This window comes from Brachyhypopomus gauderio, chromosome 11 (assembly GCF_052324685.1).
Source record: "Brachyhypopomus gauderio isolate BG-103 chromosome 11, BGAUD_0.2, whole genome shotgun sequence".
Taxonomy (NCBI): domain Eukaryota; kingdom Metazoa; phylum Chordata; class Actinopteri; order Gymnotiformes; family Hypopomidae; genus Brachyhypopomus; species Brachyhypopomus gauderio.
Window position 1 is genome coordinate 4263841 of NC_135221.1, and position 70970 is coordinate 4334810.

Sequence of the window (70970 nt, forward strand, 5' to 3'; positions counted from 1 at the left end):
AGGAGGAGGACAGTGATGAAGTGCCTCGGTACCCCCCGCTAACTCCACCAGTGCAGGTCACACCTGGATGATCAAACTTTTAACTGGGCCATCTCCATAGGGAGTAACCCTGGTGACCACTTACATCATTATGCCATTTTGGTCTCTTTCTTTTTCTTCCTCTCTCTCTCTCTCTCTCTCTCTCTCTCTCTCTCTCTCTCTCTCTCTCTGTTCACCACTTTTTGGCTTCCTCATGTTGGTTTACACAACCAAAGGGTCATGTATGGTGGAAGGAGTCAGAGACCTTTGACCAATCCACTGCAGACCAGCGATAGCTGAGAGGGAGAAAAAGAAAAGCCCGGCTAATGAGGAGAAATCTTTGCATGCATCCTTTTAATTGACCTTGCAGGCAAAGGGACACAGATTGTGCTGTGAAGATGTAGTTATGTTGATATGCCCCCTAAAAAATGCACATTTAAACAATTGCATAGCCGATGCACCAGGCCCTAATACAAGTGTGTTCACATGTTTAATCAAACATCTGCAATAAATTACTCTGCCATTCCTCACCTTTTTGTTTAATCTTATAATACAGTATCATAGACTTCCCAGTCTTGCCAGAAGTGAGTTATTTTGCTTGCCTGTCATGAACACAGACGTGCACATAAAGTGTAGTGGATTTATACCTGAGTATTTAGACTCGCAGCGGTTGCATGAGGAAACAGGTTTATGCGAGAGGCCTGATTCCAGAATGTTCTCATTTTCTTTGTTAATGCTTAAGACCTGTAAAGGAGGATCAAAGTGTTGTAAAGTCGAGTAGCAACGAGCAGGCCATATTTGTCTTTTCCCTTCTTCCTCTCTCTCCCCTTCTCTCTCCCCTGATGGGGCTCCATACCACAGGAGATAAATAATGAAACTCGTATGTAGCCAGAGGCGGCACAGAACACTGCATCTCTGAAAAGATCATGGATCTCAGATCAAATGATTAAAAATGTGGGGAACTAGTCATGGCTCAGACCGTGAAAAATTAATGATTGTGCATGTGTGCTTGTGTGTGTGCTTGTGTGTGTGCTTGTGTGTGTGCTTGTGTGTGTGCTTGTGTGTGTGTGTGTGTGTGTGTGTGTGTGTGTGTGTGTGTGTGTGTGTGTGTGTAGTAGTCCTTACCTTTTAACTCTCCCTTAACTTATGCATGTGCTTAAATGAAACACTAGCTGCTGGCAATGCAGTAAAATATTTGATTAATTGTGATTAATTTTTATTGGATTTTAAACACAATGGCTCCCCTCTAGGTCAGTTTTACATGAAATCTGATAGATCTGAATTTATATTTATGTGTGACGTGATGCACTCTCATCGTGAATGCAGATGTGCGCTTCCTATTAGACAAACATGTTCCAGCTCAAACTCTGACGTGAATATTGTACTCAAAGTCATCATGGGTTAACCAGCACCTGAAGTGAGTAACACTCATGCAGATAGTCATTAAAATGTCCTTATGGGGGGAACAAATGAGATTCATGCAGTGTGGTGTATTAAAATGCTTTGGGAATCTAAGATTGACAGACAGGAGCAAACTGCATATTAGCTCATGAATGGTCTTTGTTTTGAACATTGTTGGCATGCTAACCCATCTCTTAGCACAAATCACTCTTTTTTCATCTCACGCACGTCTAAACTGCTAGAACAAGAAGACGGGGAAGCTCGTCTTCTGCAGGAGGTGAGTGGCTATCTGAGATCCCATCACTCCATTTCCTGGAGTTGAGGGTGGACATGGATGGAGAGGGTGGACTTAGACGTCTCTCTCCCAGGCAGCCTGCAGATAGAGATCACACTGTGGGATACCCAGTCTTTGTTTCTTCTGTTAAATTTCTGAGCATTAAGGTCTAATGTGGTCTGAAGGGGATTTGTAAGATGAAAAAATGAGGCACTTCTGAATACTACTACACTACTGAAAACTATTGAACTACTACACTACTGAAAACTACTAAACTACTACACTACTGAATACTACTGAACTACTACACTACTGAATACTACTGAACTACTACACTACTGAATACTACTGAACTACTACACTACTGAATACTACTGAACTACTACACTACTGAATACTACTGAGCTGTTACACCACCTGCTTGTGCCATGTAGCTGCTACTGTCGGGCCCTTGAAGAAGCCTTTAAACCTCTTGGCTCCAGAAGTGCTGACCTCTGACCTCTGTTCACAAAGAAGTTGGGATGTGCAAAGAGAAACATTTAATTGTCCTGTACACATGCATGCACATGTATTCACTACCAAATAAATGCATTCCATCAGGCCTAAATCTTAAAAGTGATGAATTAAACACACTGTGTGATGTATTGACACCTATCTGTGAAAGGAGCGTGTTCTGCTGAGTCTTGATAGTTTGGGATGGGCAGACAATACATACCTGACCCCTATTAGTCCCGAAATGTTTTTAAATCATGCTTCAGCAAAATGCATGTCTTCCTCCAGGTCCTGTGTTGCATCAGTAGAGATCTCACATCTACTGGGTACTGCATTGGCCGGATGAAATACCAATAAGCTTTCAGTAAAGTGTGATTTCAATAGAGATTCACTCACAAAATAACCATGTGTGATTGCATTAGATTTATAAACCACTGTACTGCTGTACCATTCACTGCCCTATTTGCAAGGACTAGCAGAAACAGGACTGCAGCTCTTCCTCTGTGTGTGTGTGTGTGTGTGTGTGTGTGTGTGTGTGTGTGTGTGTGTGTGTGTGTGTGTGTGTGTGTGTGTGTGTGTGTGTGTGTGTGTGTGTGTGTGTGTGTGTGTATGTGTGTGTGTGTGTGTGTGTGTGTGTGTGTGTGTGTGTGGGTGTGTGTGTGTGTGTGTGTGTGTGTATGTGTGTGATCAAACTTTACAGCATTTTATGTCCAGTCTTAGTGTAGTTATCACATGCAGCTACAATAGTGACTAATGCCCCAAATAAACCTTTTTTCCAGAAGACTAAACAAAACAGAAAAGAATAAAAAGAATTGAAAATGGTGAAATCAGTGGTGGGTTTCTTTCTGTATGGTCTTCACGAAGTCCTGCATAAGCTGGGACACACTGCCACCCAGAGGATAACAATGAAACTGCTAATTACCCGTGATGTTGCCTGGTCACGTTAACGGACCAGTAGGTTCTTTGACAAAACAGAAAAAGCGCAGACAGTCCAGTAGGAATAGTCCAGTAGTAATAGTCTTTACCCCTGCTGAAGAAGAGTGAGAAATACCTGCTTTGCCAGAACTCCATGGTGAGAACTTCCTATCCAGATGACCCAGGCCCTGTTGTGTGTGGGGGCCAGAGCTCTCTCGGGGTTCATGACCACATCATCTGTCTGACGGTTCTGAGTGGGAGTGAGACACTATCAGTGCCAGAGAAGGACAGAGATCAGAAAGGGCTAGAAAAGAGACGAGATAATAATCACAAATGACATGAGTTGACAGATGAGATTCTCGTGTTCTTTCTGACTGCGAATGTCCGACGCCGCCCTGAGCACGTGACTACATAAACCCACAAAGGCTACGACACGCTGCTGAAATGATATGTTCTCCTGTGAAAACTTGACATTTCGATTTGAGACGAAGGTGCATGTGGTGGGTGGGAGAGCCAGGAGGCTTTATTACCCCCCCCCCCCCCCCACCACCACCACTATTGTCTACATGCTCTCGTGGTGTCTCAGCAACCATCCTGAAATCACTGTTGCATAGCAACACATCTCCAACACATTCCACCAGAACAACTGTTGCAGCTTCGCCCTCGTTCTCTCTCTCTCTCTCTCTCTCTCTCTCTCTCTCTCTGTAACACTCCCTCATTCTCTTTCTCTCTCTCTCTGTAATACTCCCTCGTTTTCTCCATCTCTCTCTGTAACTCTCATTCTCCCTCTCTGTCTGTAACACTCTCTTTCTTCCTCTCTCTGTCTGTTACACTCTCTCATTCTCTCTCTCTCTCTCTCTCTCTCTCTCTCTCTCTCTCTCTCTCTCTCCTTGTACCACTCTCAAAGTATTTTTTCTACAGTTCTAACTGAATCAGTTCCATTGGTTTTGAGTTTTAAGATCACCCAATGTAAATATTTTATTAACCTTCAGTAACTGACACTGAACTCTTCAACACTGGCTTTGTATCAACACACTCACAACACAATGAACGTCTGAATAACATCTGCCCTTTTCAGTATTGAGGATGTGACACTGGCTACCCATCCCTCCCTCTCTCCCTCTACCACTTCCTCTCTCACTTCCTGTCTGGCTTGCTCCCTCTCTCATTCCCTCCCTCTCTCACTCCCTCCCTCTCTCAATTCATTGATCCTGACTATCTTGTTACTTGTGCACACACACAAACACACACATTACTCTAATGGCCAAATCAGTAATTAAGACATTAAGCTAATCAATTCACAAATGTGAACAACAGCTACAGACAACATCAGTCTTGGGCAGAGAACGTCCCAACATCTCCACTGAACATTGGCAGAAAGAAGAGCCACAAATCTCACACAGCCTGTACTGCTGCACACAAGCAGAGGTGAAAAACAGGTATTACATTAGACAGGAATATTGAGCTGTAGCAACTGAAATGTGTGCTGGGTGTTTCTGGGTCCTGTAGCTCCGAATCCATGTTATCCTGTCCATGTTTTAGTCGCTCTTTCTTCGGTTCGGTCCGTGAGCCAGTCCGGTACTTCCTGTGAATCTGCGTCATCTTCCTTGGACAATAAAAAGACGGATGTGCGTTTTGACTTTCTTTGCTCCTTTTGTTCAATTTGTTGCTTTGCCTTGTACCTTTGCTGTTTTGTATTGTGTCATTTTTATATGTTATATGCCTTATGTATTACTATTGTAGATAATAACACACCAGGTGTAGGGTTGGTGCCCGCTTGTGTTGGTAGTAGTTATGGGTTGGGAGTCGTTTTTATTCTAGGTTTATTTTAAGTCGGTAAGTTTACCAGCTGACGTATCTAGGTAATCTATTCCTAGAATAAAGTTGGGTGTTTGGTTTTGTATCCTCGACGGCCTGACTGGTGATGTTCCACCTTTACACATTCAATTACAATAAAGCGGATTATTCATGCACTCGGTCGCTGGTGTTTTTCACTTGGCCTTAGTTTAAACCGTTTTCACAGTTAATATCAAACCATCCACGTACACTTCTCTTCTGAAATAAGGAATAAGGATAAATCGAAAAGTGTAATAGTCAAAATATTCAAGAAATCCCAACGGTAATGTATTTTTTAATAGGCATGTTTTGCCGACTACCTTCTCCATAATGAAACTATGAAGCTACAAATGCTTAGAGTTCGGTTCTGGCTTCCTGCGATGAGGAGACGAGTTTCCGCTGGCCCATATTCCTTAATGAACGACCATGAGTTTATCAGTCAGTACATGTGTTTTAGTTTCATCATTAGCTGTAAGGGAGTTTGACACAGTTTACACTATCAGATTTATAGTCTATTCATTATGTGTGTTACTCAAACAGTTCAGTACAGATGGAGATTATTCATCTGTCCAGTGGGAACGACGCTAATTCTGCGACCAGCTACATTCCATTAGTAATAATAATAATAATAATAATAATGTAATAATTATTTCCGTTTTGGAAACGCAGACCCACTTTTAGTTCTCGTGTTTATTTATTTTTTTCTTTATCTTGAATATTTTGGCAGCACAGCGTGGCGATTTTTGACATTACAAACACCTGTGAGGTGCTTCCCAGACGTTACCAGACGTGTTGTCTCAGTCAAACGGAGGACGGTCCGGTGAGGATGGTGTTCTGAAAATCTATCCTACCGGTCAAACTGACCTACCAGATGTACTGCGCATGCGCATGAAAAAATGTACAGGTGTTTCTAGGGATTCAACTGGACCGCATGAAACGCCACGTGTAAACACACCCAAGACGCACTGCGATGGGACGACTGTTATGATCCTAACTGATACAGTATTATCCAGGAGATGGGACCAAGCAAAGTGTGAACACAGTGCCTGTGGATGCTGTATAGTTCGTTATCTTTTACCTAGACGGGTTAGGGTCAGATTTAGGGTTAGGAGGTAAAGAAACATGTTAACACTACTCTCCAAAATGTAACGGAACCGATGTGTGTGTTCTTCACCCAGGAAGGTAAGACAGGCCTAACAAGGGCCACGTTTTAGTGAAGAGGCAACGGAATCTGTCCGATATGAATCGAGATACTATCTGGACATGAAACACGTGTTTATGCAAAGTGTCATGCAAAAAGGTGATTGACAAGAGATCAACGTATCCTAAACATAAAACAAGACTTTAACCGCAGAATGCACTTTTAAAATAAGAAATGTAATACCCGTGTCATTTTTTTATTATTTCACCGTTTATTTGAATTAGAAAGAAAGGGGAAAACATCATTAAGTTTGAATTGGCATTAGATAATAATATATTATAGATAATAATATATAGATAATAATATATTATTTGTATAAGATATTGTTTTAGATCTTGGCACTATGCTAATATTTTACTCTCAGAATTTATGATTCTGTTGAACACTTCAGAAAATTATTATTAAGTGCGCTTTTATCTTGAAACGACTGCCAAAACGTAAGCAAATGTATACGATTTGTGGGGGGTAAACAATGCTTTAAGAACCACTTCTAATCTAAAAGTTTGGCGAAGACATAGAACTGTGGCTTTCAGCAGTTTAGTAGAAAACCCAGTGCAAGGCCGTCAAACACAAAAGATTTAATCTCGGAATCTGACTTGTTAATTCAATGGGCAATGGCAGATGCAGTTCCCCTTTGTGTCCACAAGATGGCATCTTGCATATGATTTGATTAAGAAAAGAATACCGCTTAATTTTATTTTGCTGTGGAATTGCATTCTTATGAGCTTGTCGGCGTGTTTTGCTCTGTGTCTGTACGACAGGCATTTGTTTTTTTCTCTCCTCACCTCAAACGAGGCATTTTTCACAGTTGTAGCTTCTGAGAGGCTCAACAGTCTTCACTCTGTCCACCCACCTTGTTTCTGACGACATTTTGCCTGTAAAGCCGGGCGTACACTGTACGATATTTTAAATCGTGTACTCAGCTCCAGCTCAAACTGTACGACTAAATCGCAGCTGCTTGAACAGTGCGATACTCTCACGAGGAGCGATTTGAATTTCAAACATGTTTGATATTCTTGCGACGCTGCGATTTCTGATCGGGAGTTGGTCGTGAGGTGTGAATCGCTCCTCGTTTACCTGTGTAAACTATACGATGCACGACACGCGATTGAGCCGAAACTCCCGATCTTGTTCGCATGTTTCTTCACAACAGCTCTCCTCAGTGTAGAAGCAGAGAGAGCGGATGGTGCACACGTCTGCCTGTAGAGGGCAGTGTAGAGGGGAATAGTGATTAATAGTGATAATTGTGAGCCCAACTTTTATCTAGTGTTACTAGTGTTGTAAGTGTTCAGGCTTTGGCAATACAAATGAAGCAATATTTGTCATGCCAATAAAGCACCTTGAATAGAATTGAATTGAATTGAATAGAGCTTCAGCAAGATACCAGGACGTCATGTTCTATCTGAAGAGCTGTTGGCAGCATCAGCACCTGACAGGAGAGATAACTGTGGGCTACAGAGTTCTAGGGGCTTCCTGGCAATGCCGGACCCTCTCGAGTTGGCACCATTGCCTGTGTGAATCTTCAGGAAGTGTACATTTTGTCGCTGTCAGACTAAATGAAACTTCCATCTGATGATTTTCCAATTTTTTCTCGATATTATGGCCGGATACTGCTGGCGTTTTCTCTTCGACTGCAGTATTATTAAGATAAGGCACAGTACCAGCAACTGCGATCTTTAATTGTGCGTGCTGCAGAAAGGCGGCGCCAGAACGTTTCTTTTGTGTGTGTGTGTTTGTGTGTGTGTGTGTGTGTGTGTGTGTGTGTGTGTGTGTGTGTGTGTGTGTGTGTGTGTGTGTGTGTGTGTGAAGAAAGTCAACACATACCTGAATATATGTGAAGCCTTTAAAAGCACTACTTCTGATCAAAATGTTTGTCTTTATTTACTGATGTAAATCTCACTGTCAGGGAAGACACTGAACACTGAACTGTGCACGGACAACGAATGAGGAGCGGACAGCCTTCACACAGTATAGATTCTCTAAAATGGTCTTGTTAATTCAATGGGCAATAAGAGATGCAGTGCCCCTTTATGTCCACAAGATGGTATCTTGCATAACGTGGCGTGTAATTATTAGTTGAAAAAACGCAGACTTTGCATACTTTGTTGTAGAACTGTTCCTTGTTTTTTAAGATAAGGCAATTCATTGTTAAATCTTGTGCCTTGAATAATAGAGTTCTAAACTTTTTTCTAAAGTTTTTATATCACAACACTGTGCTTTGTCCTTAAATAGAACTCCAGCTATTCCATTCTGTATAGAATAAACAGAGACCTTACTGCTTGATTTGGCAAAGGAAAAATATATTAGCAGTTTAATAATAAATCCAGATGATACAGGGTCTGTCATTTTAATTCATATCCTTCCAAGGTACGTTGTGTTGCTTTAGCAGACCGCAGTGTTTAAACAGGGCGTTTATTGTTGAAAGAGTTTAAGATGCATACAGAGAACTAGTTGGGACCTTGTGATCTGCGCACTAGATTAAACAGAAAGGTCCTCATAGCCGGCTCCTTTCAGACCTCGGCTTCCAGTCATTGTTCCTGCTCACGGCTTATCTAGCGGTCCTTCTGGCTGTTGGAGAATGCGCACTGTTAGAAGGTCTGACTGGATGAAAAGACTACAGTCGACTTCAACTGTATATGAGCTGTATGAAGTGTGTAAGATCTACTAAAGTGTGGTGTTTACTAATGTTGGGAAAACATATTTCATGCTTTATGCTGTCCATTGATTTATTTATTATTTGTTCATTTATTTTTTTATTGTTTGTTTATTTGTGATGTCCCGTCATTCTCTGCTTTCCCTGTAGTGCATTTCTGCATTTGCAGATGTAGTTGGGCCTGGTCTTAGTTTATACCTTTAAAGCCCTTGTGAATTGATGAATTTTAAATTAAATTAAACCATATTAAATTGATCACGCGCACCATGGGGTTTTGATGGAGCGCAGGGAGATGAGGAATTATTGTATTTGTTGAGTAACGTAAATATGTACATCCTGTTTTCAAAGTTAAAAATAAAACGAGTAAACTTTTGGCTTGATAACATAGACAAGACAATGCATTTCCTTGGCAGAAAGATATTTTAAGGACATAGGTAAAAGTCTAACTGGGATTATCTGCAGAATATTTTACACCGTTACCTGAAGAGGAACTCAAACTATTGTCTTTAATGCAGTCATTTGATTGATAAGACTGGCAGTTATTCATTCGAAGATGCCATCATGTCGTTTTTTATTGTGCTAAATTAATGTAACGTCTCCCTGAGACCAATCAGCTGCCTGTAGACAGCACGCGCTCCAGGTTCATTAGAATATGACGTCGCGTGTGTCTCGCGCGTTGCTGAGTATAAAGCTTAGTCTGCGGAACTGGACCTGCAAAGTAGCCGCATTAGATCTGCTGTGAGACCTTCAGGGGTTTCATTCATTTTGTTTGGGGTGGATCAGGAACCATATTGTTTTGGTTTTCCCGTCTTTATATTTTAAAATGTCAAACCCATCTTGATAAAGAGAGAGAGAGAGAGAGAGAGAGAGAAACAGACGGACAGAGAGAGAGAGAGAGAGAGAGAGAGAGAGAGAGAGAACACCGCACCTGCCCTGGAGTGTTGCTTCCTAACTTCTTGAGGCTCAACTTGTCCAACAGAATCTTAGTTTCTTGCGTTTCTGTTCACCATGGGATATACCGTGTTGGTGTCAGTACCTTGAACTTACAACAAATACACTTGAAGGAGGTGTGAAACATTATTTTAGAGCACCTTGATCTGAAGTGCTGGTGGATTTGGGCTAAGGACGCCTTGTTCTTTGGAATAACCCAGGCTACCCGAACACTCGGAACCGACGGGATGTCTTTAAAAGAAGGCGCGATATTGATAGTCCTGCTTTTACACTGCTTAACATCAACAAGTGGTAAGTGGTAATCGGTGCATTCATTTATCTGCCACGTTTATTTGTGGTATAATTTTTTTTAAACTTTTTGTCCGGGTTTAAGATTATTTTATGTAGTTTTATATAGGCTACTCGATGATTATATACACATTTATAGGCATAGCTTCTCTATTAAAATGCGAATATGATGGGTATCACAGTTCTTAAAACATTTTACAGTTATTAACATTTATGAAATGAAACGGTAGGCTTTGAAAACACGTGCGTTTTTGATTTAATTATGAGCGCTACCTGATTTAGTCCGTGTATGGGTGTGTTTTGGTTTGGCTGCATGTAAAAACGTGCGCTAGTTATTGTAATTCCCTTTCATCGCACAGGAGGGAGTTAAACACACTTCACACTGTACCTGCACACGGGCTGAGACTGTCCCACCCCCACTGGGGATCATACCGTTTGTCACTCATGCAACTAATGAATGAATGAAACAATTATGACTAAACGACTGGTCATTAGTGACCTAAAATATGATATGCAGTTTTCCACTAGCCACAAAAATATTGTTTTTGCGTGTAGAGAAATAGCACACGTGGTCTGAAAGAATCCGCAGCGTTTTCAGTATGAGCCTAAAAACATTTACTGTGTGTGAATGGTGGCAGGAATGGGAAGAGGATGCCTGTTTAGAGGAGAAAGCACGCTGTTGATACTTTGCTGGTCAACTGTCTGGGCTCACCTCGCAAATAACAGAGGAAAAAGGTGGATGCTGTGATGTAGAGACATGTACAACCTCCTGCTCTAATCCTAACAGAGGAAACACTCCTGTTGCCCCAGTTTTGGGTGGGGTTTTTTTGGAAGGTGGAGGAGAGAGGGGGGGTGGTCTTCAGGCTTTGTCTTTGTCTACAAGGTTTCCACGTAGATTTCCTCCACTATCCTCATGTTGAGCGTGGGAAAGACGCACTGAGGAAGTGGACAGGAGACAGGAGACACCCTGGCATTGTTCTGACTTCAGAGGTCAGGGAAACGTGACACATTACCTGAGCACGGTCTCCTTCCCAAACTCCTACGGCCAGACAGTCACATGCGTGAACTCCCCATAGCTGCTGTCTGCTGCTGCTGAGTTGGAGAGATGCTTCCTAAAGACCTGAAAGTGTGGCTAAGCCATAGTGTGTAGTCTAATGAAGCTTGCTGCGCTATTATTTTGATTGTTGATGAGGTAATGGGCAGAAGTATGTCTTGAATTAAACATGTTGTCATATAAACAAACATTTTTATTCAGTGTTATTTCGTCATTTCCTGGTGAATCTCTATTCGTCACTGTTTGAACCAAAGTCCGAATCCTCCAAAATTCAAGACATACTATGAGAGCTTATGGGACTCTGCTCCACTTATGAAGGACATCTGTGCTGTTGGTCCTTCTTCAGAGTCTACGCAGTAGTCTTACTTTAGTGTCCTGTAACTAATAAAATGTGCAAACAAAAAATACCTACCAGGAGATGACAGGTTGAGATATCTAAACCAGGCACTGTCATGTTTAAATTTATTTATTTGTTTTACATTTTGCCATCATAACTTACCTTTTTATGTCAGCCTAGCAGTGTTGTTCAGATAATATAATATATTTGACATTATATTGACTTACTAAATGAAAGAGAGGAAGTCTTATAAAATCTTCAACTAGGGTTAACCAGCACGTTGAGAAATCATGATTTAGTGTTGTGAGCTGAAGCAGCATGATACCTTCTTTAGTTTAGTTCTTCAGCGTGCGGCCGTGTGGTTATGATGTCCAAGCAGATTGCTGTGCTTGAAGACAGATTAAAGACTTTTGGTCATTTGAAAGCATCAGTGGAGACAATGTTATCTCAATGTTATCTCAATGTTATCTCGATGTTCTAGTGATCTGTTTTGGAAAGGCAGAGAGAGCCTTAATGTCTGTACTGTGATCAGAGTACAATGATTGATATTTTGCCGATGCACTATTGAATGAATCATCTACTCCTGGTCTTTGGGAAGAGCAGATGTTTCGCTGACCAAGGACGCCATACACTACTTATTATGTACTTATTATGTTCTTTATCCATTTCAGGTATTTTTTTGCCTAGCAAAAGAAAGCAATAGTTTATGCCTAGGCTATGTTTAACTCTAAATGCATTAAACTAGCATGCCTGTCAAGTTCTGTAAATGTAAAATAGGACCTCTTGGTGTATTGCTGAAGGTCACATTCTTGTGACATTCACATTCTCACTGGTTTGTATTGTAAAGAAGTTTTCAAAGTGTGTTAATTATTGAACTCATTTGGGGTTTACCTATCATCTGCACAATGGAAGGGATTTGCGACTGCAAACTACACAAGGGACACGCAAAACGACGTTACAACTCCGATCTCATGCTCGCAGTTCTGTTTGAGCAAATAAACTGCTGTTTACCTTTCATTAGTCCATGAAGGAGCCAAATTCCCCACGGCTGAATCACCAAACCAAAAGTCCCTTATTGAGAGCTACGGAGGCAGAACGAATCACACTTGGCACTTAACCTAATCCGCTTGTGAGCCAAATGGTTTGCCACACCCTAATAACTCATTCATACCACAATGGTTAATTAGAAAACCACAGTATAATGGAGCTGTGAACCAGAACACTAGAGATTGTCTATGCCGCGTTCAATAATTCAGCAGTCTAGCCTGAGAGGGATGTATCACAGTGATGCCTGGGGGACAGTTTTCAAATCCTGCTGCATGTCATGAAGCACATTACAAACACTGACATTTTATGGGCTGTTCTGTACTTGTTTGTGTCTTATTTGAAGCGTGTGTGTGTGTGTTTTTTTTTCCTACCCACAAGGCTTTGTTTAGAGTGTGTGGTGATGCAACAGTAGAGGAGGCTGAGAGGCATACAGTGGGTAGGGGTCAGCCAAGGTCATCCCTCAGCAGAGGAGGAAGAGCGAGACTACACACGGAGGGAGTCCAACCACGGTGGAGCTGGGCTGTTCTGGCGCTGAAATATTAGCCGTGTTGTTAATGTTGGCTGTTGACTTATCTCTCCAGCGTTCCAGGTTTTGACAAACTGACATTTTCTGAAATATTGCTATAGGAACAGGAGCAGTGAAAAAATTTCTCTATGCGCGTTGTGAATTCACTCGCATTATTGGGCCTTGGGCCAGGTTTATATCTCTCTTCTCCTGTGTACACAGGTTGGGTTGGGAGCCAGCAATGGAACTGTGAATGCAATTTTATCCAGTGTTATCCAGTGTGTTTTGTCATTTCCTGGTGAATCTCCGTTCATCGCCGTTCTGAATCCTACAAAATTCAGGACATACTATGAGAGCTTATGGGACTCTGCTCTATTTATGAAGGACATCTGTGCTGTTGGTCCTTCTTCAGAGTCTTAGTGTAGTGTACTATAATAAAACCTGCCTCACAGAATCACCCAATTTGGCCATGTGTTTTTCTATTTCCTTATTACATGCATTCACGTTCAAACTCAGGGCAGAGGGGGAGGGGGGGTTGCTCTCTGATTAATCTACAAACTAATAAAAACTGCATTCTTGCTTGCTGTTGTCTTAACCTTGCCTGGCAGACGATAACTTTAATATGAATGTAACCGTATGTGGGATTATGGCCCGCCAGTGTCAAATGCAGTAGCCACTCACCATTTTGCACACTGTCCACTGCCTCTCCCTCAACACCACTCACCACGCCCACTGTCACTGCCTCTACACCACTCACCACGCCCCTTGTCACTCCCTCTACACCACTCACCACGCCCCTTGTCACTCCCTCTACACCACTCACCACGCCCACTGTCACTCCCTCTACACCACTCACCACGCCCACTGTCACTCCCTCTACACCACTCACCACGCCCACTGTCACTCCCTCTAGTCCACTCACCACGCCCACTGTCACTCCCTCTACACCACTCACCACGCCCACTGTCACTCCCTCTACACCACTCACCACGCCCACTGTCACTCCCTCTAGTCCACTCACCACGCCCACTGCCACTCCCTCTACACCACTCACCACACCCACTGTCACTCCCTCAACACCACTCACCACGCCCACTGTCACTCCCTTCACACCACTCACCACGCCCCTTGTCACTCCCTCTACACCACTCACCACGCCCACTGCCACTCACCACGCCCACTACCACACCCACCACCACGCCCACTACCACGCCCTCTACACATGACCAGATACTCTCTGAATAATTCATAGTTCTTCTGCTGATATGAATGCATCAAGCACCACAATGTTTTTTTGTTTTGTTTTTTTTATATGCGACGCTGGGCCTGTTAAGAGTGATCTGCCGCCCTAATACAACAATGGTCTTGTGCATGGCAACATATAGTCACCACACCCCTACAAGGTGTTTCTAATAAATCAGTGCTTCCAATAAAAATGGCAGTGAGTGTTGTGGAAATAAAATATGACACCACGTGTTAAGACTTGATATTTGTTTCACATTTCCCCAGATAACAATATAAAATGGCCAAATAAAGAGACAGGAACCTCAATGCGGCCGTCGTGTACTGTGACCTACTGTTTGGCACAGATCTTCAAGTGTAGATTCATTACTGACTGTCCTTTCTCTTTTTAGCACTTTTACCACACTCTCAATGTCAGGATCGCAGTGGCCCTAGCTCCAAGGCTAATGGAGCCTCCGTGCTCCATTGTCGTTTGTACCCAGAAAAAGACTCCCTCCTCGGGGACAGCTTTACGGGCATGGTGCATGACACAGCCAGGGACTCCTGTACCCGCTGTGGGGGAGGGAGTTCCGCCCATTATGCCCGGCTCTGACAGGGCCGTCAGAGGGATTTCCTCATCACACAGATTGTACTTGGGCAAAGCCGAACACCACAAATGATGCGTTGCACAGCAACATTAGCCTCAGAGCAACAAATGTTATTGGGATGTTATGGTTCTGTGGTGTTATTGGAATATTGTGGTTCCATGATGTTATTACAATGTTATGGTTGCCTGGTATTATTGGAATGTTATGATGCTGTGGTGTTGTTGGAATGTTATGGTTGCCTGGTATTATTGGAATGTTATGATGCTGTGGTATTATTGGAATGTTATGGTTCCGTGATGTTTTTTAGAATGTTATGGTTCCGTGGTCTTATTGGAATGTTATGTTTCCGTGATGTTTTTTGGAATGTTATTGTTCTGTGGTTTTGAAAAAGTGAAAGAGAGGTAAAGAAGAGAGTGCAGGCAGGGTGGTGTGGATGGCATAAAGTGTCTGGGGTGATCTGTGATAGAAGGGTGTCTGCTAGAATGAAAGGAAAGATCTATAGGACAGTAGTGAGACCTGCTATGTTGTATGGACTGGAGACAGTGGCACTGACAAACAGACAGGTGAGGGAGATGGAGGTGTCTGAGATGAAGATGTTGAGATTCTCATTTGGAGCGACGAGGAAGGATAGGATCAGAAATGAGTTTATTAGAGGATCAGCACATGTAGCATGTTTTTGGAGATAAAGTTAGAGAAGCGAGTTTGAGATGGTTTGGACATGTACAGAGGAGGGAGGAGAGGTATATTGGTAGGAGGGTCTTGAGGATGGAACTTCCAGGCAAGAGGAGGAGAGGTAGACCTAAGAGGAGGTTTATGGATGTAGTGGTGGCTGGTGGCTGGTGTGTCAGTGGAGGACACTCAGGACAGGGCCAGATGGAGGAGTTTGAAAGAAGAAGAAGAAGAAGAAGAAGAAGAAGAAGGTTCCGTGGAGTTATTGGAATGTTGTGGTTCTTTGATGTCTGACAGTTCCATGGAGTCTGACTCATAAATAAGGTTGACTCATTCTCCCTCATGCTCAATCTGTGACCAGTGAAGCCCTGCCCCAAAATCAGGCTAAATAACCCTGTACGTGTCTCAGTGTGGAGACAAGCTACTGATCTTCTGGGGGCTTCTCATTTGGATTCTTTTAACACGGCAGTGGTGGTTCTATTAACACAGCATTGATACTTCCTCTAGACAAATTGGTTCACGTTGTCTTGCCTGATCACAGCCAAGCGTCCAGCACAAAACAGTGTTGTTAAGAAATACTACAGAACACAATAAAAGAGTCTTGTGAGGTTAATGATTCTGTGACCCTTCATGCAACTGCAGACGCTCTTAAACTTGTTAAAAACAGCTAAATATGTCAATACACATAGCAATTGCACCACATTCACTATTCTTGTCCCATAATGATTAAATGGTTTTATTGGAAACTATGTGATCATCCCCCAAACACTACAGCAAGTTCCATTTTTGGCGTTTTTCAGGCGGTGTGCTGGAGGAATGCGGTATACAGCTGGCAAAGGGTTGGGGGTGCAATTGGGGTTAGAAGCTGCTTGTCAAGGTCAGGGCTGAGCAGGAGTCAGGGGCAGTGGGGGGTGTAAGGGCAACACCCAGGCTCAGAGACTCAGATGATGCTTTTATGAGAAAGTGCTCTTCTTAAACGCTGTGGTGGCCCCCCTGCTGAACAGAGCAGCTGTGACCATAGCCAAGAGAGTTTGTGAATTTCATGCACGGCGTTCCAGCACATGTTGTGTAGGTCCACATCTGCGAGGGCGGAATCAAAGGAGAGGAAGCCTGCGTGTGGGTTCACATGTGCATGAATACTGACACCAACATAAAAGATGTGGACCGAAGCTACTGGATAACGTTGGCACATGTCAAGATCAATTAGTCTCACTCTGACTACTGGGACTACTGCCTACATAGTGGAGGCTTCTGAGAATCACTAATTGCATTTAACTTTGATTGCACATGATGAAAGACAACCCAGTTCACAAATGGTGCATTTTTATAAATGTCATACATGAATGCGTGGAATTTTCTCTTCTTGCTTAACAAATATTTCCGCTGATGAATTAGGCATGGAGGTTCCTTCAGATTAGCGGAAGCTTTAAGCCGACAGCGGACGAGGTGGGGTGTGATGTAACTGGTCAAGTGCACAGACTGGGCAGAACGGCGCTGGTCAAGCTGGGACACGGGTGGGCTTCACATGGAAAGTCCAGAAAACATCCGTTCCCCTCAGCTAACCTTGGACTCTCAGATAACAATGATGTTGTGCCATACTGGGAGGAAGTTCATATTAAGTAGTAACATTGGTGGGATTAGTCCATTCAGTGAACACAGCTGTGCTTTCACATGTTCCCATACGTTCCTAATACACAGAAGAGATTTATTTTACTTTGTGTGTGTGTGTGTGTGTGTGTGTGTGTGTGTGTGTGTGACACTGAGGGTGGGCAGAGAGGAGAAAGTTGAGTGTCTGATCTTAATGGATCGTTTGGGTCTAGAGCTTAAAGCAGAGAAAGTGAACAGGAGAAGCGTCACGAGTTTGTGTGTAAATATAATCTGTATGTGTCAAGCTGCTTGTTAAGCAAACACTGTGTTCACGCACTGTGGATTTTGTAGTGCAAAGTCAAACAGTGTAATTGTGAAATACCGTATTTTGCAATTCGCTCGACTTGCTCTTTTTACACATCTGATGGGAAGTCCCTGAATGGCACGCACTTTAAAAGAAGCATCCCTCGAACAAGCAGCCTGTTCTCAGGTCAGCGGGGAGGGAGCCAGGGAAGGACAGAGACTGCTGGTGAGCGCCCAGTCACCTGTTCTCAGAGCAGTGGGGAGGGAGCTGCTGCCATCAGCGGATCAGAATGGCCTCATGACAAGTGCAGCTATCCAGGCCAACAATGTTTCAGCTCCCCGTCCTCACACGGGTAATAATAGCCCGCTGGTCAGCACACGCAAGGTCGGTGTTCAGTGAAAGGTTGCGTTACTCAGCGCCCGAGTGATCTGAAGGAAGTGGTTGAGGACGCTGGTCAAACCCGACTGGGTCTGCCTGGTTCTCGCCTGTGTTCACTACGCATGGGCTGAGAGAGGTCACGTCTTTAGGGTGGGGGCACAGCTGCAACCTTGATATTCCTCCCAAACTCTTTAATGTCACACGCACACACATGCACTCACACACACTCACACACACACAAATACGGACTGTGGCTGTTAGAAGTGTCTGTGTTTAGCAGGACTTCTCTCCCTCTCTTGATGAACATACGTCTGTGAGGGTGGGCAGCTGCCAGTCGGTGTTCTCTCCACTCTCACACCTCGCTGTAGCTCATTCCCAGCATGCCGAGGCCCTCCAGATCAAACATGGGTAATTATTTGTGCAAAACATCAGTTTACTAGCTTCCATTTCATCATACGTAACAATAAATAAAGAAGAACAACAAAAAAAAAAAAGTTTGAGAAGCGAAAGGTCTGGATCACGGTGATAAATCAAGAAACTGGAGTAGGAAATGGAGCACGCTCACTTTACGATGAAAACATGACTGCGCACATGCTTGGAAAATGAGGCCCATTGTTTCCAGAGGTCTGCCAGCTGTTTGGAACACACTGGCTGGATTTAGCCGGATGCTTGTGGTACACACGGGAGTGGAAATGCACTTCGCTTCTGGCCCAGAGCAGCACCACACAGCCACGCTCAGAAAACAGAAAAAAAAATGTCCCAGAGAGAGCTACAAGATGCCGTCCCGTCTTATGACAACTTCTGGAAGAGTCATGTTTATCACGAACTAGTGTTTGAGACTCTGGTCATATTGAGTTCGAAACAACACAAACCCGAAGTCTCTTTGGGTTCTGGAATGCTCCGTAGCTTTGCAGTGAACTCTCTTCCGCGTCCGCGCCGGTGAGGTCGCATCTGTGCTGGGAGTGGCGCTAGGAGTGTGTCCTGTTTCTAAAGGCCTGTGGTGTGTTTCCTGCAGGTCTGCTGAAGCAGGGACCCCAGCTGGGACCACAGCTGCGGCCGAAGGGAGACACACACCTGCGACACGCTGGAGGATCACTCATACTCGTGTGCAGGTACTGTTCTCTGCCCTGCCACACACACACACACACACACACACACACTGCAGTAGCCCAGCACACACTTATATGCTGCTCTGTAAGTTAAAGAATCTTCATCCTCCAGACCCCACGATGGGAGTTGCTTCCATATCTTATGATGGATGCTGAATGATCTCTTGTGACCAAAACCTCATCACGAGAGTCTCTTGCATTACTCCGAGCAGATGAAAGGTCAAGTGTGCTTTAGAAGAACATGGACACTTGCACACTGGGCATCCAGCCTCTCAATTTCTTCTGGCTTCTCTTACTGTTCTATCTTTTAAATCTCATCTTCATCTGGGCTCGGCACTTGGATTAGAGCAGATAAGAGTGGCAGATCCCTGAAAGGAGGGGGCAGATTTGCGGCCCTGTTTCTGTCCTTCATCCCAGTTTCTACAGAAGAACGGGGGTCAGGTGGGAGAAGATCGGCAGGCTGAAACACACACTTTTTTGGAATATCGAGGGAGACGTGCATTCCGCAGCAGCCGCGCCAGGAATGCCGACCCCGGCGATCCTGTCTGCTGTGATGCTTCCCTACAAGGACATGCGTACTAACTGCCTCTCTGACACGGCCGATCTGTCTGGCCCTCGATAAAGAGGCTGAAGTGATTTGACCCTATAGTCCACAAAGCCACTGGTATGTCAGATATGTTTGATGCTCCTAGGGGATTTTTTTTTTTAAGGGATGTTATTTGAAATATGCATTACTAGAAGACGTTATCCAAAAAAGCCGTGTTCCCATGTGAAAGTCGGACATATCAGATGACACAACATTACCAGAGAAGCTTTCAAACACTTCAAAATAAACACCATGAACTATCCTGGGAGCACAGACGGAGAAGTGTCTGCATCTCTGGTCTTGAGCATCAAGTTTCCGAGATTTAAACTTTGCTGCACGCGTGAATTGTGAATTATACTCTGCCATGAGCTGCATAAATGACCGTATAGCTCTGGAACAGATTTCACAGTATAAACAAATCTCAAAAAAAACTTTCTGTTGTTCATTTTGATTTTACACTGATCATACAGTGATTAAGTACAAGTGCTATTGTTATATATTTGCTCATTTAATCTGCGCTATCAAATTGTGTTGATTAGGGGATCTTCCAGTCTGCATTGGAGTCTGGCCCGAAGGAGTCCGATGTCTGAAGATGTTCGAGTTGAAACGTGTGTGATGAGTTCACACGAGCACTGCAGTAAGCTGGTGGTAAACGCACTGAGTCGCGAAGACACGGGACACTACACCTGCAGCTACAATCACTCCAGCGAGCAGGAGACCTCCACTTACCTGTTTGTCAAAGGTTGGTCCAACTGAATTTACATTTACTGAAATGCAGCTCAAACAAGAACATCTAGAAGTAGGTGATATCTTCATCTCTGCGAGAAGAAACTGTTAAGAGGGTCTGAGCTACACGAGGAAGCGCAGATGGAACTGCAGTTTCTTTGGCATTTAATCAGTAACTATTGTTATTTACATGCACAGATAAGACTGCTGTTCTCTGATGTACATGCAATAGTTTCTCTTTTCTTGGGAAGCAAATAGACGACTTTCAAACTAAATGGACCCAAAAATTACTGCCCAAAAACCCCACATTGCACTTCCTGCTGATTGTCATGGCAGAGATACAGTGATTGAGGGGTCTGGGGCCCCACTGTGCAGCACAGGGTCTGGAGCAGCTCCAGCTCTTTGGGGAAACTCACACTCCCAAAAAAAGCACGTAATGAGCAGCTCAGCCTCACACTTTACCTCAACCCCAACGAGGTTGTAAATCAGGCGACGCTGGCCGGAGCCCATTTGTAATTGCGCATCTGCGATTGCACGCAGAGAAGGGATTTGACGCGCCGAGTAGATAGGCCGGCAGACGGAACACGGCTGTCTGGGGACAGAGAGACAAAGTGGGAGAGAAAGGAAGGCGTTCCTACCGTGCGGGACGTCTCCCGAGAGACGGAAGCGGAGTGTGATAGTCACGGAAGCCCTGGCCATTGGACGTTTCCTGCTCAAGCTTCTGTTTTTTCCACCCTCTCCTCGAGCTTTAGCGACACCAATACTGCATGTCTAATTTTGCGACAGAGACCTCCCCAAACCTCAGAGCGTTCCGCCTGCCCGTCGTAACCGACAGGGCGTTTGCCCTCAGCCTTCCCGTAAAGCAGGACACAAACCTGTCCCGATCTAACAATAGCCTTAAACAGCGACACCATGGCGACAACAACATGACCTTTGGCTCAGTACCTGGTGCTAGTTTCCTTTTTTGTACCCAGGTATTAACTTACATTTAAAATATGTTGTTATGTTATTAAATTTGTTATTAAAGATTTTCTCAAGTCTAGTGTTGTGGAGCGTCCCTCTTGTTGTGCTATGCCAACTTCACAGCAAGACTGCATGGTACAGGGCAGTGAGTGATGGTGAATTAATAACCTCATTATGCACCCCTGCGTGAGGTCATGTGCTGTTTGGAGAAGAAACCTCTCACTTAGTCAGGGATATTTTATCAGTTTTCTGGGTTGGACGCCCAGTTGTTGCTTTGACTTTATGGGTTTTGAAGAAAAATATTGTGCAAAGTCTGCTAAATTAATCCTCGAGCTCATTAGCATCAAAGGAACAACAATGATTACCTTGGAACTACAAAAACATTCATGCAGCCACACATTTGAATAGCAATAACGGAGAAGGGCCAGGGAAGTTCCCCCAACTGCCCCAAAATAGGATCTGCTGCTTTTGTACTGTGGTGAACAGTTTTACGTAAATTGCGTGTATTTTGCGTATATTTTGTCCACAGATCACAAGCATCCATTTGTAGAAAACGTGAGAGACGAAATTCTGTATATGGACAGAGAAGACAAAACATTGAAGGTCCCTTGCAGGACAACATCTCCTGATCAAAATGTTACTTTGGAAACGGTGAGCGTGTTTCTCCAACGTGCTTCTTCATTCACTGGGATCCTCGACTACCTGCGCTCTTCATGCTGTATCATGCATTGTCATTTTTTTTATGGCACAAAAAAATGTATTACTATTAACTATTCGTTTTTTTATGTGACTGCTTCGTTATACCCTTTATATGTTATGTTATGTGTATCTTGCTCCATATAAAGCAGAGGACGATGTCAACCTTACGAGTTCTCGACTAGTTTTGGTAAACTTATAGAGGCTTCACAAGGACATGAGATCCCCTAATGAGATCCCATTTACATTTTACGGCATTTGGCAGACGCCCTTATCCAGAGAGACTTACATTTTTATCTCGTTTTTATACAAGTGAGCAATTGAGGGTTAAGGGCCTTGCTCAGGGGCACCTCAGTCATGGCCTCAGGTCTGGGAATCGAACCCACGACCCACGACGTCACAAGACCAGTTCCCTAACCACCAGGCCATGACTGCCCTATGAGATCCCCTCATATACCCTCATGAGATCCCCTCATATACCCTCCTGGTTTCCCTCAGGTCCTCCTCTTCCTCCCCCCTTCCTCAAGCATGCGCCAGGCTCGAGGGCAGAATGAGGGGAAAGGCACTGGGAGGCTCAGGGTGGGCCAGAGAGTTATCCTGTCCACTTCCTGTATGGAGAGGAAGTTGGCCAGAGACTCTCTCAGCTCACATCCCTGTCCCAGAATAGAAAATGCTCTATAAATATGACTACTGTTTTATGCATTGTACACTGTAAATACAGGTAGGAAACAACAGCTGGCTCAGAGAGCTTCAGGAGTCTGATTAAGTTAAAGTGTTGATGCAGTTTCCAGTGGAGGAATTTGGAAAGAGGGCAGTCTTTACAAATGCCATTCCATTGGTTAGGCGTATTTAGGACAACCAACCCCAACTGTGGACCACAATGCCTTGCCGCGTTCAAACGCTTCTCAGTGATAGCATAAATAACTGTGACCTTCTTACCACCTCAACACTTATCGTTCTAAATCACTTCCTACTTTTCTAACATCATAGTACAGCACTGTAGCAAACACAAGCAGCAAAGCTCCTATTTTAAAATGATAATTGCTGTTACTACATGCTAAATAGTACATAAAATGTGTCATTTGTGTCATTAACGTGATCATAAATGCTTCATAGTTGTGTTCTCTTAGTAAGTAATAATCTGAGGAGGAACTGCAGACAGATGACATTGCAGCTGTAAGACCTCTTCAACTTTCTCTTTCTTTGTTTCAGGAACCTCCCATGCAGCCCAGTGTCCGGAAAGGCGTGGCATGGGACCCAACAGAGGGCTTCCAGATCCCACTGGGTCGCTACGACATGTACAGTAGGATTACATGTGCCACCAGCATGAATGACCAGCGGGTCACTGTGGACTTCATCCCCATACGCATAAGTGAGTGATGGTCTCGGATGCAAGGGGCTCCAGGGCTGTGGCAGTCAAAGCCTCCTAGTTGTGTGTGATCTTCCACGTCCTGTACGTTCACAATGCGCTTTTTGTGTTGTGTTTAGCCAGCAAACTGGTGAACGTGCGAATAGCTCCACAGCATCCAAGGGTCCTGGTGGGAGACACTCTGGTCCTCAACTGTACGGGGGAGACCACATACAACGGCAAGGTTGATTTCGAGTGGGATTTCCCGGGCAAACCAGTGAGTTCTTAGAGTGCACCTAAAATGTTCACTCGCACATTGTGAATCGGTCTATGACCACACAACAAATCACTCAATGCGATCATGAGTTTGTGCTGACAAGATATACAGCTGCAATGGTAACATTGTCCCGAAGAATGATCACAAAGGAGACGGTTTTTTTTTCTTCTGTATACCAGATAAATCGCACTTTTTTAGTAGAGAGGAAAAGGGGAGACGCTGCTAAAGTGATCAAAATGGCCAAAGCGCTAGTCATACCTAAGATGACCATGGAAGACAAGGGATCCTACACATGCACTGGGAGGCTCGCAGAGACCGTAAAGCATGACACAGTCAACGTCACCGTACACGGTGAGTATGTGGAAGACTGTGGCTTGGGGGGAGGGGGGGGGGTTGGTTGGAGTGGCAGTCTTCTGCTGAGATGATTTCGTCACGACAACATGATGATGTCTTTTTCGCTCTCCGCAGATCATCCGTTCCTCAACGTGACCTACAGAGCCAAAAGCAGGAAGATGAGCTACTGTGAAGAAGGTGGGAGGTTTGAGTTTCAGCCCAGAGTCAACGCCCTGCCTGCGCCAGACCAAATTATCTGGTAAATTCATAACATTGCGTATGTTTTTAGGGAGAACTAGTACTAGAACTAGTACTAGTACATAGTACTATGTACAGTAAAACGTGTTTCACACACTGCAAGTTTGTTTTAGGTCTTTATTCCACTACTTAGACATACGGAGTGGACACAGAACCTCCTCTCATCTCCTGTGGCAAACGTTTATAGGTACAAGGATGGAGTCCCCATCAAAGACTCCTTATGCTACGAGATGGTGGGCTACAATCTCATCATCAATGAGGTGAAGCTGAAGGACTCTGGGCTCTTCACTGTCTCTCTGAGGAACCGGGCAAATGGGCTTCACAAGAACCTCAACTACACGCTGGTGGTCAAAGGTACACAGATCATCTGCCAGCTGTTCTTCTCTACCAGCCAGGCCCGTGCTTGGGGCGTCTGCGGGTGGAGGTGTTGTGGAGCAGGTCTTGGCTGACGTAGTGAGAGCAGGTGGAGTTGATTAGTGGTTGTTGAAGGAGCTGGTGGGGGAGGCTGGATCTCCTGAACTTCATGCTGCTCAACACACAGATCTCACTCTCTTGAACTGGACACTTGGAATTCTTGGACGTTCTGGCCAGACAACCATGTGCAAGCTTGATTTAGTGCACTTCCACGAAGGAAAACTTCAGTTTGAAACCTATGAAATATTTTATTCACAGTTACAGACAGGGACAAAAATGTTGTAGTGATATCCACAGTGCATAAATCTAGTCCAGGGAATCACCTTTGCGTTGTCAGTAACTTTAAAATAAAAAATATGTAATAATATAATAATAATAATACTAAAAGTTTATTCAACACTGACATTGCTGTTCAAGTGTGCCTGTGGTGGACAAGACAGATAGACAGAAAGATCATTGCCTGTGTATGTTGGGGTCAGCACTCCCCTCACTGTTAGTCAAGACTGAGAAAAGAAAAGTTTCTCTCAATTATGAGTTCCTTTTATGTTCTGTGCATGCTCTGCGGTGTGTTTCTTACACTGTATCATTGCCCGGTTTCTAACACTTCATAAGCGATCTCAAATCACAAACAATGGGAGCAAAATTCCAGGATTGCTGGTAACAATTAGGTATTATGTTAAACAACATTCATGAAGACTTTGAAGTCATTTCTGTGCTAATTCCTTACGTGCTCTCTCTCTCTCTCTCTCTCTCTCTCTCTCTCTCTCTCTCTCTCTCTCTCTCTCTCTCTCTCTCTCTCTCTCTCTCTCTCTCTCTCTCTCTCTCTCTTTCTCCTTGTTTCTTACCCATCCATTTTGTCTGATGAACTAACGTGTGTCATGTTTGTCTGGTGCCCTGTGTGCTCCTTGCAGTAGGAGACCTCTCTGGAGTTCTGACCATGTTGTCACTCATGTCCACAGTGAAGCCCAGGATCTCTGAGGAGGAAGTGGCATCTTCTGGGCCTCAGACCTTCAGATACGGCCAGATTCACCAGCTCACCTGCACTGTCTTTGGCATCCCCATCCCCAGCATCACCTGGTTATGGCAACCATGTGACCTGGACCCCAAGCTCACAGAGTGAGTAAGCCTCTTCCAGAGAAGCGAGGCTTTTTTTGTACCCTGTGACCAGTTCCTCTGAGCACTCTTTTCACTGATTGTCTTTAACAGGCCATTTACGATATGGGGTGGAGTGTGTCTCATGTAGATCCTAACATTCTTGCACTGGTTACGTTCAGTATTTGGCCAGAGAGCCTGTTTGTTTCTCCAGCTCCCTGTTCACATAGTCGTACAATTCTTCTTCCTTCTTCCTTATTCCTAAAATAATATTTATAAATCAATGACTCTTCATGGGACTGACCAATATTTAACTTTCTGCCATGTCTCATTAAGTCATTCATGGTAGGATCTCCCCAGACAAAATAAATATGACTCATTTAAAGAACATTCAAGTTTAAAATTTCCTCCAGATTTACCAGCGAGGCTCACAAGCTACTGCTTCTCAGGCTGAACCAACAGCCAAACTCCCCAGTTCCACTGAACTGGAAGGCTCACATCGACACCCGGCCGAAATAAAGCGGCGCTCCATCCACAGAGCCCTCCTCACTGTGGTGCGGCCAGGTCCACGGTGCTGGAGGGCCGAACGGGTCTCACCGGGCCCTGAGCTTGCATTTTGCCAGAGAGAATGTCAGTGAATATTTGAAAAACACAATGAATCCTCTCATGGCACCCAAGCCAGGTCTCAGGAGAGTGTGGGTTTGGAAGATCAGCCAAACAGCAGATCTGGGCTATTGCATTGGCTAATGGGAGCATTTTTTGTAAAGCACTCAATGAAGGTTTGAATGTTCTTACACATCAGGTGGTGCTTTGAGCACTATTGTTAATTACAAGCAATTGTTGGTCAAATGATTCTAATGCAAGAACATAATATTGTGCCTCAGTGAATCCCAGCACATCTCTGTTGTGCCATTTAAAAGATAATGGAGACAAATCGCATGAGTGCGCCGTTTGGGAAGATCTGTTGTCAGCATCTAAACCCGTGGCGACTGAACACATCCATCAGAATAATGACCATGGTTGAGAGAAAATGTTAAAATGTTCCTCCGCACATTGTAATAACAACAAGAAAAGTGACTTCTCTCAGCAAAAAAGAGCATTGCCCACAGAAAAGGGTGAACATACCACACATAAGTCACGACCGTTTGCAGGCAGGGTCGCGGTGTCAATGATTATGGAAGGTCAGGGGTGTAGGGCGTTAATGGAGGTGACTGCAGTGATTCTGCTGTCGTCGGTGGAGAGGCTCTCCTGGGTCTCATGTAATCAAACGGGTGATAAGTTAACAGCTATTCCTTGTTGAGCGGGGAGGTCTGGGGATCAGCCTTATCTCAGGCGGCCAGAGAGTGGGGGGGCGTTTCCTCTGAGTGTCATGCATGACTCAGCCCATCCTGTCCTGCTGACGCTTCCTGTCTGACCTCTCATTAATCCAACTAGAGCTCGTCTCAGGAAGATGCGGAGGGAGGTGGTGTGTGTTGTCCTCTAGGCCGCAGCTCATGGGGTTAAACCTAAACACGAATGTTCGGGGTAAAGCACAAAGTATCCTGAGCGGCATCAGATGAAAGAATTGATTTTTCCAACACTTTCTTCAGGTCATATGTAAAGGGAAATGTCTTCGGCGACAGCTCCTCGGAGTGTGCTCTGGTATTTCCTTGTGTATGTACTGACAAGATGATCAAAGACTGGAAGTTCCTCTTTGTAACTCTTCCTCTGAGAGGGTTATAGGTTTCTGCAGTCAAACACAAACCAAGAAACTACGTGCTTCGTGCATATTGCATATTTCACTCATGATTATGAACATCGTTTTTCAGAACTTTTGTGTGATTGTAAGACTTGCACATAAAATATCAGATTAAAAATTTTTTCGAAACAATGACATTTCTTTCATCTTTATCTTCTAGGTGTAGACTTTATACGTATCCAGTCATCGTTCAGGAAGGCACTGACACAGCGTTGCCATCCAATGTGATTAAGAAAATCCCCAAGGAGGAAAAAATGATAAATGGCAAAAACAAGGTATGCACATGTTGATTATTTAAAACTTGATGCCATAGTGATTTGTTTTGAAGACAGCCAGCAGAAAGAGGCCCAGTCCAAATCAGATGTAGCGTATAGTATATAAGACACTGAATGACGAATCCCTGCCTGTCAAAGAACAACAGCAAGGCCTTTTATTTAAAAAATATCAACTCGAAGGCAAAAACCACAAAATGCAAGCTGCTGTTTCTAAAGAATTGAATGCAGCCCTCGCAATGCAAACAGAACGTGGTTTTAGTGTCTCTCGAAGACCTTGCACACTGGAATGAATTATGTAAGAGGTTTCCTCGCTCTTGGACTGAACGTTCCTCTACTAACCAAAGTTTATTAGGTAACACAGAAGGTTCACTGTGTGTGTGTGTGTGTGTGTGTGTGTGTGTGTGTGTGTGTGTGTGTGTGTGTGTGTGTGTGTGTGTGTGCGTGTTTTTGTGTGTGCATGTGTGTGTGCGTGTTTTTGCGTGTGTGTGTGTGTGTGTGTGTGCGCATATGTGTGTGTGTGTGTGTGTGTGTGTGTATGTGTGTATGCGCATGTGTGTGTGCGTGTTTTTGCGTGTGCGTGTGTGTGTGTGTGCGCATGTGTGTGTGTGTGTGTGTGTGTGTGTGTGTGTGTGTGTGTTTCAGCACACATTAGTTTCATAGCTTCAGCTTATCAATCTGTAGTGCATAAAGCTGTTGGTCAGTCTTTAATGGGAAACAGAGGCTAGGAGAGTCTTCACCACTCAAGTGTGATACAGTGTCATATAGTGTCATACAGTGTCAAACAGTGATACAGTGTCATAGTGAGATACAGTGAGATACAGTGTGATACAGTGATATACAGTGTGAAACAGTATCATACAGTGTGAAACATATCACGAGGTGCTACAGACAACCTTCACAATGTGCTTCTCATAGTGGGTTCCATTGGTGCTGTTGCCAAGGCAACATCCCAGGGGGTCTTGTTACCCAAGCTGGTCACCTTAAATTTAATGAGGGACTTTTGCATGTAACACTCCTCTGTCATTGATCTATTGTTACGTAATGACAATCAGTAAACCTAAACAACCAGCACATCCATTTAAAAACATCCCAAACCATACTGCAAAGCAGCAGTTTCCCTACACACACAAAGCGTTTCTGCCTGCGGCTAGCAAGCTAATCCGTAATGCATATTCAGGATTATTTTCCTAATCGTATAGTAAATGTGCTCGAGTAAATGTGCCTGAGTAACTGTTTCTCAAAGTGTTTCATTTACAACGTGTCACATGCATTTAAACGTTGCCTAGCTCTTGTAACTAAAATGCTGCTGCTTTTTTTATTGGTAAGACCTGTAGGTCAGCGATAACAAGGCCAACTCTGAACGCGTTAGGGTTTTGTCGAGAGTGAATTCCCTTCTGTCACCTCCCATAAATGGCTGTGTACTGAACAACAGACCTGTCTGTATCCTGGAAGTGCAGATGGGGAGAAAAGGGGGCCTGGCAGATCACAGTGGCCCGGCAGCAGGACCACGGGTCCGGCTCAGAGACCGACTGGGTTCTGGGCTTTCCATGCAAATAAATGTAATGCTGCTAATATAGTCATAGTCTGTAAATATATATATTTGTCATATATTAGATTACGAGACAGGATCATGTTTGGACCTGGTAGGTAGACTAAAATGTAGGAGAATCTGTGTTGCAGGAACGCTCACCGTTCAGCGTGATGAAGTAAACGACAAACAAAATGAAACACTTAAAGTACCCAACTAGCCATCAGGACGTCAACTCTGAACAAATGGCTGTGAGGCTAAGAAAGCACTTTACCTTTGATGTAACAGCAAGAACTTTGACGTGATTGTTCGTAAACCAGAGCCAGTTTTGCAGCAGAAAACTCCTGTGCCTGCAGCCTCATTATTATGTCTGTTAAAATGAGTTCCACTCGAACGGAGACCGAATCAAGTGTAGCACAGCAAAGAGCCAATCAGGAACTGACGTGGAGTCCACGTGCTTGTTCTGGTCGGTGCTATCAGCAGTGTTTATGGCCTTACAACCCCAGATGTATCCTTCCATTAAAGTCAGGGCTCTGGAGTGGAAATAGGTTAGGTTCAAATGAGACCCGTGACCCATGTATTACAGACTAATTAATGAGCTGCATGTTGATGGAAGTAAAACCAATTGAGCCTTGTTTTTTTCTGTGTGTGGAAAAAACTCCACACGTTTCATATTGAAAGTCTGCAGTTCCTGTCTGCATGAGAAACTGGACTAATGTTCCTGAAAGTAATGGCGTGCTGTGATTAATTTAAGTGGTTGTTTGCTGCAACGCTGAAATTCCAGGCGTATGTTGCTTGTGTATTTGCACAGACAATAAGCACCCTGTTGGTGACAGCCAACGTGTCAGGAATCTACTCCTGCATAGCTGTGAACAGTGAGGGGAAGACAACCTTGAGGACCCATTTCTTCGTAGACGGTAAGTGATGATTTCTTATAGCAAGGCATGCTATAGCAGTATGAGGTATGGTGATGTGGTTTACAATCCCCTACACGTATGTAATGTTTGGGGAATGCCCACGTTGGACTGTGTGGTAAGGAGAGTGTAATGGGGGTCACACTGGGGTGGGGGTGTTTATTGAAATGTCATCATGGAGCTTGGCAGACTGGAGGAGAGAGAAGTCCAAACACATCTGCTGCCATGTGGTGTGTGAAACGTGGGGTTGTGCCGCCTGACTGCCCCACACCGTTGGCTGGCTCCGCCCCCCCCTGTGGCTCCAGTTCAAATGGGAATCGTTTTATACACAGCTGATCAGGTCCAGCGGTTCCTGAACTGCAAACCCCAGCTGGCGTGTGATTCAGTAGGGTGTGTGTCAGCTGTGTCTCTGTCCTACACTAGCCCAGATGGGTAAAAGGGGAGATATATGTGGGGGGGTGTGCCCAACCGCCTATCGCAAGGAAGTGGGGAAAAAAAAGGTAGCCATCTCATAGTGTTCGGCATAGTTTTGCTAACGGCAGCTTTTGGGCGAGACTGAGAGACCACACCCAGACGGTGAGCGGGGACTGAGAGACCACACCCAGACGGTGGGCGGGGAGAACCCTGAGCACAGGAATGCAGATGCGAGGGACTTGAATGGTAATAACAGCTGCGTCCTCTCACGGAACGTGAGGCGGTCCTCGGCCCGGCGAGTTCAGCGTGTCCCAGCTCCCCGGGGGCTTGGCCTCTGCCCGCTTCCTATTGTAGCCGCTTCAGGTCGGCCGTCCCCACCGCAGCCTGCTTCCAATTAGTAGTGACGAAACAGGAAATAACTGCAAATTTGACATTCCTGGTTTGGCGATTGTGAATCCTCGCGCTCTGTAGTGCGGGCCAGAGTCGGCCGTGCTGTGGTAACAGCCTTCATCAGGTTTCTGGGTGATAAAGTCTAGAGCTTTTTTGTCTAATCTACTATTTCCTATCCAATGCTGTAAACTCTTCTCTCCCAGATCACTCCAAGACTTTTGAGGTTGAGCCTGTGTCAGCGATCGAGGGAGACGACGTTACACTGGCTTGTCGAGGAACTAGGTTCCTTTATGACAGACTGAGCTGGTACGATCCGCAGAATCAGCCGGTTGGTGACGATGCCTCCAGCCGACAGATGGGGCCGTATTCCATCTCCCTGTCGCTCAGACTGAAGAACACCTCGAGAAGCAGCGCGGAGGGCTATACGTGCAGAGCATTTAACCTCCTCTCCAGCAAAGAGGTCAACACAACTGCCAGCGTAACCATTGATGGTGAGTTATGAGTTCATTTCATCAGGCCAAGCGGAGATTCATCTTCATATATATGGAAGTTCCCACTTCTGTTCGAGGACTTTCACATGGAACATATCAACAGTTTGAAACGATTAGCTATGGCGGGTTTCTAGTTTCCAGATGAGTTTGCTTGTTGTGCAAGTGCCCTTTATTTACACAGAGAGGAGAGCACCATGGATGCAACAGAATCTGACCAGTCTGAGTGTGAACAGCAGTAGCATCTTGAACCTGACCTGTTTTGCCCGTGGTGTGCCATTTCCCATAATCACATGGTACAAAGACGAGGCTCCTGTCTACGAAGGCCCAGGTGAGGACCAACTGCACTTGGTTTGTTTGAATATATTTTTGAGTCTTCTTCTTGTATGACTAAGAGAATGTATAAATGCACATAGAATTATGCAATCTTCTTCTCTACATGATGGTATAATGATCATTTTAACTTCTAGTCCCTGTACCTTTGCAATAACTGTTTCAAAATCAATATAGGAGTCACGGTGAAAGATGATGGAGTCTTGATCATCCAGAGGGTGAAAAAAGAGGACGAGGGTGTGTATGAGTGTCGGGCCACCAACTCCGACGGTGTGGTCAGCTCCAATGCAGTCGTCACTGTAGTGGGTGAGTCATGGACACTCTGACTCATGGAGATGACTATCTTCTCCTTTCCCTTTGTCACATTCAAGCATGCTGACAGTAAAACACGTGGGTGGCAAGAACCTGCTCTTCTTAGAACTGCTGCTACGTGCCACATTTGTCTGGAGCAAACCGCAAATTATTCCAATCCGGACATATTCTCGTCAAGTGTGATCCAATGGGGCGTGTCCTAGCAGGACGTGTCCTAGCAGGGCTTGTCCCAGTGGGGTGCGACATCTGTCGATGCTTTTTTTCTAGACTCCCATGTGTTCGTGACAATAGGGCAAATAGTTTTAGCTAAACTTCAATAGTTAAGTCATCCCACGAGATAGCTAAAGTAGCTGAGAATGCCACACAAATTCCAGGGCAGATGTTTTGCTGGGGGTTGTGGTGGGGGTCCCCTCACATGGGAGTTGACCTCTTTGTTGATGGCTTCGCTAATAATTGGCAGGACGGCTTCTTAAAGCAGCAAAGGGCTTGAAACTTTAAACATGCTAAAGAAAGAAAATATGTCCGGGTCGGGTGCTCATTCGACCTTACCGTAAGGACGTGGCTTCCCCTCTACCTCTGCTCCTCTTAAATCGCATGGTCCGACTAAGTGGGATATATGTTTTTCATCAGCCTTACTCTTCACCAAAGCCTCATTGGATCATAGCAGAATATGGGATCTGATTGCTTCATCCATTTTTTTCTGTCCTTTGGAAACTAAGTAAATGTGTATTACATATACATATATATGTAGTATATTTCAGGATATGTCTCAGGAGAGACTGTTTGACCCTTCATCCTTGACCCTTCATCCTTGACCTTTGCCATGTGTCTTGTCTAACTCCAGGAGAAGAGGGCAGGCCAAACGTCGAGGTGATAATCCTGGTGTGCACGGGGGCGGCCGCCACCTTCCTGTGGATCATGCTCATTCTCTTCATCCGCAAACTTCGGAAGGTGAAGGCGGGGCTTGCACTTAGCTCCTCCCAGGAGCACTCATGCTGGGGAGCGCTGGACAACCCTTTCTCTCCCCTTTGCTGAAATAGAAACAGTTCTGGTGTTGAACTAGAAATGGATACTCATGCTGTTCAACATGTTTTCAACTTTCATTGAACTCACTGAGCTGGTTTTACATTATTGCCCAATCACTTTCATTCTGTGCCTCGCATGACTAGACTATAAAAGTGGCACAATGTATTTTTAAACTATAACAGCTCTTGACATTATGATGAGAAATGTGATCTGAAACTCGCATGAACACTGACGTCTTTCTCCCTCAACCCAGCCGAGTTCTGCTGATATTAAGACTGGGTACCTGTCCATCGTCATGGATCCGGACCAGATTCCCCTCGATGAGCAGTGTGAACGCTTGCCTTATGACAGCACTAAATGGGAGTTTCCTAGAGACCGCCTTAGACTGGGTGCGTTTCCACATCTAGATTATTAATCCAAATTCATTTTATGCCAAAGCACCATAGTATAAAGCAGTAAGACCAAAAACCACAAGGTGATAATCAAAATCAGAAAGCTAGCCCCAGCATCTACACGTAATACGTGTTTGGCTTTTCAGATTAAAGTATTGGATTTTTTTTAATCAGCAACCTGTCTTTGTCATTCCATCTTAGGTACCCTATATTCCCTGTGGAGAGTCAGTGAACTCGTCCCAAACTCAGCACATTGTTTTCATTACAGGCCCATATCTCTCCTGACAGGGCCACCAGTTTGATTGAGTGTTAAGGCAGGGCGAGCTAAACCCAACCTCTCACTGCGTCTCTCTCGTAGGTAAAACTCTGGGCCATGGTGCGTTTGGGAAGGTTGTGGAGGCTGCAGCGTTTGGTATAGACAAGCTCTCCACGTGCAAAACTGTTGCAGTCAAAATGCTGAAGGGTAAGATAATGTTACATAAACGCCATGTTTTATTTCAATTCTTTTTTTTTTTGCCTCAAATCGTGTTTTTGTCCTGGGCAGCAGGAAGAACAACTATGCCATTGTTTTAATGTTAGATTTAAAACAGAGACCTCTCACTCGTTGATTCTGTTCTTGCACAAAACATATCAAGATAAATGCAGTAATAATTAGCAGCTGTGCTATGGTTTGCACTAAGGACCCAGGTGTGTGGTTTAGGCTGATTGTCTGCAGATATGAAACTTTAAGACTCCAAGATTTGCAGATGACACAGGTTCAAAAGTAGTAATGTACTAAATATCAGACTAATTATGTACATAATTAATCTACACAGATGCTTTCGATATCACCCAGTCCAGTGTGATTACAACTGTGCTTTAAACTTTTTACATTTATATCACAAGATAGTAAAATGCAAGCCTAATGTGATTTCAAATTTGGAAGCCTTTCAGAGTGCCTTGACCCACATGCCTGGGGAAGAGTGCACATCCATAAATGTACATGTTATTAAATTAGAGACGCATTTCCTAATCGTAAAATAAGAAAAAACAGCATTTTTTATTTTTGCTTGACAGGGCCTATATCTGTCTGAGGTGTCTTGGTGAGAATGAGACTGAGTGAGCACATATAACTCTGCTGGTTGTGCTGTGTGATGATGATGATGATGATGATGATAAATCAGAGCGCTTAAGATACGTAATTCCATACGTGTCGTATTATCAATCCTCCCTAGACATTAATCACAGGGAGCGAGACGGGCTGTATGCAGTTTCACACGCCCTCGGTCAAGTCCCTAATGAAAAGCAGTGCACTTCTCTAATACCTAGGACACTGAAGCCCACCATCCACCGCTCCAAATACACTGTTTGGACTGCTATGGCTTCCAGAGCATGTTGAGAGGTTACTGATGAGCCATAAAGTCTAAACCATTAGAAAATGTAAAACCAAGAAGATGAAACCAGGAAAAAGAGTATCTCTTTTCACATCTACAACTGCCTTAGTGAACAGTTCTAAAGGCATTATGGGTAGTGATCTCAGCAGACATCCCTGTTATGTGGTTGCGGTCGTGTTTGAATCACTGGTACCGAACATAGCTCTTGAATTACTGAATTACTTGAACCTACCTTGCATGTCAGCTTGATGGAGTTAAGCTGTTGGAAAGCTGACGTGTAAAAAAAAAAAAAAAAAAAAAACAGCCTCCCTCGCTGACCCCTTGACCTCTAAGGGTCACCAGGGTGCCATGACTGATTCTCTCCTCCCACTCTCAAGACATCTATAGTTCTGACAACAATTCTGACAGACTGCATACGAGACATTTTCTTTTCTATGTTTCTAAGTTTGGGTGTTTGGATGTTATATAGATCCACTTATATCAGTTTATTTTCATGTTCTTGATCCACTCACACAACGCCAAACCCAGCTTGAAAGACCCAACATGTTGCACTAGAAAGGCAGATATGGTGTGTTTGGACGTTAACCATGACTATGTGGTTATGTCTAGTGCCTGCACTACAAGTCTATACCCAGTTCTGTCCAGTTGAGTCTATGCCCACGTCCCAGGTACCTGCACTAGTGATGCAGTTCCACTTGCATCTCTGAAGATTAACACGGGTCGTCTTCTTCACTCTTGTCTGCTCATCCTATGTGCAAAAGGTGGAGCGACGAATAATGAGTGTAGAGCTCTGATGTCTGAGCTGAAGATACTCATCCATATCGGCCATCACCTGAACGTCGTGAATCTGCTGGGAGCCTGTACTAAGCAAGGAGGTAAGGCTGATGGGGAGGTGTCCTGAGGTCCTCGTGCTACATCTAGTGCTACCTGTTCTCCGGAGCACACTTAATCCTCACTCTCCTGATACTGTTTGTGTTTCAGGGCCACTGATGATCATCGTGGAGTACTGCAAGTACGGCAACCTCTGTAACTACCTGAGGAGCAAGCGTGGGGACTTTGTGGTGTACAAAGTACGTATGTGGCATACAGTGGTGTGGTGGGATCTCCCTCCCCCACCGTCACACTCCTACACACCCCTGCACACTCCTGCAAAGCCCCTGCACACCCCTGCACACTCCTGCACACCCCTTCACACTCCTGCACACCCCTGCACACTCCTGCACACTCCTGCACACTCCTGCACAACTCTGCACACTCCTGCACACCCCTTCACACTCCTGCACAACCCTGCACACCCCTTCACACTCCTGCACACTCCTGCACACCCCTGCACACCCCTGCACACTCCTGCACACCCCTGCACACCCCTGCACACTCCTGCACACTCCTGCGCACCCCTGCACACTCCTGCACAACCCTGCACACCCCTGCACACTCCTGCACACCCCTGCACACTCCTGCACAACTCTGCACACTCCTGCACAACCCTGCACAACCCTGCACACCCCTGCACACTCCTGCACAACTCTGCACACTCCTGCACAACCCTGCACAACCCTGCACACTCCTGCACACCCCTGCACACTCCTGCACCTTGTTCATTACTCTCTCAGGTTCCTCATGTGTACGCTGCATTTTTTGCTCATGGAGATTTAGTGTCTTCATAGCTCTTGATAGCCGGTAAACTCCCGTGGCTGTGAGCACTGGCGGGTGAGGTGGAGGTGTTGGGGTGGTGAGGGTGACCCGGCTGCCTGCTTCTCCCCGCAGTGCCAGGAGGGCTCCGGCTGCCAGCTGACCGAGCTCCTGAAGCGGCGTCTGGAGAGCGTGGCCAGCACGGGCAGCTCCGCCAGCTCCGGCTTCATCGAGGACAAGAGCTACTGCGACTCGGAGGAAGAGGAGGAAGGTAGCGGCCGAGCGTCTTCCTCCCCCCGCACGCACCCACTTCCGCCCCCAACCCCCCCCCCCCTTCCTCTCCGCCCCACCCTGTCTCCCGTCAAGGCTCCGATGCTTGTTATTGTCCTACTTGATCTGATTGGATGTTTCCTCTGCCGGCCGTAAAATGCCATCAATATTTAGAGCAGGCTGCTGTCACCCACGATACTTGGACCCTGTTTTTTTTTGGTTGTTGTTTTTTTTTTTTATTTCCTGTCCAAGCAGGGAGCTGGAGAGCTTCTGGTACGCTGGGTTGTGTCGTCCTTTGCTTGTTATTTCAAGTTTGATAAACTGTTTACTCAGGTGGGACTCTGGAGGGGTTCCGCCCCATGCCCCCCGCCCATGAGAATCTTCCCCTGTCCGCACGTTTCATGCAGCATCTAAAAATAAGATGCCGATATTTATTTTGAGCATTATTACACCATAAAACAGCTTCTGATGAAAAGGACACTTTGTGCAGTTCAGACAAACGTACAACGCTCAGATAGAAATATTAATTTTAGAGATTTAGGATTCCCTTGTGCCTCCTGATGATTCTACTGAATCTTATTTGCGGGGATTGAACTTCATTTGTCTGTTGTGTTTTTGCTTGTTTATCTATTTGTGCAGAGGCAGAGGACTTGTACAAGAGAGTGCTCACCCTGGAGGACTTAATCTGCTACGGCTTTCAAGTGGCCAAAGGCATGGAATTCCTGGCTTCCCGAAAAGTACGTTTTTTGCAAGCTGAAATACTAGCTAGTTATGGTACAAATACGTTTATAGTCCCAAATCCTGCTGTTCAAACAAGCTATTCTTCAGTTTAGGTGGTGTTAAGTTACTTGATGTTTAGTGCTATCTTTTCTTTCTTATTGAACTAACACTTACAGTATTCAGTTGTGTTTGTCTGGGTTTTACATAAGCTCTGTAGGTATTTATATGACTATTAATTCAACACTATGGTATGTTTTCTTGTGTGTTATTCTTCCTTGTTCCTCACTATAATTTCAGTTCCTCACTGTAATTGCAGTAAAACACATTTCTCTTTTTCTTATTCTCTGTCACACACACTTAAACATGCACACATACAAACAAACACGGACGTGTGGATGTGACCCATTATCACAGGTGTAATGCCGGGATTTAATTGTGCGCTTGTGCAAGGTTCCAAGTGTATCTGACAGTTCCTCGCGGTCACGTCAGCTGGTACACACTCTCACACCATTCTCCCATGTGTTTCCAATGACCACACGCCAGATGGTTCCCATACAGAGGAGAAATATGTGCGTTTTTAACAGGAGTCATCCTTCCCTTCCATCCTGAAGCGCTCGAATCTGAAACGTGTTTTACATCAACCCTTCAGTCTGATGGTAGTCTCTCTTTGTCACAGTGCATTCATCGCGATTTAGCCGCACGGAATATCCTTTTGTCTGAAAACAACGTGGTGAAGATATGTGATTTCGGGCTGGCCAGAGACATCTACAAGGACCCGGACTATGTCCGTAAAGGAGATGTAAGTGCATATAACCCTCTGAAGTGTCAGATAATGCATGCTTTGTCCAGTTGGATCTGTGCATCCTCGTTTAAAAAAAACATAATCATTAAAACGCGTTTAAGTTGATGGACATGTGCCAAAGCAGCTTCAACCTGGAGCAAAGTGCAGTCAGTTCTGCATTCCAGAGATTGCTGGCATGCACTCTGTCATTTTTCATCAGTTGACAGTATTGTTCTGTGTCGAGGATGTTGGCCGGCACTCAAGTGCAGACAGGGACGTCATGCCGAGTTCATAATCAAAGCAGTTTGAAGCGTTTTACATCCTGTGCGTCTGCTGGACGTGAACAAACGGTGATAGAGGCTGAACAGCAGAGTTTACCTTAATCTCTCTCCGCAGGCCAGACTCCCTCTGAAGTGGATGGCTCCTGAGGCCATATTTGACAAGATCTACACCACACAGAGTGACGTGTGGTCTTTCGGGGTGCTGATGTGGGAGATCTTCTCTCTGGGTAATTACGGGCCGATAGTGGGGTGCACGTCACAGTAACCTCCACCTTCTTTTGTTCAGTATATACTTCCCGACCATGCATCTCCAACACTGTACTATTCAGTTCAAGGACTGCTGGCAAAGTACACTCAGTCTTATTCTCATGTGGGATTTTACGGCACAGTTTTACGGCAACTGGATTATGATCGCACGTACAGTGTTCCAATTTCGCAGCCAGAATCATACAGAAAAGAATTTCACAATGTTCTGTGTTCCATCGGAATGGAAAGAATCACAGCTTAGAATGTCAAAGGCAATCAGCACAAACCAGACGTTCCACGACCTCTATCTCACTCATCCAGGTCTGTTGGCAATAACTGTCTGCCACTCGTAAATGGCTCCTTTTGTCTTTCAGCTTGAGAAAACTGGATTCAGCTGAGATTTCTAGCTACAGGTGATAAAAAGAAAGAATACGCTCTATTCACGTCACTGCTTCCCCAGCTGGAAATACAAACCACGTTACTATGTGGGGTTCAATGTCAATGTTTGCGCTTAGTGTGAAACCGTTGTAGCCTTTAAGAGTGCTACATTTATGAGAGTATACATCTCTGGAAAGAGGTACGCAGCCTCTTTAAGAGTGATACATTAATGAAACTATACATCTCTAGAGAGAGCTACACAGGCTCTAGATTTCATATGAAGAGAAAAAAAACATTATATTAAATTGTATTTTTCAAAGGATGAAATTGTCATTAGGGCACACCTTCAAGGAATTTATTTATTGGCAAAAAACTAGATGAACAAATATGGTGAACATTTAAAAACAAGTCATCTGAGACTCTCTCATCTAAATGTTTGCAATAATACCAAATTTACACCCTCATGCAAATGACTGTTAGCCCAAACCTGTTTTGTGGTTTTGGTTTTCTTGTGCCTATTTTTATAGGCAACACTATTTAGCATTTTGTTCTCAGTAATGCTGGAGACTACCACTGTTCCGCTATTGTGTTTGTTTTTCATTTCTGTATCTACATTGGAGTGAATTAGATCATAGTAGAATCCAAGATTAACCTTTTTTTTTTATCATTCAGTGTTATGGCGTACATATTTGAGTGTTGTTGAATATTTCATGATGTATTTCAAGCAAGAACAGAAAAATATTATTTCATGAGCTGCAAGGTTAGGACCGGCCAGCAGTTTCTCAGTCCTCACTCTCTCCAGACTTTGTCCAAAGGTGTTTACACTATGCGCATTTGATTTACACATTTATAAACCAAATCCGAGTTTTGTCCATTTTCACCAGAACGACAACAAAAAAGTCTGTCCCTCCGTCACGGGCTGCATCTGCTCCAGCTCCGTTTGAGCGAACCTCTCGTCGGGTCTCTTTGAAGTGTCGGATGCCCTGAGTCTGGGAGATGTCTTGATGACCCTCTCCTTGCTCCGTGCTCTCCCCAGGTGCCTCCCCGTACCCTGGCCTGCAGATTGATGAGGAATTCTGCTGCCGACTGAAGGATGGAACCAGGATGCGAGCACCGGAGTATGCGTCGTCTGAAATGTAAGAGTCACTCTATATGTTTGTTCTTAAGACAACAGCAGCACTCTGAACACTATATATATATATATATATATATATATATATATATATATATATATATATATATATATATATATATATATATAATATTAAAGTTAAAATATTGTTGCACTAAAATCATGAAAGGGTTTAAGATACAGAGGACTTTGATTTTGCTTCAAGATTGGTTTGAACTAACATCTGGCTTGACTCACCTGCCAACCTACAATTATGTGAGGCACAGCCTTCAATGCACTGTAACATACAAATGGCTCTTTGGGGATTCCATCACTGGAATGCCACTGAACAGTCTCTGAGAGGTTTATGTGAACTTGGAATAAGTACAAAGAAAGTTGCCCCTCTACCTTTCTCTCAACCCCCAGGACAAATCTGTGGGGTCATTAGCAGCAGGCCGTGCTCCTAAGCAAAGAAAAGGCCTCCCTATCAATACGCCCCAAAGGAACAAAAGTGAGAATTCTGCAGAGAGTTCAGAGATTGATGGAAGTATCCACTAAATACAAGAACTAGTGTGGAGCTTTCTGGAGAGAAGTCCTGGGAGAGGGATGTAGAGGGATGGATGATTGCCAGATCCATTTCGAACCTGCGCTGATTATGTGTAAGAGAGCCTTGAAATGTCCGGGCCACCTAGGAAGGAGGGAGAAGCAGTACTCGGTGGCAGAACCTTTGGGCATTAAAGTTGGCAGCACACAGGCGATACTCCCGGTGTGGGTGCAAAGGCAGCCTGCTGGTTCCAGAAGTAACAGGATATGAGAGGGGAAGTCATGATTTCAGTCTTAAGCCTGGATGGGAAGTGGAGTAGAAAGCAGTGCCTTTGTGAAGGACCTGACGGTTCTTCTGCCCCTGACGTGAATGGCTTTGCTTATAGGCTTGACTCTCTTGCTTAGTGGGGAGAATATTACTGCCTGTTCCTAATCAGCATCCCAGGAGAACTGTGTCTAATCTCCCTTTAAGAACTGCAAGCCACTCTCCTTTCAGTTGTGATGTAAGTGTAACTGCATCAAATTGCATTGCCTCATTCATTTGGAAAGGCTTAAATCAGCGTTTCATGTACTACAGGTTAGTAATGCTAAGGGGTCTTATGTTATATGCAACCATTCATGCCAAGTGTAAGCGTAAAACCCAAGGGAGAGAGATGCTGATTGGAGACGACTTGTAAAATGGGGTTCAGATATCAGATTTGTAAAAGGTAAGTTATCCAGAGTGAATTCTGTTCTCGTACACTTCGTCAGGCTGATTTTTCCAAATCAGCTTCAAAAATCTTGCTGACGGGGCCTTGTACCATATGTAGCATCATTTGTGCCTTCTTTTGGAGAACGGGCTAACTTATCCCCACATGCCTGCTGACTCTTTGAAGATATCAATCTCCCTAGAAAGCCCCAGTCCTGGTAAAGTGCCATGACCCTGACCCAGTCTCTGGTCTAACTCTCTTCATTATATGTGTGATAAAATGGATGGAGGATAAAGGCCAGCAAAACAGCACTGTTTCTTCACAAGCTCATCAGGAATGTGACCTTGCCTGTTCATCTCTTTAGCCCCATTCACTCTATCAAAAGAGTCCATCCACCGGTCAAATGCGTAAAAACTGGAAGACGTTGCAGTCCTTACACAGCTCTATAGACATACCAAATGAGTCATGACCACCAGACCCACAGCTCTAGTTGCACGATCCGAGACCAAAAATCATTCCAGATTTCCAATTTGTCTCTATTACAAGTCACACAGGAAATCAGTCTTCAGATTCTGAGGATCTAGAATGTTTTCCATGTCCTTGTTGATTTGAGGGTAACCACCAGACTTTATTTCCCAGACTTCCTGTTAGTCAAGAATCTCTCCACCTGGAGCAGAGAATCCTTCATTAAAAGAGACATTATATTACAACTGTTTCCTCCAGCTAATCACTCCTGCAGGCAGCCAGAAGAATAGCAAACTTCACTGCAATTTTCTCTGAACACAAACCCAGATGGACACAGTAGATCAGATTGGAGTAAGACAAAGCAACTTGTGAGACATGCTTCCACAATAATTTTCCCAGAGACCAGATTCCTTTCTGCTGCTAATCTAAAGGCACAGGAAGGGTTAACAGGGAATGGTCTGTATTTGTCTAATATAGTATGGCACCGCACTTGAAAACAAGATGGGGCTCACTCATCACCGTCTCTCATTCACCGCCACACTGGACTGCCACGCTTCCAGTGTTGCACGGCAGAACGCCCTCATTGTATCAGCCTCACAAACCCCAGCAATGTAAACTCCAATAACAGTCCCACGTGGACAGAGTTGCTGACAGTTTGTCAAGAGCAGGGAGAAAGCCTCTCAGCGCTAATGCTGTGAACACAGCCACACTGCTCACATGACCCTCCAGAATGGTAGTAATGACAGGCTATGATTGGACGAGGGCAAATAAGTCAGCAGAAAAGGAGAGGTCAGGTCAAATCAGTTATGGTCTTACACAGAGGTGGAAACTCAAGAAAGTGCCAATGACTCCAGAGGGGAAAAAGATTTACTGACCCAGTTCCCAAAGTGCCATGCGAGTATGTTTATGGTGTGTTTCTTAATACTAAAATGTTGACAAACTGACACTAGAGTGTAGCAGGCCTGGTTGAACTCCAGTTCAAGCCCACAGTTGCCTCACCAACATCTTTCCAATCACATTTCCTAAGCAGTTTATTTGGCCATCCCAAAATTCACTTCGACCCACAGACTGACCGGACACGTAATGTCATGACGCGTCTGACAGCGCTTTGTGTCCCCCGCAGATATCAGACCATGCTGGACTGCTGGCACGGAGAACCCCTGCAACGGCCGACCTTCACCGAGCTAGTGGAGAGGCTGGGAGACCTGCTCCAAGCCAGCGTTCAGCAGGTGAGCGAGTGCTTCAGTGACATCATTCTTCCATACTCTCGTTCGCTGGGATCCCAGCTCTGCTGGTCTGTGGCCTAAACGCTGCTGGGGAAAGCTAGGCTTTGCTGTAGTGTTAAAAAAAGGCTTCTAACAATGGGTTTAGTCACTGATCCACTGAATAAATCATTATGCTAGGAAGGTTTTTAGAAGACAGTGGCTTTGACTGGCCTAGGTGCACCAAGGACTTGCACTGCGGACTCTGAAGAGTCCTTTGGAGTGACTGAAAGGAGAGGTTGCAGTCCACAAGCTCATTCTCCTTGTTTTAACGAAAATAAAGTGCAGAACTCTAGTACAAAGTGAATAAAAGTGTCTAATGCCAACCGTGTTGGTTTTGGGGTGGTTAGACAAAGCCTGCATTCTTACACTAGCTTCACCAAAGATTATAACCTAGAAATGTAGTCTCAAAGTCCAGACAAAATGTCTGCCTCCCGCTGTGGGCTTCTATTATCTTAAACCCAAAAACATAAGTGCCAATCCACAGGTTGCTGTCACAAGATTAATGAAGTGGTCTCCTCTGATAAAGACATCTGATTTCGGTTTAAACCCTGATGAAAGAGTGTTGAGTCTTGGCATACCATTAGTCAGGTTCAGTTCAAAGAAAACCATACTAGAGTGCAGACTCAAGATGTCCTATAAGGTGTTGATAAGAGGAGGTCACATGTCAAACTGCAGATTGGTGCAGAGGTAGACCGAACCGTAATTATGCATGCTAAAACCCACGTGAGATCTTTCACTGTGTCTCACGTAGGATTCAGCCTGGGCTGTATATATAAGAATCAACATCTCAATGCTTGAATATATATTCAAAGACTATAAAGAGGCTTAATGAACAGTTGTTTTCCTTTGTTTTAGCTAGTTCCTCTGCTTTGAACATCTGGGATCTCTCGTAGGTTCATACCCAGAGTATCAGATTTCCCCAAACTCTTAATTACCTCATAACAAAACAGCTTGTGCATGGTGGTTATTGAGGGGGTTAGGGTTAGACTGTGACTGATGTAAATGTGTGTTTTTGTCAGGAGGGAAAGCATTACATTCCTGTCAACACCACCTTGCTGACCAAAATGGATCCATCAAACCCAGACCCCATCGAGGAGACCTCCACGGGACCTTCCTCTCACCGAGACTCGGGCAGCTCGTGGTAAGCTGGCTATTCTAACCCAGTCACACGATCATGAGAAACGAGTTGGCATCTCTACCCATATTTCACATCAGTCATTTTTAGATGGCTGCTTGGAGCTGCACTGAGATAATCCTGCTGCTACTCTATGACCAATTTTGAATCACTCTGAAACTTCATTTTAGATTTATCTACGTTTTTTTTGGAACCATATGAATACAGTCCTAGCTCACGATGCCTTCTGCTACATGCGGATCCTTGGGAAATGGTGTAGAAGGGAAGGTTACCTTTAACCTGTTTGGCTAGCTGGTGAAGATAACACAACACACCTTTTGGAGATTCATTTTAATGTCAACAAAACCCTTTCTCCATTTCCTCTCCCTTACTCCCGAGAATAATAAAGCACCACACCTTTCACCACAGAGCCACTGCCAGTGAAATCTTCATGGGTTCACTAGGATGTGGCTGAGGACAATGAGAGCCGTGATTGGCTCCTGATAAGACATATACCATTAGAGTCGTGGTGAGAGCGTTCACTACTCTATGGGCCCCTTAAGGAATTTCCTTCCCAGCTACAAAAGCTGGCTCGGGATTTATGTCCACTTAAAATAATATTTGTTCGGTTCTTGTATTTTCACAGGTCCTCTAAGTGTATTTATTGAGAGTAGTGTTGAAATGCAGCCATGACTGTTATCCCTTAACATGAATTAAGCAGCTATCTGATAACTTTGGCGTTAAGATAAAAGCTTATGGGCATATGGACTAAAACCATATTTGACATAACAATATAATATAACACCATGAAACAATATACAAAATCGCTGTTTTGTTTTATTTATCTTACTTAATTATTTTAGTTCATTAATTTAACATTTTTCAATTTCATTTTTATTTTGAATGTCTATTTTGTAATGATGTATCTTTTAACGTATCTTTTTTAAGTACCTTTGTCACACTGGTTATGTCAGTGAAATTATAATATGATATCCAAGAATTTTCATAGGTAGTAATTATCAGTAATTTATGCAAACCTTGATGTCCATTAACAGCAAATCAGGCGTGTATCAGGTTTAAAACTGGTTTTCTTTGTTATTGTGAATGCAAGAAAAATTCATTGCTGCAGCACAAAGACTCACTATGCCAAAGAAACTCTGGGGCAAGGAAGTAATATTGGATCCTTTATTTAGTTATTTTTATTGAGCACATAATGAAATTTTGTCGTGTAAACGTATCAGTGCTTCACATTTGACTCCCTCAGGAACATCAAGATGCGTCCTGGTAGCGTGAGAACGTTCGACGAGATAACCATGGGCAACGGGACGAACGAGACCCATGAGGTGAGGTTCCTGATCTCTCTCTCACACACACACACACACACACACACACACACACACACACACACACACACAGATCCCACAGAACCCAGTGGCCTCCAGTAATATCCGAAACTTTGCAGAAGCACGTGGAGATGTTACAGCACATGGAGATGTTCTCCACTCCAGCATACACATGCAGGGTCATTTCAGTTTTCTCTTTCTGGTCCATCGCAGGGCGGCCATTCGGACAGTGGCATGGACATCTCCTCTGACGAGCTGAAGACTCTGAAGCACTTGCAGTCCCGGACCCGGCCCTTAAGCATCATGGCTCTCGCGTAAGTGCGGCACGGACCCGACAGGACCCCCGTCACCCGCGCTGTCCAGAATTACAGGAAGTGGCGAGACCACCGTCCAATCCAAGGCAACCCTCCCACTGGGCTGGAATGTCAGAATTGTCATACAGTTCTGTTCCCGCCCCCCCACGCTGTCGCCCCTTACTGCAGTCACTGCCTTCCTCTCTTCTAAGGGGAGGCTGGGTAAGAGAGTCTCAGAAACAATGACCCAGTGGAGGGATATTGCCCAAGGTGACAAACCCAGCAGCTGGACAACAAAAGCAGGGATGAAAGGCCGGGTGACTGACGCCTTTGTCTCCGCCGCCCGGGCAGCACTACTTTCTTGTTGACTTCACCAAAAGTGAGAACATTTTGGGCGAGCAGGAACGGCTCGGACGCTGGTGTTTCAAACACGGCGCCAGGTTCCTGTCAGCGTTGACGCAGTCTGGCAAGTTGCCCTCGTTTCTCTGTAGACGGCACATGTAAGATTAGAGAAAAGCCCTGGAGTGATCCTTGCACTAATCACACCACTGTGAGCACCTAATGGATGCTATCAGATCCAGTTGTAACTACTATGGCATGTGTTTTGAATTTAAGACATCAATACTTGGTAATAAAAATTATGCCCTTTTATAAAAGTAATAATAATAATAATAATAATAATGCCCCAGTTTAAATAATTCATGACTGGTCACAGATCTAGATTAACCATGTCTAGTTTAACCAGCAGGACTGACCAAAATCTTAGAAGATGTTTATGTTCTTAGTTAGGTTATCTAACTGAGACTGAGGCCATTACTTTCAGCTTGAGGAACAGAGATTGGCATGTTATTAACTGCAAGTCTATAAGCATGTATTAAAACAGTAAACCATCTCACTGTGTGGTCCTCCCTGTGCAAGTGTTTGGAGCCTGACCTATCTCTGCAGGAGGTGGCCACAGAGAAGTGAGATGTTGTTTACTGCATCAGAGTCTTTTGTGAGGAGGCACTGTTTTCTGGAATTGCAGAGATGTTCAGGAATCTTCTAGAAGCAGACTGCACAACGCAGTGTTATGGAACACACTGTATACACTGAAGAGCGTCTCTGCTGGTTCAGCATTACCGACATTTCCAGCTCTCCGTTTTAAGCCTTCAGCAGGCCTGAAGCATCTCCCGCGGAGTTTAGATCTGGGCTTATGATCTTTGCTGTCTGCCCTGTGTGAGTAATGGTGCAGCAGGATGGGGTTTCATTAAACTCCTGCTACCTCCATTCTCTCTCCAGACCCCCCCCCCCCTCCACCACCACCAGGCCCTCCTCAACACCACCCGCCGTGCTGTAGAACCCGGCCGGGCCCAACAACCAGTTGGCAATGCCCACGCTCCCGTGATCTCCCCCCGCATGGTTGCAAAGAGTCACTCAAGCTATGCGGAGAATGACGGTGAATATGGAGGGAGGTGTAGCCTGTTGTGAAACTGCTCCATCACTGCCACCCTCCGTCTTCTCGGTCCACGCCGGACTCGCCCCCCGCCCCCCATATCCCCCCCCCCGTCTCGCGCGGGTGAGTTCCACCGGCTCCTCCTCCCTGTGGTGAGCGCAGGTGCGAGGACGTGCACTGAAAGGCGTGAGACTGGACAGAGCGCCGTCGAAACGCGCCGGCCTGTTCTGCATGGCTGCTTTGACCCAACCCACTAGCTAATCACCGCACGCGCTCATTGAGTGCCTTAGGTTACTCCAGGGTGCTTGACCTAGTCTGACCTGCCTTGTGGGAGATTTTTGGAAAACCATGGTGACAAGGAGACAAGGAGTTTGAATGCCTTCCTAATTGCAGTGGTGTGGCTAGCCACAGTGGTGATGGACTGCAGGTTGTAACCTCCATTAAAAACAAGAAATACGTCCAGTCAACTGAAGTTGCTTTAATGGCGTTTGTGTCTCTTCTCTGCCGATACAGGATGAAGAAGAGTAAGAGCAAGGAGTCGGTCCTGATGGAGGGAGAGAAGGAGAAGTTTCCTCCAGGGCTTTCTACACTGGACTTCGGTCTGGACGACGCCTCTCTGAACACAGAGTTGGAGTGCCACAGTCCCCCGCCAGACTACAACTACGTCATCCGCTACTCCACCCCGCCTGTATGAGTTCAACCTCCGCGCCCCCAGAACTCACCGTCCTCGAGACGAGATTTTACCCCATCTGTTCTTCCTCTGTTTTTATTATTTCATTCCATACCTGTTTTCACAAGGCCAGGAAAAGACGACTGTTAGTTTTGTCAGTATGGTCGTTGAAGGAAAAACATGGTTCTGTTACCCTGAGATGTATCGTGACACTTTTTTGAGGGAGGTCCTCAGGTGTACAGTAATACCAGACCCACATTGCTCTCCACGAATTGCCTCCTCAAAGCTGCTGAACCATGTCGCTCTATACCACTGTGACCCCTAAAGACACTACAGACCACCTCAGGTATTTCTGCTATCTACTGTGAATACAAGAAACACATTACATCTATAGCCTACATTTACTAGCCACTTTATTACAAACATGCCCCTGCCTTTCCAGACCAATTTCTCAGGTGTACATATCTTGTACGTACATTTTCATAGGTGTTTAAATAGAGATAGTAGGACACATCAGAAAACAGGACACATTTTAGAAAACTCTAAAATGGTTGAACTGGTAGATGTTTATTAAGTACAGCAGTGTGGTTAGTCTAAATGTGTCAGCCGGGGAAAGAGGTTGTCCAACACCCAGACATATCCACTGACAGCCTGTAATCAGAAAGTGCCCATTAAGGAGGCGCTTGAAGTTGGCCAATACCTCCACCTTAAACGTGTTCCAAGAAAAGTGGTGTTTCTAATAAAGTGGCTGATGAGTGTAGATTTCTTCACCGAAGTCATAAACTCTTAACCCCGTTGGTGGCTGGTGTTTAAATCATTTTGTGTAGTGAGGATCAAAGTGAGAGAGCTTCTTAATTAATGTACTAATCTTGATTATTTTAATGAAATGAAACTGGAACATTCTTTGATATTTTCCTTTGGATTTTAATTGTTTTGTTGTTGTTGTTGTTATTTTACTTTTCAATGTACTAAAGTTCCTGTTTGTGTTCCCTGTCTTTAGGACAGCATAACAGATCACATGCCAATGAGTACACAAAAAATATTGAACAGTTTTTTTCAGGCCTTCAACCCAAAATGAAAAACTAATAACAGGTTTATGAAAACAGTAACAGTAACAGGTTTATGAATATTATTGTTACCATTTCTATGAACATTGTTTCTGTGATAATTCACACAGAGGTCTCTTTTTGTACTCCTAATGTAAGCTTTCAGATTAACTACATTAACACCATGTACTGCTCTGGATTAACTTTTGATGTTTGAAGGATTAGGTCTCTATGTCCTTAGTACATACAGTAAGGGGTTCTTGCAGTACATGTTATGAAAGAAATCTAGTTAAACCAGTCAAACTTGACACATGCGAATTTCTGACAAGGAAGCATACACTGAAAAACGTAATGAAAGACTCAGAACTGGGCAATCACAACAACAGGTTCACTCTGCCCTGCCAGTCGTAGTTCAAAATATTTAAACTACGTAGTTCAAAATATTTAAATATTCATTTCATCTTTGTTAACTAGTTGTGTTGCAGTGGGAGTACTGTTGATCCGTATTTGACCTTTAACCTTTATAAAGCTTGCAGGGCAGGCTAAAGGAATCCAAAGTACACGGAATATCATAAATCGTAATAATGAACTGGCTGGTCACTACATATTAATGGTCCACAAAAAGTATAATAGACTTGTGTGCACACTTATAGGTAAAGTAGTACTTTACACAGTACCTGTTACAGGTGTAACTATACTAAATTACAGTATATCTGAGTAATCCTGAATAAGAACAGATAAGAACAAGTTTGATACTCATTCAGTACTCACACTTTTTGCACCGATACTCTGCTTTCCATTGCATGAGTACACAATATTAATGCAAGTCATGCATCGTTTCTCAGTATATTACACTGTAGTTAATGGTATAGTTACACTGTTAGTGTTTATGTATTGTAAAGGGTTATAACAGTATTAACTATGTTGAAAGTGACAGTTTTACAAAGCTAAAGGTGAGGATTGTAGACCGTTATGAGAAGAAGGAAACTGTTACACCAACCTTGTTATTTCTTATTTACTTCTTGTGTTTCCCAGTAATACATTTAGTAATTGGTAGGCCACTTTCTAAACAGTATATACTGCCAAATATTTGTATTATTATTGACTGATTTGTGTCCATTGAAAAAGTAAAATCTATGCACTGAGATTTTTCATTTATTATTTTTAAATACAAATGTATGGTAATAATAACCAAGCATAAATAAAGATATATATTTATAAATAACTAGTGTATTGTAGAGTAAAAATGTTCTTTGTAAACATTCCATGCAAAAATGTAATTCATTAAAACTAGGCAAAGTTGCCTCAAATCATTAAACAAAAGCACAACAAAATTGTGTCCCCAAAAATGGCACTAAAAAAGTTATTTAACAAAATACAATGAATGTGTTAGCATATTTGGTTTTTGTTTTTGTTTAGGGTTTTTTGTCCATTTGTTTGTCTGTTTGTGAGTACCACAAACTCATTGTCTCAAAAGTTCATTTGTCAGTAATATCAGACAAAGTACCGACCACAACCCAAACTCTGCTGCCGCTGTGGTATCACTGTGCATATTCCAACAAGAATACTACTAGAATTCTTAGAATATCCTCAAGCTTCTGAAATATCCGTGCCATGTGTCACCGCTGTGGCCACTTCCTCCTGTACCTCGGCCACGCCGACATGCTTCCTGAGCGGGGCGAAGTGTCGGCAGTCTGTCTGTCACCAGGACAATACCTGCGCGAGCGGGGAAGGAAGCCTTCGCTAGTCATTACCGTCCTCACCCGGGCTTCTCTGTGGCCCCCGGTGCCTCCCCGCAGTGGTGTTGGGTGGGCCCGGTTCCAGCTTGTGCTTGTCACATAGCATTTACAGTAAGTGTAGTGTTCCAGTGTCTCTTAGATCAGTGGCAGAGGTTCTCAGCATCCCGTGGCATTGCAAACAAAAAGAGGAAGGATGTTGGAAAGAGTTTGGGTCACGATATGTTGGCCATAAATGCGATTGGGACACTCGTAGATGGTTTTCCTTAGAACACACGATCTCCAGGCTGCCGAACTCAAGAAGATGGCCGCTCCACACACACAACAGTGTCATTCAGTAGTATATGTGCCTGAAGGCTAATTTATGTGCACTAATCATTCAGTCTAATTACATCAACTACTGCAGTTTGCTGCAGATGCAGCGCTGTTAGATTAACTGAATGATTAGAGGGCTAAAAAATTACACTTAATAAAACTAATTATGTGTCAATAAATTCATTAACTAATAAGGAGAGGACAAACTTTGAAGAACTATTTAGCACAAATGTGTCTGCTGATGTAAAGGATAATTACATTTAATTGATAATTGAACTGTCTTTAAATTAACATTTCACAAATTGAACTTGCTCCATGGAATGTAGCATATCCTGGACTGATTATAAGCTGGGTTTTCTCTTCAGTCTTGGTCCTCCCAAGGTTTCTGCCTTAATCCACCTGCAGTTTCTTTTACCACTCGTGCCTCTGGCTTGCTCATTGGGAATCTGGACCTAAACATTTGTAAAGTTGCTTTGTGACGATTGTCGTAAAAAGCACTGTATTTCTCTTTAGGGAGAAATATTCCAAGAGAGGACATTACAGTTAAGTCTATTTTTTTTAGATGTCCACACAGTGTTCACACAGATATAAAGACTGTTACAATGGTATCATTAAAGCTACTGGTCCGAGTTAATAAAAAGAACACATTTAGTATATATAACATTCTCATAAATAAATCAAGAGGTATGTTTTCATAAAAGCATTATTGGATTTTTCTAATAATGTGTACTTATATTTTCTGGAGGAAGAAAACTCTAATTAGTGAGTCTCCTCTCATCATGTATGTGTCACTGTTTTTCTTTAAATCTGCAAATGAGCAACTAATAGGATTTTCTGTTCACTTTTTTCACTGTTACATTGTTCTACTCTTTTATTTATAAATGTCATTTATAAATGTATTACACAATGGGGTCTTTACAGTAAAAGGGCTTAGCAAGAAAAACATCCCGTATGCATCTAATTAAAGTCTCTCACCTACTGGGATATGTTGTTGTTTCTCCGGGGCAACAATTGAATGTATATAAATCGCTATGTAGCCACTTCCACACCGTCTTCCCAAGGAAAACACAGCCCCCAGGGGCAGGATGCTCTACTAATCACATAAGCAGAGAGAGTGTGTCTGGACACAGTCCAAACCTATACCCTTAATCAGAGACAAATAGCACGTCTTGAAACTAGATATTCTGGGCTATGATAACCACAGCCCCAGAGACCAACATTCCCATCTCTATAATGGCTGGTTCGTGGAACTGAGTCCCTTAGTTTCACATGGGCATCTCCAGACCCTGCGATTGGAGAAGGTGTGTGGGGTTCAGCCGCACGCCTCTGCCTCTCACCCAGAGCCAGAACAATGGGGTGGATATAGCGGGAGTCAGCCGCGTTTGCCCCACCTTTAACCAGCAAGAGCAGACATCAAAGTAGTTCTAAAACAACCCTGGAGAAGTCTGGACGAGTTGCTGGTATTCCAAGCAGCTGGAACAGAGAGACGTGTCTACATCTGAATGTAAGGAGCATGACACCACATACTGATAAACCTCAGACCAAAAACTATAATACATAACCTCAGACTAAAAGCCAAAATACATAAGTCCTCAAATTATATTAATCCTGACAATATCTAATTAATTAGTGTTTCTTTACTTTGAAAAGCCCATGGCTTTGTATTACTCACACACACACACACACTGTGAGTTAGTGAATGTGTATGTGTGTGTGTGTGTGAGTGTGTGTGTGTGTGTGTGTGTGTGTGTGTGTGTGTGTGTGTGTGTGTGTGTGTGTGTGTGTGTGTGTGTGTGTGATGACAGAAAAGCAACTTGAAGCTAAAAGCAATAATTACACAAAAAGTATGAATCTCACTCATATTATATGTTAGGCCCCCCCTCTGGACTTGGCTAAACATGTAAAATCATTCTACCATTCTCAAAGGGGATTTGAGTCATTCAGGAATTACAGATTGCAATGAGAAACTGATCTGAAAAATAAATGTCACAGGGGACAGAGCTCAGACATAGAAAATACAATCTGAGTCTGCAGGGGACTTGGGACTTGGGAGTCTGCAGGGGACTCTGAATCTGGGACTTGCAGACAACAGGACACACTGCAGCTTCATGATATTTGTAGCTATCGGTGATGCTCAGTCAACAGGGTTCAGTTCTCATCATAGCTTCACTGCAGACATACGTTGGGCAGGTGGTCACACCCTATTAGAGGCCTCGGCACAGAAAGATGAACCAGAGGGACAAGGGCTGGGATTAAGATAGCAGCTCATCACCAACGTGTGCTCATGAACACCAGACCCAGTCCCAGTTAATTCTCAGGATGTTCCCTGCGGTTCTGTTCCCATGGCCCGCATCAACTCTCCAAATTGTTCCCAAGGCACTAGCAAAATAGCAAAAAGAAGTTTAGGAGAATTTTTAGGAGAGTGATTCCTCAGAAAACTTACTACTGGTTTTATTTTGAGAAGTATGTGCTTTTATACTCACAGAATGTATGACTATGTATGGTCGGTGGCAAGTAATATCAGTGCCTTGAAGAACAGTGTGCAGTGTGGGTGTTGACTAACACTACGAGCATTCCTGAGCTGCTGAAATCGGACTCATAGGCACTCTGAAGCTGTCAAGCCCTGAGTGAAAACATCAGCATAAATCTAATATGAACTGATGAGAAGTGAAGTGGTGATTAGCAGTGATTGACAGTTGGTGTATTTTAGTGTGCTGTGTTGTGCTTTCAGCAGGAAAAAGCCAAGTAAATAAAGATCAAATTAAACTCTAGCAGGAATGTGAAACCATGAAGTAATTCAGCACCATGTGAATTCAGTTAATTAAGAAAACACTTCTCAAAGTGATTTAAAGCACTTTACAAAAATATGAACGTGCCATTTGTCCACTGGACTCCATAATCTTCTCCCCATATTCTTTCTATATACTCATTTATAAGTGATTTATTAATAATAAATAAGTGATAAGTGATTAATTTTTTAACTCTGAAAATATATCATCAAATATTCCATGCATTCAGGTATTACGCATGGGATTTCTCATTTTTCATGTGAAATGACGTTTTTTTCAGTATGGATCACTAAACAATTAAATGATAAAGTATTTGATAGACATAATCTATCATTTGAACTATACTGCACAAGCGACGACAAATGAAAACCATATTATCCTCTCATTTCACGTGTACGCACGCCTCGGTTTTGTGGCGGCATTATCTGAACGACACTGCCCCCTTTAGGACAGCGGTCGTTAGTGCCCCTCTAATGTGCACTCAATAGAGTTATAAATTGGGAGTATAGTATATACTTTCAATTTATTTATTTGTTTGTTGGTTTTTGTTTTTCGTAAGTTACATATCAGTTTCTAAAAATAGGCAAACATTTACAAATGACAAATGACAATGAGTCTATTGCCACGTCAATCATCTGCGACCTTCTAACTTGGCTGAACTTCCCACCAGAGGTCTCTCTTGGTCTTACAAACCTCCACCACAGCCTGCAATTGCGGGAATATTGAAGCTATGTAGGATGACCAGAAAAAGTTCATATTTGCTTCTCCCAAAACGTATACACATGTCAGTAGTTCAGCAAAGTGTTAGGCGGAGTTTACTAAATTATTGCTACTTAATTGTATGTTGCAGAATTAATTATGAAAGAAAATATCATATAGGACAGTCCAAAGCACTGTGCTTACCTTAATATCACAGCCTACAAATGAATAATGAACTGCGGAACATAAATGTTGTAAATACAGAGTATTTCGTGGTAAGCCCTCTGTCTTTACATGACACATAAAATAGATTTTTTTCTACCATTTTTATTTTGGTTTTAAGACACTGACTGCACAAGCAAGTGTAAATGTAAAGCATTTAATCCGGGTATCTCCGTTTAATGTAGAGCATTGTAATAATTTCACTAGTGCAATAATGTTTTTTTTGCTGAATATGATTTTCATACATAGGCCTAAATAACATAGCTGCGTCCACGCATATCAGGAGAGGAATCATTTCGTCATCCGTGTGCATATGTGCCATAGTAGGCCTATAGGTAACTGTCATAGACGGTGAAAACAGCCTGTACCCTAAACCATGGGTTAAAATAAGTGAGCAACTCGTTAGAAATTCCTAATACTTGGCGACACGCACGGCAGTGTCACCGCACGAGCACTTTGGATCATACCTGGCGTTCCCACACACCGGAATTAGCTGCGAAGTGTGACCTTTTAAAGTGTCGAGGTGTGAAGGAGGCCGCAAATAAAATAGTTCTCCTCTGAGATTCCTCAACACGCTTTACACCTCTTGGAAATCTCCAACAAACACGCGCAGACGCCAAAAAACGCGGCAATGGCTTTTACCAGGCGCAACGCTCCCATATCCACAGGTTATGTTCAGTAGTTCAGAGTTTTCTCCTCAGTACAACTAATGACTGCAGGTCTTGCAAACAAACATACTCACGTACTACTGTTACTGTTGCTCGTTGAAGCCTAACATTATTATTGCTGCAACTACTGTTGTAATTGCTGTATTATGTGTTGTATTTTCATGTTTCGGCGTGTTTATTTGTTTATTAAGTGTGTTTATAAGTGTGATCCATTTCCAATTGAAATGCCATACTTGTGTAGTTTGGTGAAAGTCCTCGTCAGGGTTCACTAAGTATCTGTTTCAGGCTCCGTGTGTCCTGAAGTGTCCTGTGGTCCAGGCAGTCTTGAGGTGACGCGTAAATCAGGCGCTAGGGGAATCTGTGAAGTGGGTTGGCGGCATTATTGCCCCGTCATTTGAATGCAAATCCAAAGGGTTTGAAGTCTTGGCTGACGTCAGGAAGGCCTTGTTATACCTACACCACCACCACCTTGTCAACAGAGACACATCATGTTTGATTGAAGCACGTCAAGGAGTACGTCGCATCACCAATTTAGGGACCTTTCTGGACTACCACTTTTACTAAAAAACCGCAAAGGCCTGGACCTCTGAACTGGTTTTAAGCAACATCTAGCATGGTGCATTGCTAGTATGTCGTCTTAAAATTCAGGTTTTGGGGTTTCTTGCGAATCATGTATGTGGGATACCTTTTGGATAAAGAGGGAAGTATGTATCACCAAGGACCTGTACGTCGATCCGGCATCAATCTTCCACCGCAGAATTTTGTTTCTACGCCACAGTATTCCGATTTTACTGGATACCACCATGTGCCCAACATGGACACGCACGCGCAGCCGACGGGGGCATGGGGCGCTCCTTACAGCGCGCCCAGGGAGGACTGGGGCGCCTACAGTCTCGCGCCTCCCAACGCTATTCCTGCGCCCATGAGCAACTCTTCCCCGGGACAAGTTTCCTACTGCTCACCAGATTATAATTCTATGCATAATCCGGCATCTGCTGTGCTACCTCCGCCACCTGAAAACATTCCTATGGCCCAGCTGTCCCCGGATAGAGAAAGGCGCAACTCTTACCAATGGATGAGCAAAACCGTCCAGTCTTCATCAACCGGTGAGTTTATTACGGTAGATTTCCTTGAGCACTGGTGCTGTTGTGATGTGTCAGGAATATTTTGAAATCGATACTGAAACATTATCTAAAATGATATGCGTAAAAATGCAATTTATAATGTATGGAATCACTGAATGTCTTACTGGAATGAATTATTACTTTTTAAATTATATTTCATATGTAGATCTAGGTTTCTTTTGCGCTTTAGATGTTTTTTGCGCTTTTTTGTGCTTTAGATTTTTTGCGCTTTAATAAACTTGTCTATTCATTGACCGACAAACTTTAGAATGAACTACAAATGTAAAAGATTTGACCAATAATAAATATATGTACCCAGGAATAAAAACCACGCGTTTATGTATTTAACCATCTCCTTTATTATTTCACTATTTTTTAATGAACAAGTCATCCACACAGAGTTTGAAATGCTAAAAACAAACGCTTGAAATCAGATCGAGGAGTTTTGCGACGACATAATTCATTGATGTCAATTAGCGTAATAATTTTGCCAATTATATTCAGGGTGCGTTATAGCGCAGAGGTCTGCTCTAGTAGCGCTGACGTTTTGATGAATTTAACAGATGTACGTGTGGTGAAGATGCAGGTTAAGGTGTTGGGTCGCGGCGCCAGGCCCAGTTGTCATGCTAATGTTTCAACTCCCGTAAACGAGATGTGAGGTCCACTTTTTCCTGTTACATTGTCTCGGGTTTTGAGGGTTATCTGTCATATTGAGACGGCGGCTTCTTTCAACACCTTTTTTTACTTTGATATGCAGTAACGAGTCTTCCTCTGTCCCTGCGCTTCAAGGGTTATATTGCCGGAAGGACTGACGAATTTCACAGCAAATATAGGTCTTCTACCTCCGGCTCATGTTAAAACAACACAACACTCTGGAGGTTATGGGGAACAACATTTATATCGTATGCACTTGCATACAGTGTAAGCCGTGATAATTTATGAAGATTTAAGACAAGTAAACTCATAAATCCCGAGACAATTAATCATGCTCTGATATTTATTGCAGCTATGATTATCTGAAAATGAAATATAGTTACTGCTTGTGACTCCAGTGATTTATTAGTTTATGTCAATATATCAAAGTGTATATATATATGGCCCATAAGAGCAAATCTATCAATTTACATTTACATTTACATTTATGGCATTTAGCAGACGCTCTTATCCAGAGCGACTTACAAAAGTAAGTAAGTAATTTCAATTTACCCGACAAAAAAACAATATGATATTATGATATAATAACAAGAGAATAACACAGAACTCATGTAACTTTTTGTAAATCAAACAAGATCTGCTTGCTAGGGAAAGGATTCTTGATAGAATCTCCTTGTGACGTCTTTGTAGCCCTTGTATTGCCTCTTAACACATCAATGGCATTTAAGTAAAATCTTTGAGACCCTTTGTTCTGCAGTTTGTTCCAGAAGTGACATCAAAGGTTACCCGAGACTCCATTTACATATCCTGATAGCGACATAATACAAATTTTCTCTGGGCTACTGGTCCTGATACATATCCTTTCTGATACAGGCATTGGGCTACAATTTCTCAGAGATAGCTAGATCATAATTTTACATTTCGAGTTAACAACTAGCAAAAATATCTAATCTAATACTATTTAAAGAGTTTTGAAATTACGGTTGGCATTTTCAAACCAATAAATGTTTATTTATTCGTTTATTCGTTGGTTTATTCTCATTCTTTCCTGTCGTCATGTAGTGATGTTTGTTATACGTGTTTTGCTGTGCATTTGTTTAGGTAAAACCAGAACAAAAGAAAAATATCGTGTGGTGTACACAGACCACCAAAGGCTGGAGCTGGAAAAAGAGTTTCACTTCAATCGTTACATCACCATAAGAAGAAAGTCTGAGCTGGCGCTGAATCTGGGCCTTTCAGAGCGACAGGTATGAGAGTTATTTACATTAGACTGTTTACGTTCACGCCCGACGACCTATTCCAATTCTTTAAGTGTATGTAAACATGTAAACACAGTTCTCGTGTTTTAACAGGTAAAAATCTGGTTCCAAAACCGCAGAGCTAAGGAAAGGAAATTAATCAAAAAGAAATTGGGTCAGTCCGACGGCAGCGGGGGCTCAGTACACAGCGATCCAGGGTCCGTCAGTCCTCTCCCGGTACCTGGGTCACTGAGTCCGTCAGATATACACGGTTCTCTTTACCCACCTCCAGGATTGAACACCTTACCATCTATGAGAAACATACAGCAAGTGACTGTTACTCAGTGAACTCGAACTTGGAACATTCAACTTAAATTGAGCACTCCAACACACAGGACAGGTCCGCACGACTTAATCGGTCATATGGATTATAAACTCCAGACAAGACGTCCCGAAGCGCGTGTTGTGGATTACAACAGAGAAGACTGAAGTTTTAATTACAACGAAATGCTGGAGGCTCTTCACACATTGTTTTAATAGAATAGTTTTTAAAATTAACATAAAGGTACAAAAGCATTGTTCGTCTGGTCCAAAAGTTAAATATTTTAAAGAGTTTGTTTGTGTTTGATCAAGTGAGATATAAATATCCTTTTTTTTGTATGTGGTGAGTGTGTTTATGTAAATAAAATTACTCAGGTCTACAATGTTTCCTTAGCCATATAATGATCATTTAAATGTTTATTTTCAGTTTAGATCTTTATGCATGGACCTTTTCTCAAACATTTCAGATTCTTGTTCCGGACATTTTTTTGCGTGCATGAATCAACAGACTTCGGAATACGGGTAGAACGTTTGAATACAACGTTCAAAGTGTAAATAAAATGTTTTTGAAAATGTAATATCATGGGATGATGTCATTACGTCTGTAACAAGAAGAAAATTAAGATTTCGCATATTACCGTCAAGAGTGTCATTATAAAAACGTGGATTCATATTAAAGGTGTGCTTAAAGGCATTAACATTCATAAAAACGACGGTGTAAAATGAAAAAAAAATAGGCCATAATTTCCACATGTAGGCTACATTACAGATGAATGTGGTGTCTGAGTTAAAACACCCGCCTTGTCCAGCTTAATGCTAAACAGTTTAAACTCAGATTTGGCACACGTCGAATAGGCTATATGTGCTACATGTTACCTACATGTTACATAAATCTTAAAACGAATGAGTCTGTTAAAAGTGTGCTGTTAAAAGATCTGCAAGGTGTCAAGTTAATGTCTCTTTTTTTCTCTCAGTAATACAAGGCCTTAGCTACATCTGAAGGGTCTCTTGTCTCTTTGAAAGCGAGACAAGATATATATATATATATCTTGAATATATATATATATATATATATATATATATATATATAAATATATATAAATTATTATTATTATAAATTATTATATATATATAAATATATATATTTTTATAATACAATATATATTGTATTTTATATATATATATATATATATATATATATATATATATATATATATATATATATATATATATATATATATATATATATATATCGCAGGGAAGGAAATGTATTAAGAGGCTATTCGTTTCTTTAGTACCAAGACGTTAACGTGCCTCAATCCCATCCGTCTCCAGGATTTCCCCTTCATATGTATCCCCCAAAAATCTAATTGTGGCCTAATATTTTGAACTTTCAATTCACCACTCTTGAAAGACTTGAAAAGAAGTGGAAATGGTAAAAGGGGGTTTTCTCCTTACAGTTGCATAACCCAAGACGCTGCATAAAAGACTTGCTCACTTCAATGCCTACAAAATTTAGAGAGTCTATCCCTACTGATAATAAACATAACACTATACGTTCATATGCCTATGAGTGGTACCCACAATTTACCGTGTAAACAGAAAATTTAACAAACCTGTACTCTCGTATGTTCAACATAATATTACAGTGGTTGAGGCTGTATGTCACTGGCGTGTCGTGATTATGAAGGTCTTATAGACGGAATAGACTGTAGTTCACTATAGGCTACTTGGAAAAGGAACCATTATAAATACTCATTTTTTTCGTCTACTTCAAAACTGCGGAATATCTAGTCTTGCAGCAGCCAAAAAGGCCATTTCAAAACCAAACCAAAACCAGCCCATCTCGCCCCATCGGTCTCGTATGACTCATTCATGCTGCACTCTTTAGGAATTCACACCAGCCATATAATAAAGCTAAATATAGCCTAATATTATTTATAAAATAAGCCACAAAAAATAAACAACAATAAAAAATATATACATGTCTGAGAACTGAATAATTGTTGTTGATCTACTACTACTACTACTATTAATAATAATAATAATAATAATAATAATAATAATAATAGCCTCAATAACAGACTAATCATAATAATAGAGATAAATCGCTTTTTTCCCAGACCTAAACATTTTCCCTCTTTCCTTCCATCATATTCTATTTTATCATTCTCGTTTAAGCGCCCATTTCACACTGGCCACGTCGACGTTTTCTAAATCCTGGTGTGGGACAAGCGTGCGGCACCACCGGGACTGTGAGAGTTGTGCCCAGGGGTGGTCGCAGCCTCGTTCCATTTTCCCGCCACCGACGTTTGCCAAAGCGTGGGCGGGTTCCTTCCTGTCCCCGCGTGCCCTGACGTCACGCCGCCGCGGCGCGCGCGCTGCCCAGTAACGTCACGAGCGTCTCGCTGCCCAACATGGCGGACTTTGACACCATTTATGAGTTAGAGGAAGAAGACGAGCGGGTAGTGAGCGAGGAGCACCTCGCCAGATACTGCCCCGAGCCCGTGGTCATGCGAGGGGCCGGGCACATTACCGTGTAAGCGTTCGGGGGCGGTAGACTTTGCCGTGTGCGCTGCTTTCACCGTCCTGCCGTTGTAGCTTCCATGCTAACGCTAAGTGTGTGTGTGTGTGTGTGTGTGTGTGTGTGTGTGTGTGTGTGTGTGTGTGTGTGTGTGTGTGTGTGTCAGACACACAGGCAGGCCTCGTCTGACAGCTTCGTGTTGACTTTACTCCTCATTTAGAAGTTGTTTACAATGCATTATCTATTATTTTGTCTTTTCATCATTCACTTTCACTCGTACCAGAGTTTGAATGTAAATCTTGGATGTGATTTGTGTAAATGAGAGGATGGGCACCCTTGGGTGTCTACACATTCAGGCTCTTCTTGAAGTATTTATTGTAATAACTTCACATTGGTGTGCGGATTACACCTTGCAGTAAAATCTCATCATTCACTCATTTGGAACCTTGTCTAAAGCCAAGCCTAATATAGGAGTTTGGTCAAAAGTATTACTAGTATAGATTTAAGTTTTTCAGTACCAAAGCTATTTAAAGATGGTTGAGTCTTGACTTAGTATCGACAGTATTTATGAAATCTCATATAGAATATTTATGAGTATTTATATAGAGTATTTATTAGCTACATTGCACATTAGTATACTCCAATTTGTTCACATGATAAAGTTTAACACGTGATAAGAAACAGTGGCTATAGTTGCAATTAATTGTGGTTCTTTAAAATAATCATGTAACTGCAGTCGTATCTGACTAACACTGATACGTTTTTATGTCAATGACTTAGTTGTATACAACCTAGCCTATACAAATGAATCCTGTTTTACATGTAATTTGTGTTTTATAGGTTTGGACTGAGCAACAAATTTGACACAGAATTTCCTTCTGTTCTTACAGGAAAGGTAATAATGTCCAAATTATTTATATGTATGAAAATAAATGTCTGATTTGTGTGTCAAAAGGTTTTTTTTGTTATTGTTTACTTTTGTTTTATGCACAGAGACTACATGATTAGGCTTAAGGTCACTTGTGTATGTGTAAGCATTTTGTAATCATTCTAGAAGTGTCCGAGTGACAGAATGGTGCAGTTTGGTAAGCTTCACTGTAGAGCATCTAACATGCACTCAATGTGCTGAAGTCGGCTTCTGTCAATGAGTAAGCCGTGCAAGGATCTTACGGGCCAGGACCCTGGTGTATGGAAGACACAGCTCTAGGTGACAAAATAATGAAATAAAGACTGTGCCGTGCACAAGAAAGGAAAGGTTCCTGGGTCGGATGCAGAAACACAAAAAGGTTGCAGGGGGATGTGTAGGCAGAGGGAAGTCCAGGGCAATAAAATGTATCTCCAGTATTGTGACCCAGGGTGACATGTGATGGATGAGGTCAGCATTATGATGACTGAAGGGTGCAGATCAGGCCTGCTGGGCTTTATTCCGAGCTCTTTCACTGTTTGCAAAGAGACCTTTGCATCCTGTCATAAAAGATTACGACCCCGGTTTTATGGTGTACATACCCAGAGAGGAATGAGCAGCCATTCACGGTGTTTAGACGGCACAGCCACAGGCCATGGTCTTATCTTGTCTTTGTGTCCTCCTTTTGCCCTGAAAGTGTTGGATTTCGGTTGGCAAGTTAGAAGCATGCAGTTGAGAGATCTGAGGCTTTGAGAACATCTGCATAGATTCCCCTTTTTTAAAATTATTTAAGTCGTTGATTGTCTTACATTGGAGTCGACTTGTGCAAGAATTTCTCTCCTGTAAAATATCAGGGGTGAATGTGACTTCAGGCAAAAATAACATTATTGTTCTTCTGTGGACACTCTTTGTTCTTGTTGTCTTGCATCCATCACTCTTTGGTATGTTTTGTCTCCAGCGGGCCACAATGAAGCAGCAGAGTGCAGCATGATCATAGCACTTTTTCTAGTGCCTCCTTTCCTTTTTTCTGGCAGTTATTTGCCACTTTTTTTTTTTTGGCTTCTCACTTTCACCCGTCTGCTCGATCCAGGTCGCGCCTGAGGAGTTCAAGACAAGCATCAGCCGTGTGAACGCCTGCTTGAAGAAGAACCTGCCCGTCAACGTGAAGTGGCTGTTTTGTGGCTGCTTGTGCTGTTGTTGCACGGTGGGCTGCAGCCTGTGGCCTGTTATATGCCTCAACAAAAGGGTGGGTCATCCTCCAGCGTGACCAGGCCTTCTGCACGTCAGCCGCACCGCTGCCCTAGCCGTTAGCACTCCGCTAGCACTGCCGTCGGGGCTGATCAGTTCGGTCAGGGATGATGCGTGAAATTAAACTTGATCGTTTGAAAGGTGAAAAGTTTGGATTTCACACAGTGTCATTGACCGTAACGTGTGACTTACAAGCGGGTTAAATAAGGGCTTAAGTCCATAAACGTCTCTGAAGTCTTAATGTTGGGTGTTTTATTAGCGTTTGCCAAGCCCATGTGCGAAGGTTTTCACTGGGTGTTTTTTTTTTTTTATTATTAACATGTTTAAAAGTCTTGCATTGTCTTCTGTTGCAGACACGAAGATCCATTCAGAAATTGTTAGAATGGGAAAACAACCGGTTATATCACAAGGTAAGCACATTTCACATCATTACCACTTTGAGTGAGTGATAAGGGGAGCTTTTGTGAAGTGACTGTTTAGGTTTCGGTATGTAGTAAATAATGGTTGTAAATGTAGCTGTTAAGCTGTGAAGATGCTCCTCTCCCTCGAAGCCGTTTTTTGGCTGATCTGTTGATAGAGAGCAGAGGGAGCGCAGACTGTGCAGAGGTCAGCACTAAAGGCTTTTGTTGTGTCTCAGACCTGTGAATGACGGACAGTAGCTTCGCAGACTGCAGAAATCCTGCTTAGAGCAGAAGTTGCAGTCTGACCCCAGTAAACTCCCCCCGTGCGAAAACACGTCTGCGTGTCTGAGGTATTTGACTATCACCAACCTGCCTTTTCCTTTCCTTTCAGCTGGGTCTACACTGGAAACTGAGCAAAAGAAAATGTGAGAGTAACAACATGATGGAATATGTAAGTCTGTAACAAGTGCACATTATAGTGCTTGATCTTTGTTGACTATAGTTGAAAGGATATTGCCAAAGTCTGAGCGAGTTTGATCTCTATAAAGCAAAGGGAAAGAAGTAAATGGGCTGCAGGATGCCTGGTTTCTTGAGGCAGTGCTCAGCAGCCTGCGTCAGTCACAGTTACACTTGGACATGTTCAAAAGGCACCTGCAGATTACACACACGCTCTCTGTGTTGGTTTGACTAAGAAACAACATAAACAGGAGGGCGGGGCCATGACAAATGGGTATCCTAAGACGGTTGTATTACTCATCAAGTAAATAGGATTTTTGCACAGGGCATGAAATTACAAAAGTGCACTTTGAAATATTGAATAAAATAATGCATAATGAAATATGTTCTACAGCTGCCAATATGTGATACCGATTTTACACAATCCAGACAGCTCTGCCCATGGCAGCTAACATGAACAAGTTATGAAGGTAAATAAATGTATTTTTGTTTGTTTGTTTAACTGTAGCCCTTTCCTTACTTTTACAGGTGATTCTTATAGAATTCCTTCCCAAATATCCTATATTCAGACCAGACTGAGAGGACTGCTCGCACTGCTGATTGGCGCCTCGTTCCTCTCTCTAGTGCCTTGTATATATGTTGGATTTGAGGGTCATGGGTGTCTCTGTGACCCCTTCTGCTCACAGTACCTTGTACAGTAGAATTCGCAACACTGTCACTTTGCTTTAGAGCAGATTTTGCACATTTCCCGATGTAGTAGAAACGCTCCTGTGTTGCACTCTGATGTTTTTGTTACATGGAAAAAAATAATAATAAACCGTCCTACACCATTTTTAAAAGTGCATTTACCCCAAAGAGCCATGTGTCCTTCCCAGCTCATACCCGTGATGACGTTGGTGAAAGCAAAGCACCTTGAGGTGTGTGTTTGCCTTATGTTAAAAATGTCTTGTTCTAATTAGAGATGCACGTGTGGGCTACAGAAATGCATAGAACGTCTTGTAGACTCCGTCAACTGTTTGAAGGTCCTTTGCTGGTAGTGGAGTAGGAAGAAAGTTCACAGTAGGTGAAGTAATTGTCAGTGTAATGTTTTTCCCAGTACTTTGCAATTGTCCTCAATGCAGGGGAATTTAAAGAAACTGACAAGTCATTATGATTTCTTGGGAAAGATGTTCAGTGTGTTATGCCATGTTTACATAATGTAATTTAGCTGGTGATTAGTTTTCTGCCAATATATTGTTGTAACATAGTTTGTTTTTGCATCTCTGTAACTTTCCAGTTTATATGGACCCGTTTACCTAGTAAGCCATAAAATGTACGTACAAAATGCCAGTCAAGTTAGGGCTGAAAATTGCACTGTTTTGTTTAGTTTTTTTTATGTACAGTAAGGTCAAACTTGGTATGTTAAATATGATTTTGCCAATCAAGGTTTCCTAACATCTGTGTCCTTTATTTCCATGTGACGTGTGTCCTTTTCAATGTGATATTTTGAACCCTGATCTGTCCATTTCTTCTTGCTGTTACATTTCAGTTCAGTTTTATCATCAGAGCAGGGTGAGACTGTTTGATTTCACCTCTTCAGTTCTTTGCCTGACGGTGTAGTCAGCCTGCTGTATTAGAGTGCCTCTGGAACCGGATCGCGTTTGAGAGAGCTGTGCTTGCAAACACTTGTACTTTGCCTAATCGTATGAGGAGAAAAATCCTCTCCGTAATGGTCCCACTACAGAGTACCTATAAATATCTGTCTTTATCTAATCCTATGGAAAGTATAAATACATTTTCTTGATTATTACACTTTTTCTGTAATTGTGTTCTTTTCAAAGTCATTTCACATCAGTCATTAGCTGCATATGCACTTCTTGTATGTGAGATCATAGATAATAAAACAATCGTTCTTAGGGGGAGAAAACTGCACAGTAGCAATATTCTGTGGAATATAGACTTTTATTTAATACTTGCAGGGAATTGCACATTATGTATATTTCTCTAGTTATTTTGCTTTGTGTTTTAGGATCCAAGGAGAGTTTCCTCCTAGAAACATTCCTTCCCTTGTATGTCACATATTCCTTGTTTTTGATTAATTAAAAAGTTTAATTAAAAATTATTCCTCTCATCTAGAATGGAAACAGTACAGTCAGGTTAGTTAGGGCTTAGTTTAAAGTCCTTTTTCATATAGTTCACTCAAATGGTAATAAAATATTAAAGTAGTATTGACCTGTATTCTTAAACCATCTTGGAGCAGGAGAGGGTCAATGTAATGTTGACCAGTATTAGAAGTTCTTCACTGTACAAAACTGCAATCACTGAAATACTCGACAAATGTGTCTGATACCATTACTATGAACTTTCTCAGAATGTCAGAATTCCACAGTTTCTATTTGTCTTTTTAAAGTAATTAAGTCATAGGAGAACATAATTTGAAATTCACTATATTCATAAATTTAATCTTTCCCGTACAAGCATAAAATTGGTGACTGAGAGATGTGTCATAGGTGTAAAGAACAAACCTCAGTGTGTGTTCATGCCACCACAGCTGGGGGGTGTCCATGACTTTTCCAGAGTATTATAGGAACCGGGGATTAGTTATGTGCTAGAAATCTTTTTTTTTTTTTTTTTTTTTGCAGAAACGAACAGCGATGGAGAATCTAAAATAAAAATTCACAATCCTTAGCCTCTCACTCCCTGAAGGGGGCAGACTTACCCACATTCAGGATTGGGTGACAAGGGCAAAGTGTTAAATGAAAAATATTTTTAGTGAGATGTTTTTGGTAGCTACGTTTGCGCATAACTAACCGATATGCGGCGTCATATGAGGAGCGCATGACGTCCACTCCAACGTTTGGGGGAAGTTCACGCGCGTCCTGCACCAAAGTGACTGGAGAGTGTTGCATCGTGCACAGTTCATGCTGCACGAGTCTTTACTTGCTTCATGTGATCATTGGCACCATCGCTTGGAGTCAAGAGCTCTGCAGGCTCCCACGGCTCTTCTCGCCCGTGCCAACAGCTTGCACGCAACACGGTCCCGTTCCTCATCCACGGGCCTCCACAGCCTGCTCACGCTCGCCGCGCTACACCTTGGTCCAGAAGATTTCCATGTACAAGGTTTCACTCATAAAACCGGTTAAACCCAGCTGTATATTTAGCTTTGTAACTCAACCACTTCCTTTTGGAGCAAAGGTAGACGGAGGGTGGTGTGATGGGAAGAAGCGTCGAGCCCTGAAGCGGTGCCGTGTCTTACAACACTGGGACACAAGACCTCGTCTACCACAGATCAGCTCTTATTCGCTCCAAGAACAGATACATTTCAATTCAGGTTTTTATTTCTACATTTTTATTTTCTAATTTTAATCACATAGATCTCACGGAAAAGGCTCATTACCATTAAGAAACACTTCAGGCCTAGTTAGTGGTCTAAATGTTAATAAAGTACATAAATAAATTCTGAGTATCTACAGGAAAATTAACAAAAAGGTAGGCAACGGAGAGGATATGAGAGTTAAAATGTTACTAATCCCAACATTAGCAAACCAAACAGAAGGTTGAACACATAGGAGCAGCTCAAATTGCTGTCTGTCTACACACAAACATAAAACAGAGTCTACTTCAGCTACAGCTAGTATTAAAACCCCAAACAGATGAATTATGTGATAAAGAAACTTGGAAATGTTTTTGCAAATTTTGCAACAATTAAGGCAGATGTGTACTGATTTGTTTGTGTACATATTCAAGGCACCAAAAAAATGCATCAATCAAAATAGAAGTTTTTAGTGGGATTTAAAAATAGTCGATACCGCCACCCAAAAGTAAAAACATTTAAACAGATATTAAGATGAGGCACAAACATAAAATCCTAAATAGCTAAACATCGGAAAATAAATGTAAATAATTAGAGATATAAACTACATAGGTTTTGGTATATTTCCTTCCTACATAAATTCATGAAAACTATCCACACTCAACAATTCACTATTACTAATTAAACGTGAACCATCAAGATTTTCAAGACTGGATTATCATCACTGGTCATTCCTGGAATTAAACCCAACCCATTCAGAAGAAAAGCAGGTTTGTGCCCAGTACTGCATCCTGTGCTTAGCAAAGCATACATGGGTGTCAAATATTGCTCATCTTCAAGATACACACACACAAACACATTCAAAATTTCACATAATCTTGAGCGAGAAACTCAAGACTTCCTTTCCAACTGCGTTTATGTTCTTTAGTGCAAGATACATCTCTCCCGTACGCGTAGTCCACGAGGATCTGGCAATGCCCACAAGGAAGGTGATTACCCACTGTCCTCCAGGTAGCTGGGGCAAATGATTTAAAAAATGTTTGTCATTTGGTTTGCTTGAACTTTACAGTCAGTGATTGTCACCCTACGTTCCTGATTTGACGCTGCCGATTCTTTAAAGACCAGGGCTGAAATCATTCTGAATGCTTGGTGGTGTCCCATTACCGTACTGTATCAGAAACACAGTAAAGAACAGCTACACCCAGCTGAAGAGGGTCCCGGGCTTCTGGCCTCTGTGTCATTGGTTCTGCGAGGGATCACAGCCACGCTGCCCTGAGCAGGCCGGTCTTCATACCACGCTGCCCGGCCAGGACACCACGGTCAGAATGACTTTATTCCTCTGTAGCTTTAACATCGGGATGAGGGAGGAGTTGTTCATGCCCACCGTGGTGGCTCCGTTCACCGCCACGATCTCATCACCACACCTGCAGGGCAAAGCAAAGTCAGTACGGCGTTTCCACCAGAGAGAAAACTCGGAACCGGCGCCTGCGATGATTTAACTGATCAAATTAACATGATAATAATGAGCTCTGGCTACAGAGGACAGTGTGGTGTGGGAGTTCATGGACAAGAAAAAAAAAATGGGCTTACTTGAGACGCCCATCGAAGTGGGCGGGAGTTCCAGGCACTATGGTCTTGATGAAGAATGGCTGTTGGCCACGATTCTCTTCGTATCCGCCCACAATGCTGAAGCCCCAGCTCTCGTTGTTGGTCTTTAACAGCACGATGTCACGACACCAGTGCATGTGGCTTTAGAGTTACAGAAAGAGCTCGAGTCAACTCCAACTCATCCACATCTGTACGTCCCAGAACCTTCCGCCTTCCTAACCGCACCCAAGGTGTGGTACTGAGGTGCAGAGGACCTCCAATTACCTGGGTAGCCCCAACCAGCGGGTCCAGAGAGGGGCCCAGTTCAGGTTGTCCTCTCTGGGTCCCTCCAGCAGGTCCATCTCCTCCTTGCTGACGGCCTCTCCGTCCTCCTCTTCCTCCTCAGCGGCGGTGCGGATGACGCTCAGTGCGACGGAGTTCTGGGCCGTCTGGGTCTTCAGCACCGACACGGCCTCGTTGTAGGTCAGCTGGGTCAAGTCCACACTGTTGATACTCAGCAGCACGTCACCTGGGCAGCCAACAGACAGGAGTGAGTGGTCAGGCAGCAAACAGCGAGCAGCGCCGACCTGAAACAAGCCGGCACCGTGTGGCAGGCCTGTGCGTCTCTTGGGGGTGGGGGTGTTGTAGAAGGACGTGGCACCTGGTTTGATGGTGCCGTCTCTGTGCAGGCAGCCCACGGGCTGGACGCTGGTGATATAGACAGGTAGACGACTGCGACAGTCTCGTCCGCCCGCGATGGTGATGCCCAACGAATGACGCGGCTCCTTCTTCAGACTCACCGTCTTCTCCTGACTGGAGAACCCACCAGGAGGTTCCTACACACACACACACACACACACACACACACGGCTCACTTCTCAACTTTTACTCTGTGAAAGCATGACGGCTGAAAAGTGAAGGCATCTGAAACGTGTCCGTCTCCTGCGGTGAAAACATTTGTAAAAGCAAACGCTGTTCCAAGATCCTGCAGCAAACACCGAGTGGTGATAATGTGAAGGGCTCGACACGCCGCCATCGTAACTCCCAGTGTCAAAAGCCACAGCTCTCACCATCTTCTATCAGTGTCTGTGGAGTCTGCAGAGCTCCAGTGGGGGGGGTGGGGAGGCCTCTTCCTACCCCAGCAGGGTGCCCCCCCTCCCCGCAAGAGTAAAGGCTTCAACTCCGCAGGTGAAAGCTAACTGTCACCAGCTTTGATCACTGGCCACAAGCAAACAATGCAGAAGAGAAGGTAGTGAGAGAGAGAGGGGGGTGGGAAGGGGGGGGGGGGAGAGAGAGAGAGAGAGAGAGAGAGAGAGGGGCACCTATGCCTTTTGATCAGAAGCATGGCTCAGAGATAGAGGCAGGCTGCTTTAATCTCACCCTGGCCGGCCTGCATCTGGCTTCCCCTCCGGGAGCCAGCGAGGAAGTGACACGCACGCAGGGTGTGACGGGCGGCGGCGTGAAGACGGCTCTCACGGCTCGAGAGGAGTCACACGCGCACAGAACCACATGGCAGGAGCGAGGCGTAAGGAGCGAGGCGGCCACACCGGACCCACTGTGACCGGACCCAGTACCAGACCTGCTGACCCACAGCTGGTGGCTGTCAGAGAGCGTCAGCGTGGCCTGTAGCTGGCGCAGTGGTGGATATTAATCAATCTGGCAACCACTAGCCTAACTTACACACACACACACACACACACACACACACACACACACACACACACACACACACACACCTTTACCTTCATGAATATGGAGCGACGCCTGTAGTACTGAGTGTCCAGAGGTC

General features: G+C 43.5%; 4 protein-coding genes and 1 long non-coding RNA gene across 9 annotated transcripts in view; 3 read left to right on the forward strand and 2 right to left on the reverse strand.

Annotated features, from left to right (window-relative positions):
* Positions 1-1493: 1493 nt before the first annotated feature.
* Positions 1494-3566, reverse strand: LOC143526491 (uncharacterized). The gene is made up of 3 exons (XR_013133865.1): positions 3237-3566; positions 2409-2514; positions 1494-2194 (listed from the first exon to the last, which is right to left on the reverse strand). It is a non-coding gene; the product is annotated as an uncharacterized LOC143526491 (long non-coding RNA).
* A 5942-nt stretch (positions 3567-9508) lies between these two features.
* Positions 9509-50256, forward strand: kdrl (kinase insert domain receptor like). The gene is made up of 30 exons (XM_077021138.1): positions 9509-10032; positions 18755-18851; positions 19974-20176; positions 21653-21774; positions 23032-23191; positions 23308-23444; positions 23624-23795; positions 23913-24036; positions 24223-24389; positions 25409-25565; positions 27440-27554; positions 29894-29999; positions 31004-31291; positions 31473-31619; positions 31799-31927; positions 32778-32884; positions 33213-33348; positions 33710-33814; positions 35486-35599; positions 35706-35794; positions 36492-36627; positions 37266-37363; positions 38023-38145; positions 38524-38635; positions 40069-40168; positions 42964-43069; positions 44125-44246; positions 45484-45562; positions 45776-45876; positions 47801-50256. The coding sequence occupies exons 1-30, from the start codon at positions 9969-9971 to the stop codon at positions 47979-47981; spliced, it is 3897 nt and encodes a 1298-aa protein (XP_076877253.1). The 5' UTR covers positions 9509-9968; the 3' UTR covers positions 47982-50256.
* Positions 50257-56102: 5846 nt separating this feature from the next.
* cdx4 (caudal type homeobox 4) lies at positions 56103-59278 on the forward strand. Its single transcript, XM_077022912.1, has 3 exons — positions 56103-56538; positions 58312-58457; positions 58563-59278. The coding sequence occupies exons 1-3, from the start codon at positions 56103-56105 to the stop codon at positions 58794-58796; spliced, it is 816 nt and encodes a 271-aa protein (XP_076879027.1). The 3' UTR covers positions 58797-59278.
* Positions 59279-61112: 1834 nt separating this feature from the next.
* Positions 61113-66337, forward strand: chic1 (cysteine-rich hydrophobic domain 1). The gene is made up of 6 exons (XM_077021139.1): positions 61113-61308; positions 62134-62188; positions 63288-63443; positions 63799-63855; positions 64238-64297; positions 64831-66337. The coding sequence occupies exons 1-6, from the start codon at positions 61187-61189 to the stop codon at positions 64879-64881; spliced, it is 501 nt and encodes a 166-aa protein (XP_076877254.1). The 5' UTR covers positions 61113-61186; the 3' UTR covers positions 64882-66337.
* A 1278-nt stretch (positions 66338-67615) lies between these two features.
* lnx2b (ligand of numb-protein X 2b) overlaps positions 67616-70970 on the reverse strand; it is a 12681-nt gene continuing 9326 nt past the window's right edge. For all 5 annotated transcript variants that reach the window (XM_077021144.1, XM_077021142.1, XM_077021143.1 and 2 more), the window contains exons 6-10: positions 70924-70970; positions 69843-70017; positions 69467-69710; positions 69185-69343; positions 67616-69018 (exon numbers count right to left, since the gene is read on the reverse strand). The exon at positions 70924-70970 is cut by the window's right edge and continues 88 nt beyond it. In XM_077021144.1, coding sequence (XP_076877259.1) covers positions 68883-69018; positions 69185-69343; positions 69467-69710; positions 69843-70017; positions 70924-70970 — 761 coding nt within the window. In that variant the 3' untranslated portion in view covers positions 67616-68882. The remainder of the gene's footprint in view (positions 69019-69184; positions 69344-69466; positions 69711-69842; positions 70018-70923) is intronic.

Bases quoted from the DNA above. Each gene is read 5' to 3' on its own strand.
- kdrl (XM_077021138.1), top strand. From the start codon at position 9,969: ATGTCTTTAAAAGAAGGCGCGATATTGATAGTCCTGCTTTTACACTGC. The intron at 23,192-23,307 runs GTGAGTGATGGT...TGTTGTGTTTAG, and splicing joins CTTCATCCCCATACGCATAA to CCAGCAAACTGGTGAACGTG. The intron at 23,445-23,623 runs GTGAGTTCTTAG...TCTGTATACCAG, and splicing joins GGGATTTCCCGGGCAAACCA to ATAAATCGCACTTTTTTAGT.
- cdx4 (XM_077022912.1), top strand. From the start codon at position 56,103: ATGTATGTGGGATACCTTTTGGATAAAGAGGGAAGTATGTATCACCAA. The intron at 56,539-58,311 runs GTGAGTTTATTA...GCATTTGTTTAG, and splicing joins CGTCCAGTCTTCATCAACCG to GTAAAACCAGAACAAAAGAA. The intron at 58,458-58,562 runs GTATGAGAGTTA...GTGTTTTAACAG, and splicing joins TGGGCCTTTCAGAGCGACAG to GTAAAAATCTGGTTCCAAAA.
- chic1 (XM_077021139.1), top strand. From the start codon at position 61,187: ATGGCGGACTTTGACACCATTTATGAGTTAGAGGAAGAAGACGAGCGG. The intron at 62,189-63,287 runs GTAATAATGTCC...TGCTCGATCCAG, and splicing joins CTTCTGTTCTTACAGGAAAG to GTCGCGCCTGAGGAGTTCAA. The intron at 63,856-64,237 runs GTAAGCACATTT...CTTTCCTTTCAG, and splicing joins ACAACCGGTTATATCACAAG to CTGGGTCTACACTGGAAACT.